General features: G+C 43.9%; 1 protein-coding gene across 2 annotated transcripts; it reads right to left on the bottom strand.

The window, feature by feature from the left end:
* Nucleotides 1-37,965: 37,965 nt before the first annotated feature.
* On the bottom strand, nt 37,966-52,507 carry ATOX1 (antioxidant 1 copper chaperone). Of its 2 annotated transcripts, none has more exons than XM_063120898.1 (4): nt 52,393-52,507; nt 46,727-46,802; nt 42,269-42,439; nt 37,966-38,228 (listed from the first exon to the last, which is right to left on the bottom strand). In XM_063120898.1, the coding sequence occupies exons 1-3, from the start codon at nt 52,396-52,398 to the stop codon at nt 42,315-42,317; spliced, it is 207 nt and encodes a 68-aa protein (XP_062976968.1). In that variant the 5' UTR covers nt 52,399-52,507; the 3' UTR covers nt 37,966-38,228; nt 42,269-42,314. The 2 variants fall into 2 exon arrangements, with proteins under 2 accessions (XP_062976968.1, XP_062976967.1); XM_063120897.1 differs by lacking the exon at nt 52,393-52,507 and adding an exon at nt 50,175-50,224.
* Nucleotides 52,508-67,226: the final 14,719 nt, after the last annotated feature.

Genomic DNA, 67,226 nt, shown 5'->3' on the forward strand with positions numbered 1-67,226 from the left:
ATGCAAATAAGGAGTGTGCAAATCAGTAGATATAGTTATGTATACTGATGCAGAGTGGCAGCCCAAGACACTTTGCTGCCTGAGGCAAAGGACAAGAAGGTGCCCCCTCCCATTCCATGTACAAAAGCTGACTGGACTGGCAGATGGTTCTGTCTTAACATTGATTATAAGACTGCATCCTTCACTGTACTTGGAGGCAGCAAGCTAACTAAGGGGGTGTGGAGCAGATCCCATGGCACAGAGCTCTCTCCTGCAAAACCTTGCTGCCACCTCCAAGCATTCATCGCCTGAAGCAAATATTTCACTGTACCTAATGGTAGGGCTGGCCCTGCTGATGCACAACTGAGCTAGAGGATTCAGATGTAACTCTTCTAAGGAAATGGTTGCAATTGTGGCCCTAATGTTAACAACGCAGAAGGCAAGCAGTTTGACAAGCAAACAGTCTCTCTCTCTCTCTCTCTCTCTCTCACACACACACACACACACACACACACACACACACACACACACACACACACATTATTATTTGTTTTACACACATTTTTTCTATATTGAGAGTGTCTCTACACAATAAAGATATATGCTCGTGTGGTTTATTTTGCCTCAGAAAGTCAGAATAGACTTCTTAACTGGTGTGGCAAAATTAACACTCAGGACTCCCCTAACCAAGTTGTTTTCTCAGGGTTGTTTTCTCTACATGTTACAACGAACAAGCAGGTACAAACAGTGAAAGTTGCTTCTGAAAACGGTAGCAGAATCAAATTCCCTTCTCCTTCTCCACAACATGTAACCTCAACGTATAGCTCAACTTTCCTTGCATCCTGATGCCATTATCCTGAAATGTTCTATTCCCCGCACCTCACCGCCGCCGCCCATGATGGCACAGTGTAATGGCACTAGGACACAAGGTAAGCTCCATTACAAACCTCTCGACACACACAGCAGCCATTTTTGGCTCCAACCCTGTGGGGTTTGTAATGTGTCAACCAATCCTCAGAAAAGGAACTCCATTGTTAGAGGAGGGGGAATTCATCTGACACTGTAAATGCATGTTTAGACAGGAAAAAAAGTTCTACAGCATGGCTGGCTGGGGAATGCTGGGACTTGTAGAACTTTTTTTCTGTTTAAATATGCATACGAATGCACCCTAAAGCTATTCAGAGCTTGTTTACATATTGCAGATAAGGTGGAAACAATCTAATGTAGCTTAAGCCCATTGATTTTAGTGGGCTTAAGTACACTAATTCTGTGTTGGGATGTGGCCAGTGTGTGGTGAGTGACTGTACACCTGTTCCAATATAAGTGACTACACATCTGTTCTAGAGTCCATGTATTATATTAGTGAAATGAAACTTACTCATTATTGGTAGCTTTCCAACTTACTAGCTGAGTGGTAGTGTGTGATAACTAGCCCTCTGAGCTCCTCTCTTCCTTCCCCACATTTGAACATTAGCAAAGTTTAAGCAGTTAACAAGCCATCCTTTCTGAGCATTGATAGATTCAGAAATGCCAAGTGATACAATGCCAGAAAGTTTCAGAGGGGCTGCCCCACCCCAGTTATGTTTGAGTCCTCCTTTCCCAAGCTCTCTCTCTCTCACACACACACACACACACAGACCAAATGTGTGGAATTCCAAAATTCTTATTAGTGTAATACACTTATTAGGCTAATTCAAAGCTCAACCTAATTCAGAGCTCACCAAAAATATCCAAGCTTTCGAGAGCTCTAGATCTCTTCATCAGGCAAGATTTTACAAAATGCAGGTGGGGTGGAGGAAATAGAAGTTGGTTGGGGGTGGGAGGCTGATAATCTGTGAAGCCATGATGTCTGTATCATGGTCAGTCTTGAAATAAAATTGGGGAGGTAGGTTTGCAGACCTTCAAAATGGGTTCTATCAGATGATGCAATGATTTCATGTTTCACCTGCTGGAATCAAGAAAGAAGCAAACAATGATTGATCCCCATTTTTGAAAATATAAAGTCCAGATGTTACTCAGAACTGTCTCCCATTCTGGGCGAACTACATAGGTTTCTTAATAGGTGGGAAACAGAAGTAGAGATGGTGTTTATCATATTACATTGCCAGGAACAAAGCAAGAATTAAGGAGGGGAATACTAATGCAGACACTATTATCAATAGTGCAGTCATGCTCACTATGGACTTCTCTATATGAGGCATTTATCGTCATTCCTTATTCATAGTTGGTTATAGGTTACACATTCTTTAGATAACGTTGTGACCCTCCAGACCCTCCAAAAGTGCTTTTGTGCCTAACAAGCACTTTTCCTTCCAGAGCAAGGAAAAGGTGGTATTTAACTGTGAAAGTGAAAGAAAGCATGATTTCCTCTTATATATTTGTGCTGTTTCGCTATACCACAGTGCCATCTAGTGGTTATGCAGTGGAAAACCAGGAAATAAAACATTCTTTGTATAGTGCTCAGATCTCAGTTCTGCAATGAAACTGAAAGTAGATACAGCAGATTAACAGCCTCATGTAGAAGAGCTCTATAACTGATCTGACTCCCCCAAAACTGCTCCATAGATTAGGTGATGGTGCTCTATAGTCCAGACTGCAGTAATTACAGCATACTTAGCCATAAATGGAAACTTTTGACTTCACTGTAATACCAGTTTCAATTCCAATTGGGTCATCTTTTCTTGGGAGATGAAAGGCAAAAACTGAGCAGGATTAAAAATATTCCCTCAAGGGACTTTTAAATGAGATTGAGTCATAGAATCATAGAATCATAGAATAGCAGAGTTGGAAGGGGCCTACAAGGCCATCGAGTCAAACCCCCTGCTCAATGCAGGAATCCACCCTAAAGCATCCCTGATAGATGGTTGTCCAGCTGCCTCTTGAAGGCCTCTAGTGTGAGAGAGCCCACAATCTCCCTAGGTAACTGATTCCATTGTCGTACTGCTCTAACAGTCAGGAAGTTTTTCCTGCTGTCCAGCTGGAATTTGGCTTCCTTTAACTTGAGCCTGTTATTCCGTGTCTTACACTCTGGGAGGATTGAGAAGAGATGCTGGCCCTCCTCTGTGTGACAACCTTTTAAGTATTTGAAGAGTGCTATCATGTCTCCCCTCAATCTTCTCTTCTCCAGGCTAAACATGCCCAGTTCTTTCAGTCTCTCTTCATAGGGCTTTGTTTCCAGACCCTTGATCATCCTGGTTGCCCTCCTCTGAACACGCTTCAGCTTGTCTGCGTCCTTCTTGAATTGTGGAGCCCAGAACTGGACGCAATACTCTAGATGAGGCCTAACCAGGGCCGAATAGAGAGGAACCAGTACCTCACGTGATTTGGAAGCTATACTTCACAATGTCCAGTCCAGATGCTAGTTTTAGCTTGACCTCTCTGGCCAGTAGATAGTTTTGAGATACACAGGCCACAGCTAGACCTAAGGTTTATCCTGGGATCATCCAAGGTTCGCCCCTGCCTGAGCACTGGATCCCCTGTGTGTCACCTAGATGAACAGGTTTGACCCCTGGACAAACCTTAGGTCTAGCTATGGCCTTAGAGACTGAGCCACAAAGCTGGAGTAGCTGGGATGTACTATCTTAGAGAATGTGGTATTAATTAGCTTACTCATGATATTTTATTCAAGGGGGATGGGATTGGTGACTCACTAGACTGGTAGTTAATTCCTACCTGCAGCATCCATTTTTATGACCAGTTACCTTTCTTGGTGCCTACCAATGTGCCCTACTACTCCCACTTAAAACAAACAAAAATCTCAGCAGCAGCTCAGATCTCTTTAGAGGAAAGGGAGGGCCTCCTCCAGCCACTGCCATCTTCATTTCTCTGCACACACATTAAAACCCACACTTACTCTTTTTCAGGATCTCTCCAAAATCTCCCCCCTAAAGTCTTTCTCACTTTCTCACACACTCCAGCTGCTGCCGTCTATTCAGACATACACGCAGACAACCTTCCCCAAATGCTCAGGTTGCTCCCATCTGGGTTTCCCAGCCCCGCTGACTTCCTGCTGCTTCTCTCTCTCTCTCTCTCTCTCCCCTTACTTGTTGGCTTCCTTGACCTCCATGCCCACAAGCTAGCTTACTGCTCCCCTTCCTAGTCCTGTTATCCAAACAGACATGACAGGAGTCCTTTTTTCCTCTTTCCCTTCTTTTGCTTGGTGGCCTAGCATCCTGCAGATGAAAGCACTGGCCTGCAGCCACCCACCATCTTCATGAGAGTTTCTATACCAGGCTTGTGTGTGTGGTCCTTTACATGACATCGTCATTCTCCCTCACGCTTTGCAACCATTATCGTAGGTTGTTTTTTTCCTAATGAGAAAAGTCGGGTTTTATTTAGAAATGGCAGAATGAGGATCTCATGTATTGTGTAATTCTGCTATACCACAGTGCCATCTAGTGGGTGTATAATGAAACATAGAAAGGCAGGGAAAGAACCCCCCCCCCCAAAAAAAACAAGCATGTGTAAAGGAGCCAATCTTAATCCAACAAAGAATCCAGAAGCAGAAGCCTTGGAAAAGATGCAGGATAAAAGCCTCATGGGTAAATGCCCCATGTCCTAAGAATGTTTCTGAACCCCACTTGCAATCCAGATTTTCAGGATCCCTTTAATAAGATGAGGTGAAGAGGGGAGTGTGTGGGGAGAGGGGAAGGAAGGGAATGTATGGTTGATGATCCAGAGTGACAGAGAAAAAGAGATGGGGGGAATGAATTGGCTGGCAGTGGGGTGAGGGGAGAGAGTTTGCTTTCTGTGGAATAGGTTTCTGTTGGCACTGAAAATTGTGAGTTCAAAGGAGTTTAGTGTACTGTGGTTCAGACCCCACCTCTACTATGTACTCTGTCTTTTGGGCAGCTTACTTGCCCTTTGCTATGCCTCACATGGCTGACATTTTGCAGTGGTGCCCAGGACAGTTTCTCACATTTTGGCACCATGCCTGCCCACGGGCCCAGAAAGTTGCCAACCCTGCTGTAGGCCAAACACTTTCACTCAACCTAACTGACTTCACAGAGTTACCGTGAGTATAAAATGGGATTGTCCTACACATACTGCTCTGAGCTTCTTGGAGGAAGGGGAGTGGGATATAAATGTAATAAAGAATTTGCATTTCATGTTGTTGCATAGAACTCATCCATAAAGATCTCCTATATCAGACCACATCAGGTGTGCGCTAGAAAAACAAGATATGTACAAAACTGCAAGTTAGGGTTGCTGCTGCTGCTGCTGCTGCTGCTCTCTCTCTCTCTCTCTCTCTCTCTCTCTCTCTCTCTCTCTCTCTTTTGTAGGAAGACTGCTACTCCACCCTGCTTTTTTATTATTAGTTATACAGAAAAATATCAGAAAAATTATTAATGAAACCTCCTTAATATTCTGAGACGTAAATGTTAAGGATAAAGGCAGTTCTCATAGCAAAACAATTATCACAATGTTGGCCGTAGAACTTTAGTAACGTAAAAGAAAAAATTGTTGAAACCCAGTCTTAATAAATAGAACATTGAAAGAAATCGTGCCTGCGCTTAAGAGATACGTCTGGTAAACAAAAGGCTGGTAAACAAAAAGGCCAACCTGGTGGCAGCTATCAGGTCAGTGTGTATATAATATAGGCCAGTGCAGACTATGCCTTCCATTGGGCAAAGTGAGGTGGCCACCTCAGGTGGCAGATGCTGCGGTGTGTCAGGGGCAGGGCAGCCATTCTTCCTGTGCTCTTCCAGCCAGTTCTCCGCCATTCCAGCAACCCCTAAACAAGCCTCCCTGAAGAGTGATGGAGGATATTGTCCCATCACCAGGGTAGAAGTAAGATTCAACTACCAGTCTGGTGAGCTTCTGTATGTGGAATGGTGTGTGTGCGTGAGTGTGACTGTGGCAGGATCTACACTTCTTTCTTTCTTTCTTTCTTTCTTTCTTTCTTTCTTTCTTGCACTTATATACCACTCCCATAGCCAGGGCTCTCTGGGCGGTTTACAGAAATTCTAAAATTAAGATTAAAACGAGTATACAAAATTTAAAATCCTAAAACACAGAACATACACAAATAAAGCATTAAAAACCGTTAAAAAACTAAACATGTGGGTGATTAAGACGGTTTATAACAGTCGTGACAACTATTGGGGCCCAGGACGCACTCCATATACAGTTTTCAAACCGTTTTCAAAGTGTCATATCCTGCTTGGTGTAGATCTGGCCTTAGTATGTTAATCATCAACTCAGGCAGCAAAATGTCTTGACCCATCCCCAAAGTCCAGCCTGCATGATCTGTGACCCACCAAGCTGTATGTAAGGCATTCACTATGATCTGTATCCTTTCCAGGTACTTGAACTCCCCGCCCCATTCCTTTGTGCAATCCCAAGCATGAAGCAGAACAGGAGGTTTATTGAGCCCCTGGTACTAGGCTACCATGCATAGCTGGTGGGCTATGCTGAGTTTGGTGGGTGACATGTTGTGCAGGCCTGGTCTAGACAACAGTCTTCAAGCATATGTACACAATGGAGAATGGAAAGCTAGGGCGATATATTATAGGGGATTACTAAAACCTCAGTGCCTGGTTTGTTTCAATGCACAATCCAGAATGGTGGGAAGAATTTCTCAAGGGAAAGAAGACCTGATGTGGTAGAGGACTTCTTCCAGCAAAATTGCATGGCACCATTTATGGACAGTAGCAACCTTGTGCAGTCCACCACACTGCTCTGCTGATAAATGAGAAATCAGTGTGGAAGAGGGCTAAGCAACCTGATGCCCTCCACATGTTTTGGACTACAACTTCCATCATCACCTGTTAATTGGCCATGCTGACTGGGGCTGATGAGAGCTATTATCCAAACATCTGGAGGGAACCAGGTTACCTACCCCTGGTGTAGAATATGAATAAGTGCTGTGTATCTTATGGGCTGCTGAGCCTGGGGTGTGTGTGGACTCCAACTGCTATGAAGTGGACCAATGAAGTGGAAATTTCATATGGATTAAGAGCTAGCCTTTTTTAAATTTAATGTCTTTGTGGGATTTTTTGCTATGAGAACTGCCTTTAGCTGATTTCTTCCTGGTTTGGAGATAAAAGATTTTAGCTTCACTTGCTAAATTTCAGTACATTGGGTGGCTGTTAAAGGTTCAGGAGTAAGGCAAGTAAAAAAAGAAAAGAAAAGTGGGGATCCTAATGTATAATACTATTCCCAATCCTGCCTTTCAGTTGCTTTGCCCCAGCAGGGCTGAATGTTTTCTGCAGTGGATTAGTTATGCCTTATTGTGTTAAGGCATTGAAATGGTGCAGCTGCTGGGACTTGTCCTCTGAAGACAAAAACATCTGGAAAAAGTTTTTGGAACCACCTCTCATTATACTTGCAACGTGGCAGCTGCTTAACAGTTCCCGTATTCTGGCCTGAAGTAAAACCTTCCCTTAAAGAGCACCAAATGACAGAGCCAGCAAGATAATTATAACTGTAACTTCTTTACATACGTGGCAGCTGAGTGCAAATCTTTGACTAAAGCAGAAAAGCACAACATGCCGCGTTCTGCAATTGCATCAGAAAATGGCAGATAGACTCACAGTGAAATTCGACCATTTGCGAGTTCCCGCACATACATGCAATGCTGATTACGACTAGCCAGCACAGAAAAGAAGCTGCACTCTCTCCATGGAATCCAGCCCCTCCACTCTCTTTCTCTCTCATTGCATATTGCTTGTTAGGCACAACGTTAAGCCTTGGCTTTCATTTCATTGGGAGGAACTGTCTTGCTAGCAAAACATGGAGTGCTCTCTTTGGCTAACACCTTGGCTCCTGGTCGACTGGAAAACTCCGCACAGCTCAGACCTAATGAGGGATTTATAAGAATACTCAGTGTCATTCTCTTATCAAATAGATTGGGTACCCCAAAAGGATGATGAAATGCCTTTCCTTTTCCATCTCTGTCTATTCTAGACACAAAATAGCAAGTGTTTCCCTGACAGCTTTTGCTTTCTCGAAGGGTGCTTAGTGTGTACACGTATGCAGAAACACAGTGAGACTCATGCAGTGCTTGTACTGCAGTCCTCCTCAGAAGTAAGCCCCGCTGAGTTCTTTGGAGCTTACACCCAGGTAAATGTAAGCCTTAATTCCAAAAATGACATATGTGCTGCCTGGAACGTTCCCTTGGAGGCTCCTACTCCTAACAGTTATGGAGTAACTCGCTACCACAGGATGTGGTGATGGCCACCAGTTTGGAGTTGGATAAATCCCTGGAGGAGAAGGCTATCAATGACTACTACTCCTGATGCCCATGTGCTACCCCCAGTATCAGAAGCAGTAAGCCAATGTACACCATTTGCTGGGGAACATGGGTGGGAGGGCGTTGTCCTTCTTGTGGGTCACTGGATGACAGCTGGTTGGCCATTGTGTGAACAGTGAGGAAAATGAACACTGCATACACTCAGAATTAATCTGTGACTGCATCCTTTGCTCCATCCTCTGCACCAGAAATGGGTTCCATTGCTACATCCAGATGAGACCTGGGTCCACAATAGTGCATGTTGATATTATGTAATGTGAAAATGTTATATAACTTGCATGTTTTAATGGCTCTTTGAACTTCCAGGATTCAAAAACGGTCAGAATTTCAAAATTTCCAATCAAAAGTAGATGCCAGATCAGTTCCAATTGGCAAATTGCAGTACATATTGGAAAGCTGTACACATAATGAGAAAGTTAATGGGTACTGTGGATATTAAACAGGCATAATTTGGTGCCTAGAGCAAGGGTGGGGAAAGCCATGACCCTCCAGGTATTAAGAATATAAGAAGAGCCCTGCTGGATTAGAGGAAGGGTCCAACTAGTCCAACATTCTGTTCGCACAGTGGCCAACCAGCTGTTGCTGATGAACTACAATTCCCATCATTCCTCAGCATTGGCCATTCTGGCTGCTGCTGATTGGGGATGGCGTCCAACAACATCTGGATGGCCACAGTTACTCAGCTCTGACTTAGGGACTATGAAATCACAGGACAAGAGCAAGTAAGGTTTCCTTATGCTATATCTGTGAACACAGAAGATATGTGAATGATGGGCCTGTCACATCTAATTCTAGATGCAGACAGAAACAAGTAAGTGCCTGTAATTGGCAGGGCTTCCATCACCCTTTCAGATGCTTGTGGGACTATGGGGAGGAATCTAGCAATGCATGACTTGGCAGTAAGTTATGATCTCTCAAGAGAAAAATCTCAGACACAGCTTGCTCTCTGCTGTGAGATAGTTCATGACACACACAAAGAACAGTTAATCATACCATCATTTTCCATTTCCCCCACCCGCTGGTGGGTTTATTTTAAAGTCCTAGGGAAGGCTGGCCATGTGTACTCCTTTGCAGAGGACAGCCCTCAATTTGCTTTATTCCAGAGGTAGGCAATCTTTTGGGGCAGGTGGGCACATTTGTCAAATTGAAAAACTGTCCTGGGCACCAACACAAAATGGCTGCTTTGTTCTAGGCACCATCTGTGGGTGGTGTTACTAGTCACAATGGACAAGTTACCTCGCCAAAGACTGAGTACAAGGCAGAGGTGGGGTCTGAAAGCTCCATCCGACAAGCGTTTTATTGCCTGCTCGTTACTGGGCACTCACGGAGTTTGCTCAGGTCCTTCACATGACGTCGTTCTGCCCCTTCTGGCCTTCCTTGCATGAGAACCAGCACCATTAGAGCAGTGAACTCAATGGGCCTCGTGCTCGTTCTGTACTTCCTCTTTTGAAAAGAGGAAGTAACTGAAGAACGAAAACACCGGCTGAGAAGCTACGGTAGGGAGCATGTTAAACCCCAGTGTGATGGGGCTTTGAGCCCCAACACATTCAACAACTCCACACAGTTTGCAGCAGTAACGGAAATGTATAGTCCAACAGCCTCTGTCAAAAAAACTTGCATCATAAGCTACGAAAAGTTTGACTAACTGGACATCTTACAGAAAGTGCAAAAAAGAGACCATGAAGTATGTCATAAGATATATGGCTGAAATAGGTACCATTTGGCAGAGATCACTTTATTACTTAAAATATGGAACTTGACTGCTTTTAATGGGGCCAGCCTCAAATCGGACCATGTAATATGATCAGAGTCATATCAATTTCCACTGTACGGAGTTAAGCAAGGAACTGATTTCCAGAAACATATTGGTTCTTCTGTTTTTCCGACTTACTGCCTGCATTATCACCAGCAGCCGCCAGACAGGGAGCCACAAATCTTCTAGCAGCAAGAGTACTAGGAGATCAATGCAGACTTTTTATTTTTATTTTTTTAACCTCCCTGTGGGACTGGGTTTTGGGAAGTTGGTTTTGGGGGGATTTTGGTGATGAAAACATGAGTGGAAAATCTTAAATCACTCCTCCTGGAGTGACATGGTCTTAATCCAAATTGGATAAGCTTACACTGAGATAATTAATCAAATCAGTTCTGCTATGCCTGATTTGAAGAACATGTAACTTGCCCTCAGTCATGTACCTTATGATGTAATTAATGCCCCCATTTTGGAGGGGTCAGAAAGGGTGTATGCTCCAACAAAATCAGTCAGATTGGACATTCTGGAATTATGTAGACTATACCCCAACATATTTCATCCATGTAATGGATGATGTCATTAAAAGAAGGGTTGGGGGGCTGCCAACCCCTACACACACACACACACACACACACACACACACACACACACACACATTGCGCATAAGATTAGCAGTGCTGGAGATGCCACAACTTTTGTAAAATGTTTCAAATAGTCAAACCTTTTGTACCTTATGATGTAACTATTTGACACAGGCTCTTGGACTGTTATTTCACAGAAGGCAAACTCTTCTCCTGCCTGCTACCAGACAACTCATTCCCCCCATCCCTTCTTCTCTCTCACTCTGAATCATCATTCACACTCTCTTTCTTTCCCCTTGATTACAGAGTTGCACAATCCAAAGGGTCATGCATATGAAATGTGCACTTCATTCGTTTTGCTGCTGGTCTTTTGAGGTAGATATTATGGTACTACTTATTATTACTATTATGGTACTCCTGTTGTAGATATAGGAAAGTAAGACTCAGTGTCATGTCCAAGGCCAGGCCTGCACATCATAAAGCCTATGGGCAACTGAGTTCTCTGATTGTCCCTTCAGTGAATTCCAAATGCCCATTGTATTCGGCCATCACTTGCTACATCTCCATGCTGCATAACTACATCTGCCTTCCTCCTCTTCCTTCTGGGTTCAGAGTTGCATGTTTTCCCAATCTTTTGCAGTCAACAGCCCCATTGCATATCCCATCTGCATGTGAGGCTTCCTCAGCTCGTGACATGTTGGGAGAGTGAAAGATGTCTTGTGAGGAGGAGGAGGAGGAGCTATGGGGGCAGTGAAAGGTGGGATATAGAATCAGAACAAAAAGAAGAGAGAACGAAGGAGGGCAAAAAGGGAACTAAGCAGAAGAGTAGGGTAACAGTAATGAGGTTGTGTAGAGATCTGAGATGATGCTACAGGATCAGGCAGCTCATTGAAGAGAGGCTGGGATAGATGAGAGCAGGAATTGGTGTCTGGATGGTACAGAAAGACTTTTTGAAGGTGCAAGTGTGCAGACAAATTTCTACACAAGTCTGTTAATCCACTGTATCTAATTTTGGTTTTGTCACAGAATTGAAATCTGAGCTCTACAGAAAGAGCTTTTCCTTTCCTGCTTTTCTGCTACATAACCTCTGTGCTGTGCTATAGTGGAATATCACAATTACACAAGTGGGAAACTAAGTTTTCTTTCAGAAATATTATTCCATTTTCTCTGCTCTAAAAAAACCAGAAGCAAAACTGGAGGATCATGCCATTGTCTAAAGAACCCATAAACAACTGTGAGTAAGGACGTATGAGTGCACAATAAATACCTTGTGTAGAAAACCCATGCTGCATGGGATGCAGAGAAAAATAAAAGAGAGGTTGGCTCAGCAGGAAAACTTTCCAGTGAGAGATAGAAAGAGAAAAAGAGGAGTTGGTAACTTGAGAGATGCAAGTGCACATATAGGAACATAGGAAGTTGTTGTATACTGAGTCAGACCTTTGATCCAAATAATAATAATAATAATAATAATAATAATAATAATAATAATAATAATAATAATTTTATTTATTTGTTACCCGCCTCTCCCTCTGGATCGAAGCAGCGTGCAACACAAATACAAATGCCATAAGATACATATAATTGATTAAAACATTTAAATCTAATACATTATTAAAAGCAGCACAGTATTAAAAGGCATCTTAAAATTCAACTGGGTAGGCCTGGCGGTATTATCAATACAGGCAGCAGCTCTCCAGAGTATGAGGCAGGATTCTTTCCTAGCCTTATCGGGAGGTAGCAGGGATTGAACCTGGGACCTTGTGCATGCAAAACCTGTGCTCTTACCATTGAACTACAGACCCACCCTATCTATCTATATATAGAAAGAGAGAAAACAGTAAGCACAACGAGGTGTGAAAAATGCACTATGGAAGGGAGCTAGAAAAGGAGGGAGGGTTAACAAATGGTAATAGGGATTCAGCACCTAAAAGGGGGTGTAGCAGAGACTTTGTTAAAAAAAAAAGAAACACTGAATTAAGTGCAGGATCAAAGCACTGCTTGATAACAAGATTCTTTCTGGTCTCTACAGTATTTCAGTTGTGCTTTCAAGGTTTGCAGATTCCCTTTAGGGAGGCACTCGTCTTATAAATAAGTCTAGTGGTAACCTCTGTGGGAAAAAGTGTTTACAAGAAAAGCTACTGCCCCGCCCAAGGAAACAGCGACATGACTCCCCAAATGAGAGACGTTTGCAGGCTTTTCATAACTTTGTGGGATAGTGAAGGGACAAATGTTAACAGGGCCTCTTTTTCAGAGAAACGTGAACATTTCAACATAAGACTCTTGTAACACACATTGACCCTGTTCACATGACATGCTAAGCCACAGTGGTTAGGCATTTTGAGCTAAACGTTATGGCTTAGCATGTTGTGTGAACCATTCCTAACCATGGTGGCTACAAAACCATGGTTTAAACATGCTCACTAACCATTTACTGCAAAAGGGTTAGTGGTCTAACCATGGATTAGCGTGTTGTCTGAACAGGCTCTTTGACACAGAACCGCTCTGGCATCTCAAAACTATTTTGTTCTGTTCTGCCACCTGTAAACCAACCTGGGCCTCTAACACCTTTAGGCTCTATAAAATGGCAGCAAAAATCATTTGGTGCTTTGAAGAAAATGGCTTATTTAGATGTGGGGCACCTGGATCTGTAGATGAATACATTGGGGGGTGGGTAATAATAAGAGTGCTCTAAAGACGAAAGAGATAATAATAATCCAGCCAGGGGGTTCAGTAGAATCCCAGACAAGCTAGCAATGCCCTTGAGGGTGCTGAGCAGCCACACTTTTATCTGCCTCTTAATTAATACTCAGTATTACTAGATCCCATTAAAAACCTTTAGTCCGCATCTGATACTCTTTTGTTTTGTAATTGGTTGGTGACTGCACCACTGAACTCTGAGTGCCTGCCGGTGTGTGTGTCTGTCTAAGCATTCTCTTTGCCCCGTGGTATCTGCGAATCGGTGCTGTGTCAGTTATATGCTGCTGCTGATGATAATTCATAGCCACTGAGCTGGGAGCAGTCTGGGGTGGATGGGCAACCCCTGATTGGTCACCCGAAGCCTGGGAAGAGAGGGGGGGGGGGAAGCAGCAAAGTTTATAGGCAGGTTTTCCTTCACTTATATGACCTGTCTGAAATCACTGTGTTTTTGTGAGGCTCCATTGCATCAATGTCTGAATGCTTTCCCCTTTCAAAACAAACTTAATGGATAATGGTGTTTCTGCCCAGCACAACTTAGGCTCTTCAATCTGTAGTTTTCCAAGGAAACTCTACAAAGCAAAGGGCTCTCTCAAAAGTGCATTTGTGTTTGCTTTTCACTTTCCGAGGAATTAAAAATAGAAAGTGTTATTGACTGACCCAAGGAGTGGGGAGATTTGTTTTGTTGCTGGATAGGAAGCAATTCAGAGGGGAGGATTATTTTCTTCTTCTTTTTGGCCCAGGGTGGGGATGCCAACTGACCAAGGAAACATGTCCCAGATTGCTCTTACACTGTTTGATTGGCAGAAATTGACAAAGATGTTTTTCATGGCATGGAGATAAACATTACCATCTGCTAGCTGCTGCTGATCAACTGGTTATTGAGGGCAGAGGAGCAAGGGCCAGGCAAAATTTGGTAACTCTTGACAGGGACAGGGACAGATATTTTGTTGCCTGGGCCAAAGTTGAAGATGCTCCACCTATTCAATATACAGAAATTGACCGGATGGTCAGTTGAAATTTACTTCAGCAGTTGCGACTGAATAGCATCTTTCACAGCGCCTGAGGGTCTCAGGATCAAGCCAGATGGCCAACACAGCTCTGCCATCCAAACACCTCACCTCTGTCCCCTGGCCCTCAGCAACTGCTGCCTGAGGTGACTTCCCTATTTGCATAAAGGGAAGACTGATCCTGACTCTAAGGGATAGAAGGGGGTGGAGGAAGTATGTTCTATTCTCATCCAATGTCTCCTCACTTGCTCTCAGTTCGGTGGAGCAAGAGCGTCATCAGATGAGGTGGGGATCGCATTTCCTTACCATCAATTTCCCTCCTGCTTCTGTCCCACAATACTTCCTCTTTCTTTACACAGAGAAGAGGAAGTAAACAACGATCCTGTGGCCCATTCAGTGGGCATTTTTATTCCGCGGCTTCTCCTGCACACAGCAGGAAATGGTGGCACGTTTCACTACAGCTGAACCAAGTCGGATTTTCCAGGTCTTTTTTTGCGACGGGAAAACCAGCAGAAGGGGTGGGAGATGCAGAGGAGGCAGACGGCGACGTCAAAAGGACCTGCAACAAAACGTGAATGGGCAGTAACGAGCGTGCGATAAAACACTTCTCTGATGATGCTCTTAGAAAAAGCACGTCCAGTTTGAGCATAAAGGACAGGATAGGTCAGGAATAAAATCAAATTTAAAAAAATGCTGTCTCTCTCTCTCTCTCTCTGTGCCTTTTCTTTGTTTTGTTTTTTTAAAGAAAGAACTGCCAAATGAAATGTTGAATCACCTGCTGGGGAGAGAGAAAACAGCTTCATCCCTCCTACATCTGCCTCTGACCAAGAGATAGCTTCCATCTGGAATGGAAAGCAGGTCACTCTGTTCACAAGCTGACGTGTCAGGGAGTTGGCTGGCAGCCTTTCCTCCCAGGATTCCAGAAGAGTTGTCTGGAAAACTCTGCCCCAAAAAAAAGAAAAGGAAAAAAAAAGGGAAGGTTCTGAATATTGCGGTGCGTTGTGGGCCTTACATCATTTGATTTATCTGTAGTGTGATGCCACCAAACTAAGTAGATCCTTTCCACTAGATCAAGAAAAGTTTGAGCCCATGAATGTATTCATCGTGCAGCAATCAACCTACTACTCTCCTGCAGTCTTGGCGACTAAATTACAGCTGTTATTTTTGCTTTCAAATAGTTTGTCAAAACCAATAACAGCAATGTAAGAAGGGGCCTGGTGGTGGATCAGACCAAAGCTTCATGTTATGCACCATCCTGTTTCCCACAGTGGCCAGTCAGATGCCTTCAAGAACCCCAGAAGCAGGGCATAAAGGCCCCTCTTTTCCCTGCTTCCCACAGAAAACACTACTCAGAGAAGAGGAGGCAGGCGGCTTCTGATCACGGAGGTGCCATACAGCCACCATGGTAAAAACATGCTGGCAGGCTCAGCTCTCATCTCATGTCAGCACAAAGGGTGGCATCTAAATCCTTTTCCCATTAGCCTGTGACTTCTCTCTCTAGGCCAGTCTACCCCAGCCTGGCTCTCGCCAAATGTGTTGGACAACAACTCCCACCAACCCCAGCCAGAACAACCAATAACTTTTGTTGTGGATGATGGGAGTTGTTGGCACTAGGGGGCTGTTTTGATATCATCTTTGCCACGGGGTGGCTCCGAATCCATGCTGTGTCAGTTAGATGACGCAGCCGCAGATTTGAAACCACCCCGGGACAAAGAGGCGTGGCTGAAAAGTTGGGGACTTACCCCAACTTTTCCAGCTGGAGCAAGGTCAGCCTGCCTCTTCCACCAGTCTGACCCTGCTTGGAGCCACTCCGGGGGCATTCCCAGGTGGAAGGTGACCTCCTATTGGTTGCCAGAAGCTGCGGGAAGGGGAGGGGACAGGCCTGGCGAGCCTAATGACCACCAGAAAGCCTGCGCTGGCTCCCCTCATTAGGACAACTTAAAAATAATATTTTTTTTATTGTGAATATTAACAAAACAGAACGAAAAAGAAGAGTCGTGAAAAGAGGGGGGGGAACATTACATACATAGGAATATCATCATTTCCCTCATCAAGTGTACCATTCTTAAGGGGGGGGGGAACTTGCTGCCACCGCCCACAGAGCAGTGGCAACCCTGCGCTGTGAAGACAGCCCCTAGGTTGGGGAAGTATGCCTTAGACCTGTGACACCATTTTCCAGCCACTTTCTGTCCTCCACAGGACCCAATTGTGCCCCTTCTTCTGCCGATTTTTGCCCTACTAGCACTACCTTCCTCTGTCTTCGTCTAACAGTGCTCCAGCTTCCCCTTCTGATCTAGCCCCTTCCTTTCCACCCTCCTACTGAATCGGCTTCTTGACATGCATACACTGCCGCTCCAATCTGGCCTTTCTCCTGGCCATATCAGAAAACCAGTAACACCTTTCATTTTTGCCCAGTAATGAATTCCATGCAACTTCAAAGCTCATGCCTTCTTACTGCCTCATCAGCTGGTCCAAACGTGCATCTCCCTATATATTTAGGCTGATCTATATAAGAATTTACTTATTTATTTATTTATTACATTTCTATACCACCCAATAGCTGGAGCTCTCTGGGCAGTTCACAAAAATTAAAAACATTCAAAGTATAAAACAACAGTATAAAACCATAACATAAAATACAATATAAAAGCTCAACCAAATAAAGAATGCATTTCCAGGGATTGCAACTGTCAGCCCCAAGTACCAGTGGATAACGTGGGGAGGGAATAACTATTGATGGTCCTTTAATGGTTTCTACTAGGGCTGTGCACCACTTCGTCTCAATCCGAATTCTGAGCTGAGGCTGCAGCTGCTCAGGGTCCAGGTAAGGAGAAGGAGGCTCCCGCGATGGAAGTTAGGGGGACGCAAGCAGGGGCAGCTACTTGGGAGATGTCAAGCTGCGTGAGCCCCCTGCCCCTTACCTGGCACCCACCATGAGCGCTTGCAGCCATCCAGGCATCTTCAAGGGCCTGGAGAACTGTGGCTGCTCATGGCGGGTCCAGGTAAGGAACAATGGGCTCGTGCAGCAGGGCGGGGGATTGGCAGGAGCCTGGGACAAGTGGGCACCAGCCGGCCCATTGGGTGTCCTAATAATTCGGACATCCAAATCTGGAGCAGGTTGGATCCAGGCTAAGGTGGGCCAAGGCAGATCAGGGCCAATTCAGAAGCTCTGAATCAGCCTCCGAAGTGGGTGGGGAGGGTGTGTGTGTCTGTGCACAGTGCTAGTTTTCACCTCCACGTTCCATCACTGCAGCTCTGTGATGGGAAAGAAGTTTCATCTATTGATTTCTGCCTCTTATTTAGCTGCTAAAGCACTGCTGCTTGTAAAGGTGACAACCCTCTTGTTAACGATACACTCCCTCTTTAAACCTACACATCCTTTTCGTGAGTGTTGGCCACAAAAAACACCATCGACAGAATAGTCCAGGCAAGAAATTCTGCCGGTGCCACATCTCTGTTTTGCTTGGCTTCTTCCGTCGGAGGAGCGGCTGAACTTGAGAAGTGAAAGCAAGAGGAAACCATGGAATAATAACGGTGCCGCCAGAGGTTTCGAGAATAGCTCTAGCCCCCAAAGCCAACCAGACTGCCTTATGGATGGCTGTCTTGGCTATGATGAAATTTGGAACCCTTCCACCCGGGCTCAGTCGCCTCTATTGCCTTTTAAAGAAATGTTACATCTCTGCTTTGGTTGCTTATGTAACTGAAGGGCTGCACGTTTGAGACAACCAATTTGGAAAAGAAATAGAGATGGGCAGAGCAAGCTAAGAAGGGGCGGAGGAAAGGAGAAATCACGGTGGGTGAATGGCTACTTCCTATCTCCTACCGGGCGTCTGCTGGCAGCGTGGAAGGTAGTAGTAGTAGTAGTAGTAGTAGTAGTAGAGTGTGTGTGTGTGTGTATGTGTGTGTGTTGGGGAGGGATGTTTTTCCTCTTCCTTTGACCTTTTACAGCCATTTTACAAAATAACCTTCCCCTGTCATTGTTCCCAGTGGGAGAGAAATAAAATAAGGTACTCCAGGGCCTGAGTAGTTTTATCCCCATTTCGGACGTATGCTGGGGAAACAGAAGGGCAGAAGAGCTACAGTGGCAACAATGGTGTAGTGGGGCTGGGGCTAGCAGAGATGCGCTGCTGGCACTTTTTAATTAGCAGGGTTGCTGATGTCATCTGCCACCCCACCCCCCTTCAGACTTTCCTGTTCCCTCTGAGCTTCACTGTAATCTTCAGAGTAGCTAGAGCTATGTGTTTGGGGGAGAATGAATTTTCTCAGAGACAATATATAGCTGTGAGATATTTCTTTCTTTTTTTTTCTATTTGTACAGCAATCAGCTTCATAAATCCACTCAGATCTCTATGAGGTGGAGAAAAAACAACCGTAAGTGTGGTTTGTCAAAGGTTTGTGAATTCAGCTGTAACAGAAAACCACAGGCAGTGTGCAAACTTGTGACTAGCAAGCTGGCATGAAAATATGCTTTGATATGTTGGTTTGACAGCCCCTCTTGAACCATGGCTTATGAGGCTAACATCAGTTCAGGTGTAAAAAATGAGCTATGGTTTGGCACGACGTCTGAATGCGGCAAGTAGCTACCTGTGGACGTTCATCTGTGGCTCCATAAATGATTTTTGAAACTGTCAATTTGTGCTGTGCCCACATGTTCCTCCCTCACATCACCTTGTTCACATCACACATTGTTTTCAGAACAGATATCCTGGCTTGCACTAAGCCAGAGTTCCCTGTTACATCCAAAACTAAGAACTAATGTAAATTAACAAACCAGGATAATAAGCCAGGCCAACATTCTGACAGAGTTCCCCAGTATAAACATAACAGGGAACTCTGGCTTAATGCAAGCCAGGATCTCCATGCTGATGCCAGTGCATGATGGAAGGCTGGAAGAAAGGAGTGCTCAGTTACAGCACCTTTTCTGTTGCAAATGCCCTAGGTAAGGAATTTTGATTAAACATTCATTGTTCCTCTATAGTCTCATAGATTGCTGACCATACTCTAAGGGCCAGAAAACGTCTCATCTTTCTTCTTAGAGAGCTACCCTAGAGCCCCTAGACAGCATCTGGGGGGGGGGGGGGCACAAGATATTTCGGATTCCTGGATACAAGGTTGGAGTCAGTGCTGACCTCATATCCAGGAGTCCGAGCTCATAAGAACATAAGAAGAGCCCTGCTGGATCAGACCAAGGGTCCATCTAGCCCAACACTTTGTTCACACAGTGGCCAACCAGCTGTCTCCCAAGGACCCACAAACAGGACACGGTGCAACAGCACCCTCCCATCCATGTTCCCCAGCAACAGCTCCCCACCCTCCCCTCCCTCTCTCCCTCACGTCTGGCATGGAGACAATCATGCCGGCTGCCTCTCTGAGGTTGCAAACACAACTTCGGAGGGAAGGGAAAGGGGGCATGCTGGTGGGCAGGGGAGGAGACCGGGGAGGCTGCCTTACATTATATCCGTCCCAGCCTAAGAGCTCCATCAGATGAGCGTTTTATTGCCCTCACAGATTTTCACTGGTCCATCTCACGACATCGTCTGTCTCCTGCATGCCTCCTGCCCCTCCTAGCCTTTATTTTTAAAGACGGAAATTGCCACTATCTCTATGATCAAAACAGCCCACTGAATGGGCCATGTGCACATTGTTTACTTCCTCTTTAAAAAGAGGAAGTAATGAGGGACAAATGCGCAGGTGGAAAACCGACGGTAAGCAATCACAATCCACCCCACCCCACCCCCCCGGTGTGATGATGCTCTAATTCTCTCCCTGATGTCTCGACTAGACAGGCGAAAATACACATCTAGTTAAATGCAGAGTGGGAAGTGGGAAGCATGCAGGCAATGATGGCCTCTGTCTGCTCCCGCTCTGCATAGGATTCCCATCAGCCTCCGTGTTTGGAGGCTGAATGGAATTGCAACAGAATTGTGCCCTTAATGTCTTCAGAGTCAACATTTTCGACAAGAAAGTGAGGTGTAAACATAGGTACAACAGATTTGAGTCTTCATGGTCCCCGAAACATTTGAAGAGTAATCAAATGGCATTACTTTTCAATAATTTATTGCTGCAAGAAATCCAGGCAAAATATCCCCTTTTTTTGTGCTTTTTTTAAATCCATATATTTTGTGCTTTTTTAAAATCCATACATTTAAAAAATACAATTTTATGTAAAAACTATTCCACTTCCAGTATTATCATTCAAGAGAAGCACTTCAATGTTATATGTCTGTAGTTATTACCCTGGAAGACTTGCCATAAGAACAGTGCAATTAGTTAAAGGGCTGGTAGAGAAACCACTTTAACAGAAATGGGAAGACACTGATTGAAGGCTTTTGAATCACTCGGCTCTAAATAATTGCAAGAGCTTTTATGCTGGATGGGTCCTCAGCAATTGCTGCTGTTAGGTCCCCCTCTGCATTAACCACTTCCTGCATCTACTCATGGTATTGTGGTGGTCGTGTAGCTAGAAAAGAATCAAGAGACTGATTCACACAAAAGCTTTAATGAGTTAACCCACTGCTTCTTGAACTATGTAAAGAGGCAACAGCTCTTGACCAACCTTCCTCAGCCTGGTGCCATCCAGATGTCTTGGACTACAACTCCCATCATCCATTTGGCCATGATAGCTGGGGATGATGAGGCTTGTAGTCCAACACATCTTTAAGGTACCAGGCTGGAGAAGGCTGCTCTTGTTACCAGGGCAGTCCTCTACAGAGTATGCTTCTATTTTCTTTAGGTTGCCACATATCCCTGCTTTGATCTGCCTGTCTCCAGCCCACAGATAGTTTTGGTTTACTTAGCTGGGTTCAGGGAGGCACATGTTTCATTTTCTTGAAGGGGAGGCTCAAGAACCAATTCTCGTGACTCAAAAGGGGTCCTGGGCCCATGCCAAACCAAATACACGCTACTGCTCCAGCGTGGCAAAATGGCTGTTTGATTGATTTGTGCCTCAGAGCAGTTTGCAGCACAAGACCCAAGCTTTTACTGCTCACCTCCTTGTGCATTGACTGATGTGAGGGGCAGAGCAGTTGTATTAAGAGAATTTCGTCAAGTAGACATCTATATTTATTTATTTATTTATTTATTTGTTACATTTATATACTGCCCCATAGCTGAAGCTCTCTGGGCGGTTAAGTTTAGAATGTAAGCCTATGCGGCAGGGTCTTGCTATTTACTGTTTTACTCTGTACAGCACCATGTACATTGATGGTGCTATATAAATAAATAATAATAATAATAATAATAATAATAATAATAATAATAATCTGTAAAGTTCTTTGAATTTGCAATGTGCTCAAGGCTGGTTGAATTTGGCCTGGCTTTGACGGTGTACTGGCAGTAGCATTTTGGAGATTTCAGTGCTGCTGTCGCTGATGGCAAAGATGCATCATCATTTTGTGTGTCCTGCCAGGATCCCTGATTAAACGGACTTTGAAGGTTTTCATAGTGCTTTGAGCTGTACACTAAAAATGAGTCCACAAAATCATGACCAGCCTGGCACATGTATGTTTGGATGGGACTGCTTACAGGACAGTTCTCATACTGAGTAATATATTTTCCCCTCTCCCTCTCTACGTAGGGCTTCAGTTCTCATCATTCCTGACCACTGGCTATTCTGGCTGGAGATCATGGGAATTGCAGGACAAAACACCAAGAAGGTCCCATGTAGGGGAAGCAGCTGGAATTAGGAAAACAGAATGAACAGGCTTTGGTATAACACAGTGAGGCTTTGATCATATACAGAGAATAAGCATTTTACAGCTTTACGGCATTTTTATACATCATGGCTTGGATCCAGATTTAAGCAGGATCCACTGCACTGGTGAAGTAGACTTTCCCGCCCCCCTCCTTCTCAGGGTAGTCCCTCCTGCCCCCTGAAAATGTTACAGAAATTCAGGAGACCCTGCTGTATTGGGGAGCTGTGGTATGAAGGCTGGGGAGATCCCCCCAAATTGGGCAGGGTTCATTCATGAGCAGAAGGTCCCTTCTGCTGCGGAAAGTAAAACCTGGATCTAAGCCAGTGAATACATCAGTGTGTGATCATCACAATAGATGGTCTATGAACAAACTGTACTTTCCAGAGGGAAAATGTGCTATGAAGCAGCCTTTTCTATAACTTGATCTTAAGGACATAGCCCTGTCAGGGTTCCTTCTATGACCTGGACCCCTGAGCAACTCCTTAAGGATCTTTTGCCTCCTTAAGAGTCCCACCCTCCTTGCTTTATAATGTGGGGTTTAGGCTGTAGATTTGGGGTATGACATATTCCAGACATTTTAATGTTTAACACATTAAAAGAAAATAAAAGTGCAAAATACAAGTTCTTTTACCCTAGCTGCATTTAGGCTTTTCCGGCTGCTGCTTCCTCATGCTCTCAGCGTTTCCTGCTTTCTCCTCTCTTTTTATACCCTCTTCCTCCCAAACACAAAGTACTGTTTCTACCTTGAAGAAATGAAACTTACCTGGAGAAATGTAACTTAACCAGGGAAATGAATCTTAACCAGAGAAATGAAACTACTCCTCTCAGCAATAACTCCTCCCAACAGGAAAGAACCCAAGCCTCTAAGGCCTAACCTTTTTACTTTGCCTCTGTAGGTCTCAAACCTTCACAGCCCCTTATGATGCACCCCACATCCATGCCTTTTAAGAGCCCTTTGGCTGCATCTCTGAGAGAACAGCTGAGATGTATAATATGGGGAGGTCTCTGCCAAAGGGTCTGTCACACTGTAGAAAACAGAGTGAATAATCCTTTGGCCTGGGTCTTGGCTTCCATTAGAGAGAATTAGTTGGCAGAGCCAATCCTGTCAACCCTTTAGCCCTTGCTAAATTCAGAACATGGCCCCTGTTTAAAAAGAAGAGTTGCCAACTTGCATGAGAGCCAGTGTGTTGCCTTGATTTGCAGCCACCCCCAACCTAGCATCCTCCAGGCATGTTGAATTACACTTCCTATCATCCTCAGCCATCATGGCAATAGCTCCCTGTTGGTTGATTGGAGATAGTGGGAGTTTTAGTTCAACACATCTGAAGGGCACCACTTAAGGCAAGCTGGATTGTAATTATTGTTTTCTAACAAATGCACTATATGTATATTGTTCAATTACAATTTCACCCACTTTATAACTACTTGGTCCCTTTCTTTATGTTTTGTAGGGACTGAGTGTTTGGGAAGCTTATACTTGGGGTTATTGTGTCCAGTTGCACAACATGCCAGACTGTGCTCGGGGGTTGCCATGTTGTGCGACTCCAACCACTGAAGGTAATTTGTGTTGGAAAGTCTGGTGAGACTTACAGCAGAGTTGCCTTATACAAAAAAGTGTATTAACACAGCATTTAGTATTAGAGGGAATAAACACAATCTACGGCCAGTTTAGAAGACGCTCAAATCAACTTACTTTATTTGTGCTTTTATACGCATCATTAGAGAAGGCTAACTATTTAACTACAAGCACCCCTTAAAGCTGGATTTATAAGTAAGCAAAGGCATGAGATATGGTTACTTCCTTCCCTCAAGGACAGAGCATATGTTGCAGCTAGGAAGAGGAAGGGGAGGGAGAAGGAGAAAGGAACCAATCAAGTTACAGGGCAACAAGGGGATGAACAAGACAAGCGGCTGTTGATACAATATGTTCTCTATCTCCCCCTGCTGTTTGGAAGCATGCAGAGTTGTTCCAACCTTCACATAGCCCTTGGTTTTTGTATGGTTATGCGAGGGTTGTTAAAAACTCCAATAGCCCCCAGTGGCTGAGTTTGCACAACATGGCAACCCCCGAGTGGGTTTGTATATTAGATTGTAAGCCTATGTGGCAGGGTCTTGCTATTTACTGTGTAATCTGTACAGCACCATGTACATTGATGGTGCTATATAAATAAATAATAATAATAATAATAATAATATATTCAAAATGCCACTGTGTGTGTATGTGTGTAAGTATTCCTTTTCTCATAAAGTAGACCAGCCTTCCACAACCAGATGCCTCCAGTCCAGAAGCATTTGATTACTCCTAACATCCCCCCATCCAGCCCTGTAGTCAAACACATCTGGAGAGCACCAGGTTGGGGAGGCTGAAGTAGATGAAGGGCACAATCCTATGCATATTTTTTTGCTCTGTCTAAACATGCATAGGATTGTGCCTTACCTCTTTCACAGTGCCTTGCCTTCTGCTCCCTGAAGCTTATAGCCTGACAAATCTCCTATCTGACTGTGCTTTCAAACTTCTTTCCTGCCCAAACACAGACAGGCCCTGTCGTCTGGCTATCACTGTGTATATCTGTACAGGCATTGCCAGGTCCAAGATGGGCAAGATGCTTTTATTGGCCTCTCCTAATATAGAAGCTAAAATAAATGAGCAAGACAGCATCTTCTGAATGGACTGAATTGATGAAGATACCTATAAACACACTAGAAGGTATGCAAATATTTTTGTTTTGGACGAACACTGTGAAAGGCTCAGGAAAGCTGGTCAGGACAAAGTTAAAAATAAAAGGCAGAAAGCTGAACTTTCAGCTGCTGTGGAATGCAAAAGCACGCTGAAGATCTCTTGTGTTGCTTCCCATTGCTTCAGCAATTTGTCCGAGCGGGCTCCAGGCTTGGCTTCAAGCTCCCACTGCAGAAAGAGAAGCCATTCAAGCTGCGTCTCTCTCTCTCTCTCTCTCTCTCTCTCTCTCTCTCTCTCTTTCTTGCTGAAAGAAAGAAAACAAGTCAAAATGAGATGCAGAAATGCAGGTTTCGTGGCTGAATACGTTTGCAAAAGGCCAAGCAAAGTCCTCTGGTCCTTTGGTCCCCCTGTTTGTGAGACAGAATTTATCTGATTCAAGGGGGTTGATTAGCATCTCCACGTCAGGGCTGAGCAGCTGCAGCAGGAAGTATCTTTGAGGGTACAGGATTGCTTTCAGGAGGGACAAAAGCCGGTCAATAGCACTGAAGTTTCGGAACCTTGGCCAGGGCACCTTGTCAAGGATCCAGCTCCTTTTGACTCCCAGAGAGATACTTCAGTTCTATGGGAAAGCTCACTCGATATGTAAGCAGCCTATTGAGACCATCCAGGCTGGAGTTGCCCAAAGAAAGGTGAACCTGTAGGATTTCTGATTCCCAAGCATTCGAAGCCAACAAGCAACTGCTAATCATGGTCTTTTATTTTCACAAATGGTGGCCTCCTGGATTTATACATCTCAGCATTCTCATTTTTGTTAGGCGGCAGTGCTTCCAGTTTGCCTAAGGGCAGCAACAACCAGTGGTGTAGTGGAGCTAGAGTTCACAGGGGTGCAGCCCTACCGATTTTTAATTAGCAGGGATGCTGATGTCGTCAGCCACCCCCACCCCCCTCAGAATTCCCTGTTCCCTCTGAGATTAGCTGCAACACTCACAGAAACTGGTGGGCCTGGGGAAATTGAATTTTCTCAGCAAGAATATATACTGTAGCTATGTCTGTTGTAATTCAAAGTATTCTTGGATAGTGTGGTCTTGAATAGGCAATTAAGACCCAATGGCTTTACGAAAGATCTGCTCCTGGTGGCAATAAAAAATCTAGAACGAGCTTGTTGCTATGAATTAACACATTTTGAGTTCTTCTTCGGTGCATGGCTAGGGGATGGTTATGATAGGCACTTGCACTTCAAAATTTACCACTACTCCACTAGTGATAAAGTTTTCCTTGCTATTAACATCATACGAGGAACAAACAGATTGAAGATGATTCATTGTCATTTTTAAGGATGGATGTAGTGAAGTTAAACTGGGTGGCCATGTTTTTTTCATGAAGTATCGACACCAGCTTTTTCCAACCTGGTGCCTTCCAGCTGTGTTGGACTGAACTCCCCATCATTTCCAGCCAATGGCCATGCTGGATGAGAATTATGGGAGTTCCAGTCCCACACAGCTGGAGGACACCAGGTTGGAGAAGTCTGATTTGCATAATCCTATTATGGTTCTGTGATGTTTTGACAGTGGAGGCTGCCATAAATAAGCTCATTGGCCTCACAGCCATGCAGTGAGCTAAACTCCATAGAAATGAGACTGGGGGGGGGATCTACACTACTGCTTTTAAAGCGCTTTAAAGCACTTTGAAAACGTTTTGAAAACTGTATATGCAGTGTGTCCTGGGCCCCAACAGTTATCAAAAATGTTATAAAGTGCTTTAAAGCAGTAGTGTAGATCCCCCTGGACTATGAGAAATCACCTCAGCCTATGCCTTCATCTACTTCGAGTGGGCGAGGACAAGAGGGGGCACTGGAGGCCAAATGAGACATGGCGTTATTCACATCACTGCTGTTGCTGCTGTACTATTGTTAACTGTAATTATGCCTGAATGGCAAGCACAGGAGAGCCCAAACTGGACTGAGATCATGGTATGTGCAAGGGGACTTTAATCTTTGCCCTCACTGTTGCCCTGATGGGAAGTGGTATTTGCAACCTGGTATTTGCAATGGGAGAGTAACACGCTCATTGCTGCTGCTGCTCCTGCTGCAGGAGGGGCAAAGAGTTAAAGCCCCCTTCCCGAAAAAGTCCTGATCCAACCCCCGCCTGTTTATTAAAATAAATGCACACATGCACCCGTGTGAGGGTTAAGGATGACGTGAATAACGTCTTGCCTACGTTGAGCCTCAGATGCTGGACAAGCTTGAGTCTCCAGTCTCAGTCACATGGCCCAAATGTTCTGCTAGAAACCCGTGTAAGATCTCATGAGGATTATTTCAAAAGGGGACTGGAAAGGGATAAAGCCGATCCCCGTTTTCCTTTCTTGGTCTTCTCCCGGCTCCAGGAGAACACAATGTATCTTTCTCATACTGGCTCGAGCTTTCCTAATGTCCACCTGCTAAAAAGATGACACAACATCTTAGCTGAAGACTGTTTTGCTCCTGTTAACACTGCAGTGTGTTCTGGTCTGCTGTCTGATTTTGATCTAGAGAATCTCTATAAGAATTCACGAGAAGGAGAGCAAAATATGGCTCTTAACAGCTCTTAAAGAGCATATTCAATATTGCCACACCCAGGTAATCACATTCAAGAGTCAGTTCCCTTTCTGAAACAGGGAGCTATGTGTGTTTAACTGGGGCTCTTCATGGGCCCTGTGATCCAGTGCCTTTCCCTCCCCTTCAATTGGCAACTGAGGAAGGTAGAATCTTGCTGAAAGAGTATTCAGACAACACCCCATGAACTGGTTATAAGAAATACCATATCAGAGTCAGTCCCAGATTTCTCTAAAAATAGGGGTATTGAACTTTAGGCCTGTGAGCCAAATCCACCCTACCTGGGGTCCTAATCCAGCCTTCAAGGCCAGGGCTCCTCAGAGAAACATGCCTTTTCCCTTGGCCTCACTCCCTTTCCCCTGATCACCATTTTTTTGGTGGCTTCCCAGGGTTCATGTAGAGTTTTCCCTCCATTCCTGACTCCTAGAGCAATGCAACTGTGGAACCAATGACCTAGGGAGGTTGTGGGCTCTCCCACCATAGAGGCATTCAAGATGCAGCTGGACATCCATATGTCAGGGATTCCTGCACTGGGGAGAGGGTTGGACTCGATGGCCTTATAGGCCCCTTCCAACTCTACTATTCTATGATGCTTCTATGATTCTAAGATTGAGATGCCTCCCCTAAGGCTTTGATTCTGGCAGTAAGAGCTGTAAACTAAGATATGCTGGTGTGCCCCACCCATTTTGCCTCCACTGTCATGGGAATGCAGCCCTTGAGAACCCTTCTCCAAAACTGAATTGTCTTTGGGTTCAAAAAGATTCAACACTCCTGCTCTAAATCAGGCGAGTTCTAGATCTGCCACACCTTTGATAATAAACACTGTATGTTTAGTTTTGTTGGCAGGCCAGTGTGATACAATGATTCTTTATTAGTTTTATTCCACTTTAACATAGCTTCACCCAGCAAATCCCGAGTATGGGAGGTGCCCTTTATACTTATGGCAGCAGCATGGCCCTCATTTTCCCATGGCTTCCTACCATGCTGCTGCAAAGTTTACAGGCCAAGCACATAGATTGAGCCAATTACACACCTCCTTTGCACCCGATTGTCATCCCTGATCCCAACCATGTGACATTGTGCAGCATGGACCTGTATGGGCATTTTTCTGAGCGATTTATTAGCAGGTCCTTTACAAGACATCGTCAACCTCTAGAACATCTCCTGCAAAAAGGGGTATTATTTCGATCAAGCCACTATGTGAAATGCTGACATAGCACTCCTAGCAGCACCGAGGGAGATGGGAGCAGGCAGAGAACATCAGGGCCTGCTTCAGGTGGATTAACAGGGCTAACGGTCATTTTAACCCTGTGGGGAAGAAGGAGCTATTGGTCTGCCTTCTCCACTGGGAGATGAGAATGGGGAGCAGGGCCTTCCTATCAGGCCTGCTAAACAGTTTCCTTAACTTCTTTTACTTTTCCCTCTCTTCCCTCCCCATCCCCTTTTCCTCGTGTGACATGTCCATTTTTTTAGAATGTAAGCCTGAGGGCAGGGACTGTCTTCTTTACTGATTTATTGTAAGCCTCTCTGGGGGCCTTCTTGGCTGAGGTGCAAGATAAAAATACTCTAAATAAATAAATAAATAAATAAATAAATAAATAAATAAATAAATAATGACAGCACCATCTAGTGTCTATAAATCAAAACACACACAATTATACAGAACTTTGCCAAGGAAGGACTTTCCTCAATTCAAACCACGTGTCTGCAGAGTAAAAGAGGCCGTCGTATTCCCGCAAAGAACCTGAAAGCAGAAAGCCATGGTAAGGATGCGGGACTTTTATTTATTTCTTTATTTTATTACATTTATATACCGCCCCACAGCCGAAGCTCTCTGGGCGGTTTACAACAATTAAAAATAGTAAACATTAAAAATATACAAAAAATTAAAAAACATAAAAACAGTATAAAAGCAACAGTATCCATTTAAAAACAACAATTCTGGGGTCCATTAAAAACAAATTTAACGTTGTTAAACGCTGTTAAAATGCCTGGGAGAAAAGTCTTGACCTGGCGCCGAAAAGATAACAACGTTGGCGCCAGGCGAGCCTCATCGGGAAGATCATTCCACAGTCGGGGGGCAACCACTGAGAAGGCCCTCTCCCTTGTTGCCATCCTCTGAGCTTCCCTCAGAGTAGGCACTCGGAGGAGGCCCTTAAAGGTGTTCCATCAGGTATTGTGGTCCCAAGCCATGTAGGGCTTTATAGGTTAAGACCAGCACCTTGAATTGGGCTCGTAAACATATAGGCAGCCAATGCAAGCGGACCAGAATCGGTGTTATATGCTCAAACCTCCCTGTTCCAGCTATCAATCTGGCCACCGCATTTTGCACAAGCTGCAGCTTCTGGACCATCTTCAAAGGCTGCCCCATGTAGAGGGTATTGCAGTAATCTAATTTGGAAGTTACCAAAGTATGGACAACTGAAGCTAGGTTATCCCTGTCCAGATAGGGGTGTAGCTGGGCCACCAACCGAAGTTGGTAGAAAGCACTCCGTGCCACCGAGGCCACCTGAACCTCAAGTGACAAAGATGGTTCTAGGAGAACCCCCAAGCTACGAACCTGCTCCTTCAGGGGGAGTGCAACCCCATCCAGAACCAGTTGAACACCTCCCATCCGATCAGAGGAACCACCCACCATCAGCATCTCAGTCTTGTTTGGATTGAGTTTCAGTTTATTAGCCCTCATCCAGTCCATTGTCGCAGCCAAGCACTGGTTCAGCACATCCACATCCACACCTGATGAGGATGAAAAGGAGCAGTAGAGCTGTGTGTCGTCAGCATACTGATGACACCGCACCCAACGGTTTCATGTACATGTTAAACAGTATGGGGGACAAGACCGACCCCTGCGGAACCCCATACTGGAGAGTCCACGGGGCCGAGCAATGTCCCCCAAGCACCACCTTCTGGAGCCGTCCTGCTAAGTAGGAGTGGAACCACTGCAATGCAGTGCCCCCCCACTCCCAACTCAGCCAGACGTTCCAGAAGGATACCATGTTCGATGGTATCGAAAGCCGCTGAGAGATCAAGGAGAATCAACAGAGTCACACTCCCCCTGTCTTTCTCCCGACATAGGTCATCATACAGGGCGACCAAGGCTGTTTCCGTGCCAAAGCTAGGCCTGAAACCCGACTGAAATGGATCCAGATAATCAGTCTCATCCAAGAGTGTCTGGAGCTGGCCCGCCAAGTTTGGCATTTTACTTAATGTAGAGAAGCTCTATGATTGGTCCTGACTATGTGATGCTGGGAGATTGGCTCCATCCACGGGAGGAAGTCTCCAAGCTGCTGTGGTAATGTGTAACCATAGTTTGGTTAGATACTACAAGTCTTTATCTCTTTTTCACATAATTACAGTTCCTAGAGAGAATGACATTATTAAAGCAGTTTAAATTTGTAGTATGAATATGCTCATGCTTATGGGAAAGGACAATTGCTTAGTGCTGCAGGAGCACTGTCTTGGCATGCGAAAGAGACCAGATTCAATCTCCAGCATTTTCTTCCCAGTAGGGCTGGGAAAACACCTGTCTGAAACTCTGGAGAACTGCTGACAGTAGTTTTGTAAACAAAACTGAGCTGGATGAATCAATCCTCTGACTTAGTATATTCTTATGCTTATGAAAGGCAGCAGAGGCTGTCTATACATAATGAAAGCCCCGGGGTGGGTGCGTGGTGGTGTGGCATCAGTTATATGATGCAGAAGCCACCACGTAGGCATCCCGGGGCTTCCCCCCGAAGCTCTGAAGCAAAAAAGTTGGGGACTTACCCTGGCTTTTTTGTCTGGAGTGCTGCGAGGACGACACATCACTATCTGTTGCCATGCTCTGGGGTTGCAGCAGAGGTGTAGCCAGGTGGATGGTGAACCCTGATTGGTCACTGCCTGTGAAGGGGGTAGGCTGGTGAGCCGAATGCCGGTGAGTCTCCCTTTTGCTGGATGGGGGAGTTCTCCCTTCCCTTGGCTTCAATCCCCACGAGGTAAGGAGGAAAAAGCCAGGGAGCGGCTGGGAGTGATGAGCAGCAGTGGTGGTGGCTCTTCCCATCATCTATATAAACCCCACGTTTGCTCCTTGGCATGGGGATAACTTGGTGCAACCCTGCAGGAGTGAAACTGTGGGGTTTTGGGAGCTACCAAAAACCCACAGACAGCCCTGAAGTCCCATTGTGTCCCATGGTTATACCCTTTGACTGAATACACCATCCTGGAAATGTGGTCCTTCAAGATGGTCTATGTATTAGCTGTACAGTGGCATCTTCTTGTTTGATTTGTGCTAATCCCCCACAATCCTTTGAGTATTTGTACTAGCATTTTTGGAATGCCACTCTATTTCAACAGCTGTTGGATGGTTCCCTGTGTGAGCTACAGCTGGTTTCTCTCCCTCCCCATCACTGCTGGAGCAGAAGATCTTGGAAAAGCTGAGAGTAACTTTAAGGGAACGTAAGATAGAAGAGGGCATTAAAGGAAGAAATGAAGGGTGGAGAGATGAGGCAAGAGGAGCTCCAAAGGCAGCAAGAGGACATCTTTTATTTCTTCCTCAAAGTTCTAGTCTGTGCTTGAGATAAGACTTACTAAAGTTTCAGCATGCAGAGTTGACTGAAGAAGTATCGAAACACATATTATAATCCGGACTTGTCGTTTTAGCATTCTGCACATTGTCTTGTTTGCTTACAGCAAATATGTTTGCTTTTAGTTCAAGTTCTACAGTTTCTACAATGTTTAATATATTAACAGATTATTGTAATATTTATGTCATATGTAATACATAATTTGATTGTTTGCTCAATACAGCTATGATTTGTACAATTCTTTTTGATGTTTGTACAGGTCTTATCTGCTTTGCTCTTGTTTTGCTGTGAGATAGGCAACAGCACTAAAACCATCTTCCAATATCAATAGAATGCTGAAGTGTCATATTATAGTAAAATTGTCCTTTTATTTTATTTCCTTTGTTAGAAGCCAGTTCAAACAAGGTAGGATGGTGCTTCCACCATACAACTTTAATGGGTCTCCAGGAGGGCAAGAGTTTCAGGGTCACAAAGAATTCTGTGAGCTCTTCTGGTTCTGACTTGGAGCGTGGAAAGTACGATTGAGTGGACAGTCTCTGTGGTCCATTCATAGAATCATAGAATAGTAGAGTTGGAAGAGGCCTACAAGGCCATCGAGTCCAACCCCCTGCTCATTGCAGGAATCTACCTTAAAGCATACCTGACAGATGGCATGTGTCTGTTTTCAGCTCTGTGGGTTGAATCACACCAAGGGAGGGAGCACATCCCCTAATGTTGCCCTCAGGGGAGGGCAACAAAGATGATAAAGAGGCTTGAGGACATGTGCTATGAAGACAGGCTGAAGGAACTTGGGATGTTCAGTCTGGAGAAATGACTGAGGTGAGATGTGTTAGAAGTGTTCAGGTACACAAAAGGGTGCCACGGGGAGATGGTCAAGAACTATTTTCCATGGCCACAGAAATTAGGACCCAAAATAATGGGTATAAGTTTCACCTACCTAGATTTTGATTAAATATAAGGAAAAACTTCCTGATGCTAAGATCTGTACAACAGTGGAACAGTCTGCTTACAGAGGGTGTGGGTTCCTCGTCTCTGAAGGTTTTTAAGAAAAGGCTGGACAGCTACCTCTCATGAATGGTTTAATTGTTTTTTCTTAAACATTACAGACATTTGACTAGATGATCCTTGTGGTCCCTTCCAGCTCACCAATTCTATGATTCTGTAATGTCATTTAGGGAATCTACCTGGGGAAGGATGCAGGGCAGGTGACACTGAGCGGGCTGGGGTACCCCCTTCCTGAAGCAGCATTCCTCATTCTCAAACAAGTACGGCGGTGTGTTGCTACACACACTTGCACCTAATATTAAGTTAAGCCCAGTTGAATGCCCAGGCTGTTTCTGCACATGCATTTACTTTCATCATGGCCCTGCATGAATGGTTACAGGCTCTCATGTGTGTATGTTTCTTGGGCAGTCACATTGCATTGTGGGGCATGTGTGCTTAAAGCTTCATAAAGTTCAGTTCATTTCAGTCCAGTGAACTGATGGAATAAACATTAACAATTTTAATGGGGTGGGGTGATTTGGGGGGTGGGGTGGGCCAAAATTCAATGCAGTTGCATTATGGGGTATAGCAGAAAAGCAGGATTTTAAAACTAACATAAAGTTATGGGGAGAATACAGAAAGCTTGTTGATGTGACACTGAAATCACACGATACACTTCCCAGATGCAGAATTGATGAAGCCACTTCAGAATTTAGTAGCAGCTATTTCAAAATGCTACTGTGATAGAAAAATGGGTATTTTGAACTCAATTCTGCTTTAACTGGAATTAAGAGGCAACAGTAATTGCATAAGGGGAAAAGCTATGTTCAAACTTGGCAGACAAGGAGACTATCACCCTGAGACCTTGAATAACTATGCATATATCACAAAGATATTTAGGTGATATCAATGTTTATCTCAAAGGCACCATTTTGAATTGTGCCCAGAGAGCAAGATGATATCTTTACCTGATCTGATCAATAGCAGTAGGGATATAACTTCAAATCCTGCCAGCAATGTGTATTGTAATCCTGTGATGGTTAAGGAGCCAATTTCATGCCTAGAGCTAGGAGACTTAGAAAACAAAAATGAAAATAAATAAATAAATAAATAAGCCAAAGCACAACTATGAACTCACCATCTGGAAGCATAAGCCAAGGACACCACACACCACCAAAGCCCTACGGCAAACAGTTCTGGTTATGAGAGAGCTGGAAAAGGAAAAGGCTAACTAAAACCTGCCACACTAAAGGAGAAATCAGGAAAATTACAGATGCAGTAAGGACAGGGTTTCTGGACACATTGCGAGATAATGGCAGTGGAAAAGAGAACTGCAGATCTCAAGATAATAATATGTTGCCAGTAGCAGAAGGACATTCTGCTTCCTGTAATGTGCATGCCCAGTAAAGGAGGGCAGCTCCCTCTCCAACATTTGCTGCCATGCTGGCTGGGAATGGTGGAAGTCGTAATCCAAAACATCTGGAGGGCGCTTTGTTGGGGAAGGGCTGTTTTAGAATTCCAGCCAAGAATCCTGGTGTGTGTATGTTGGTTGGTGAGGTGTGTGTGTGTGTGTGTGTGTGTGTAAGTCTGCTTGCAATCTGGTAAGGTGGCCACTCCCCCCCCCACAAAAAAGGGCATATCTGCATAAAATAGACATATGGTTTTTTTATATGTATATATCTCATTTAGAAATAATTGCTCTAATTTCAACAGAAATACATCTCACCATAGCGGGGGCAACAATGACCTGGTAGCCTGTCTGTCCACCTGCTCAGTCTGCTGTCCAGGTGCTAAGCTGTTGATAGGCAACTCCAAGGCACTTGCTCCCCCCCCCCCCCGCCTTCTTAAGAACATAAGAAGTGCCATACTGGATCAGACCAAGGGTCCATCTAGTCCAGCACTTTGTTCATACAGTGGCCAACCAGCCATGGATGAACAAGCAGGACATGGTGCAACAGCTCACTCCCACCCATGTTAAAGTGCAGGAGCTATACTAGAGTGACCAGATTTAAAAGAGGGCAGGGCACCTGCAGCTTTAACTGTTGTGATGAAGAGGAAATTTCACCAGGTTCTCCATATATACAAATGACACCTGCTGAAACTCCCTTTTCAATACAACTGTTAAAGATACAGGAGCCCTGTCCTCCTTTTCATATGGTCACCCTACAAAAGGGGGAGGCTGCCACCTCCTGCTACAGAACCTGGTATGTGCTCTAACATGAAATGAATGCCTGTCCTATAGTCCTGTGTCACACCTCAGGAAGTGATACTGCTAAGCCAAAAGCAACACAGGAAGCTGTAGAACAGGGATGGGCAACCTATGGCCCCTCCAGATGTTTCAGCCTACAACCGCATCAGCCTTATCCAGCATAACCAACAGTGAAGGATCATATACAGGCCTAAACATCTGGGGGGAGACAAGTTGCCTATCCCTGCTTTCCTATGATACCTCTGGAGAATTGTCTCATTTCATGGCCAGAAAAGCACCATCCAGATCCAAAGGAGTCCATATCCTGTCTCATGCATGGAGAGGTGGAAGCCACAAAAATTAGGGCAAGGGATGGATGAGGCCCACAAGTTTCCATTGTCAATTTCTGAGCTAAACCAATTATTAGCTTGCTATGTAAAAGCATGTTACTTTGGAGAGGATGAAGCCCTAGGTTGGAACCCTTAGCATGTTTACATGAACTACATTCCGCTACACTCAATGACACTTATTTCCAAATAAATATTTATTATCAAAGTGCAAGAACTACTTTCAGTGTTGCTACTCCACTACTAGACAAATGTAGGCCTTTGCATCTGTGCATTTTGATCTCATTCTGTTCCCTTGGAAGGGCCACACTCTAAAATTAGTGACGAAGGACTTCGAACTAAATGCCTAGTCTTTCCATGCCTCTATGACTGGAAGAAAGGTAAAGGAAAAGCCATTAAGCAGGTATACAGAGTCACTGTTATAAACCAAATGATCCAGTGGAGAAACTGAGTGCATTAAAACCAGAACATTCCAAAAGTAATGTTAAAATATGGTTCCATTGCCCATCGTGAATGCTTCTAAGAAAGGCTTAAACAAATATTCAGAAGAGTTTAATGCTGAAGGAGCCAAAAAAAGTATGGCCACGGTCCAGTGCAGTTAGGGACACTTGGGCTGCAATCCTATACACACTTACCTGGGTCTCACTGAATACGACTTACTTTTAGCAGACATGCGACAGAGGATTCTGCTGTTAAATCCCACTGAAATGAATGGGCTGCAATCCTATACACATTTAAAGAGGTCCTAGATTCTGGCTTGTACTTAAATCAGCATGGAAACGCCTGCCAAAGTTTCTGTTATGACTAAGCTAGAGAAAAAGGCAAGAAATGGTGTCTGCAAACCACTGCAATTCCCGAGCCAAGAGGGTGTTGTGTTCACTCACAAGCTTCTTCAGATGTATTACTGAGCAGGAGATCCTCCATGCAGGACTCTAGTTAGGATAACTGGAACCATGCACTTCTGGCTGAAGAATGCTGGGACTTGTAGGATTCCCCCCCACCCCCATCTAAACATGATTAAGATTGTGCCCTTAGTCTCCCTAAACCTACTAAGGAAATGAGCTTGGATCTCCAGGATATTCACAGTCTTCTATATTTTTTGCTTGCTTGAAGCATTTTACATCTTCTGCCATGTATGACCCGTTTGGGGGGGGGGGCAAACTGTGGCCCTCCAGTTGTTGTTGACTTATAAATCCCACAATCCCTACCCACTGGCCATTCTGACTTGGGTTGATGCAAATTGGAGTAAAACAACATCTGGATGGCCACCCCTGTTATAAATCATCCCTCCAAAGCAGTAAGGTTATTTATAAACCCTCCCAAAGTTACATATATAACAAGACTTAAAAGCATAAGGCATAAAAACATATATAACAATAAAACAAGGATGAATCCAGAATGAACAGATGCTGCCAGACAGTACCATACCCACAATAGCTCAATAACAATGCTAACTCGATTATAGGCCAGAGGTCCCTAAAGACTTACATAGGTAAGTCTTTAGGGACCTCTGATGGGGCCTGGCAGACATCAATTGGAACAAAGTTCCATAAGATGGGAGCCACTACTAAGAAGGTCCCATCCTTCATGTTCACCATCTTAATTGCTCTTAAAGGCACACATGTAGGGCCACAGATGCCAATTTCATCATGCGGGCAGGTTGGTATCAGAAGACAGAGCTGTGTTTGCAACACAGCCTGCTCTTTTCCCCATAAGCCAACCGGCTGCCCTCCAGCGCATTGGAGAACATTGACCTGTCACCAGTGTTGAAATAAAGTTCAACTGCCAGTCTAGTAAGCTTCTGCACTTGAAATGGGGTGTGTGTGTGTGGGGGGGGGAGTGAGAGCATCTTTTCCTTTGCCTCAGGCCCATTGTTTTCCGATCTCAATTCAAGGGTCAGTTTTGCCCTTTAAAGCTCTAAACAGCTTAGGGCCTATTTATCTGAAGGCCTCCGTATGAACCAGCTCAGTTATTAAGATCAGCAGGAAGACCCCTTTGAAGATGCTCCTGCTTGCAGAAGCCTGCTTGTTGTGTAGCTGGGGGAAGTGCTTTTTCCTGTGTGCTCCAAAACTTTGGAATACCCTCCCTTTAGAGCTGCAACTGGTCACTAGTCTCTCTGAATTCAGGAAGGTGTGTGTGTCAAAACATACCTTTTTAACTTGGCTTTTAAAACTGTTATTATGATGTGTAAGGCTGCTTTACCTATGTTTTTGTTTAACTGTTTTATCTTCTGAATCATAAGTAAACTGCCTTGGTTGACTTCAGAAAGGCGGTATAGAAATAACATCCATAAATAAAATGAAAGAAAATAAAGTTACCTATTTATCTTGGGAAAACCCTGTCTGGCAGGTAGATTAGGCTGAAGAAATGGCAGCTTGTCTAAGGCCACTGGGGTAAGGGCCACATATAACATGTGGAGATTTGAACCCAGGCGTCCCTGGTTCTGTCTCTACCACACCACATGCTTGTCGTGCCACTGTAATTCAGGACCAAACAACAAGTGCATCCCAACAGTGCCCACCACATCCCTTTAGAATATCACCATATTGGCAGGTTTGAATGAATTAGGCGCAGATTGGTATTCAGTTTTAAAAACCAAAGGCCCCTCCCCAAACCAGAGCAAATGCTTAAAGAAATGCACCAAGAGCCATAGTATTCACTTGAAAATCGATGCAGCTCCTTCCTTTATTACAAGGCCAAAAAAAAGAATGCAAAAGCACTACATTTTTAGGACACGATTTTGGGACATCTGTGGTCAAGCTTTCTCTTAGTCCTTTCCCTGCCAAAAAAAAAGCAATCTTCTTCCTCCCGGCCCCTTTCGCTCTTCTCTAGCATCTGGCAGGGCAAGTGCGGTCAAAGGAAGAGGATTGACAGAAGTGTAAACAGCCGCCTTCTTACTGAAGCCATGTTAAGCCTTGCTGCAAAATCAAGGAAGAGCAAAGAGAGTTAGACAAGACCACCACCTGCTGGTGGAACCATGAAGGGACATCCGCTTTAAACAAACACAATGAAAAGTTTTGTGCCACTTTAAAGACTACTAAGTATATTATGCTATAAGCTTTTATTGACTGGAGTCCAGATGCATGAAGTGTAATTCTCAACTGGCAAATCTACATGCACGTGCGTGTTGGCATTAATGGCAATGAAATGCAGAAAGTACCATCTGTGACAATACAATCAGAGCTTAAATGTGTGTAAAATAAGCACAATGACCCTTCATAACAGCAGTAATTCATGAGAAAACAATCATTTTACCATTGGTGAGTAAATTATCACCTGTAGTGGAACAGAGAACTATTGGCCCACACGAATAGAACAGAATTTCTCAATGAGTTGTAATTCAGCAGTTTCACACTCAAATTTCAGACTATTCACCTTAAGGTCAGCAATGGTGTGTCCTGATAGGTTGAAAACTACTCCTACTGGTTTCTGAATATTGCAATTTGAGCTTTAAGCTAGGGTGACCATATGAAAAGGAGGATAGCAGGTGTCATTTGTATGGATGCTGCACCTGGTGAAATTCTCTCTTCATCACAACAGTTAAAGATACAGGAGCAGTGCCCTCTTTTGTATCTGGTCAAGAGGGTAGGGTTCCTGCAGCTTTAACTGTTGTGATGGAGAGGGAATTTCACCAGATGCAACATGCATACAAATGACACCTGCTGAAATTCACTTTATTATTCAACTGTTAAAGACACAGGAACCCTGTCCTCCTTTTCATATGGTCACCCTATTTAAGCTGCTTTTTGAGGCCCTCACCCATTTATTTCACCACACACACACTTAGACACACTATCCACAAACTAAGTACAGCCACAAAACAAGGAATTGGTATTCAACCTATATTAGACAGTGGCACATTTCACCTGAAGGAACAGGTTTATTATTCATTTTATTACAACTGTATCCCACATTTCCTCCAAGGAGCTCAAGATGGCGTGCATGGTTCCTCCTTCTTATCCTCACAGCAACCTTGTGAAGTAAATTTGGATGAGAGATAGTGACTGGCTAGAGATCACCCAGTGAGCTTCTTGGCCAGGCAGGGTTTTTGAATCTGGCCCTCTAACCACTACACCACACTATCACGCTAGTTTGCAGCTTGGAGGTGCTCCTTATCTGCCTTTGTCACTGGAGGCACAATTACTTCTATGGCAGAGTGCATTTTTGGCCGTAGCATCAGCTGCATCTGTACCTGCACACAGGCTGGTTTCAGCAGTTCATGATCTGATAGCCATTTGTTAAGGCTCCTGTTAATGCATTCTATGTGATTTGAGGATCTTTCTGCTTTCTCTACATTTGAACATATATACATATATCCTCCAGTCATTTGGATGTTCATTCATCTCTATGGACTCTTAATATCAATTTATCTCTTTAAAATACAAGTGTTGAATTTTGACTAATGTTGCTGTGAATTGTCATTTGTCTTTTGTTTTTACTTTTTTTGTTACATCTACAAATAATAAATTGAAAATGTTTTATTTTTCTTGGAAGATTCATCTAGTCCAGCATCCTCTATCCCACAGCGGCCATTCTGGAAAGCACTCTGTAGTAGCAGCAAGAGTACAGGCCTGGATGCTCAGCTTCCAGTACGAACCTACCCATCATAGGCAGACAGTCTATCTATGGCACAGGTGTGCTACACAAAAGGGGAACACCCACCACCCCTGGCACTACTGCTCCTGGGTACGATGGGTCAGCGGCCCCATCCTTCTAGAAGTGGCACACAGGTGCAATAAGGTTGCAGGTTTGTCATAATTAAGAGTAGCCCCACTGGAAACAATATGACTTAAGTCAGACATGAGCATGGGTCTGCTCTAAGTATGAACTAAATCTGGATCCAACACATAGAATTGGGGTTGGTGGGGGGAGGTGCAGAATTAGTTACAAGATTTTGATTGATTTATTTTTTTTAGTGCAAAGCCTAGGCCTGGCACAGCTGCTATAAACACTTACACCGATAAGATTGTTTAAATGAGCAGGACTGCTTTCTTGGAAGGTCATCCAGTAATCCCTTTCTATTCTCATGCAAACATATGGGTGGAACTCCACTCAGTTATCCTGTAAAAGTATTTTTGTGTGAACCAATGACACATTCAATGGTGGCTGAAATCTTCATAGTATACCACGAGCAAAACATTCCCCAAGAGATTTATCCAATTCTTTGCTGTTTTCCCACCTTGATGAAGCCACAGGACAGTTAGCAGGTCTGTCAATACTCTGGCTGTATACAGATGGTCATCTCTGAAGATCAGTAAGAGGGCTTTCCCTCTTAGCTAAGCTGTGGCACTACAGCCAAACCCACCACTGAAAGCTTGCAAGATGTTCAAACACAATGGGAGAGCCTCACAACATGAGCAGGGTGGGACGTGTGTCAATTTCTAACCCAAGTCCTAGTTGCATCCTCTGGTAGTTCAACACAAATCAGTGGACTGGCAAAACTGACTAGAGAGATCACAAGCTGTTTCTAGCCTATTTAGTGTTACTCTCAGGGGAAAAGTAGTGTGTTCCTCATTAGGTATCCACAACAGTCACATCAGAGCATACACACATCTATTGCAGCAGTCCTTGTCATGCTGTTAGGGGTTATATTGGTTGTTCCTTCCCAGTGTATTACTTGAAGTATTACAGAACCCTGTACAACCAGTTTTACTAGAGACCACAGTGAGACATAAAGGTGAGCTGTAGCCAGCAACACTTCAACAGTACTACCTGCAGTCTCTACCTCTTTGAAAATCTATATGGCCCAAATCCAGATTCAGGCTTCCAGATGTATATTCTTAGCTGGGATAAATAGGTTCTGCACACACAATTCCACAGCTAACCCCCGCAGCTCCAAGTCAGCTGGATTGACCATAAGGAAAATCCCCAAATTGATATTAGTGTAATACCTTTATTAAAGGAACCAAAAAAAGATTCCCAATTTTGGAAATACTGCCTCCATTCATGGAAACATATCTGCATAACAGCTGGCTTTCTCTAAAATGGAGGATCCAACATTTTTTCCTTTCTTGCTCCCAGCAAAGGGGCAGCTCCAGGTTCAGTCTTGTAACCATCACATGACCTTGAATGTCCTCACCCACTCCATCTGGGTACTCTGAACACACAGGCACTGTGACTTCACCATCAAGTTGCATTTTAACCTCTGCCTATTTCTCCCTACCATGTAACATCTTGCCTGATGAAGAGATCTGGAGATCTCGAAAGCTTGCACATTTTTTTAAGATCTTTTGGTTGGCGTAATAAAAGCTGTTACAGGAATATGGATTTTGGAATTCCACAGGTGCATCCGCACATATGTAGACCTTTAAACAAAGCTGAAATCCCGAGAATATGGTGTGGATTTAGTTGCCCTCCTGTTCCCCCTTCTTCTCAAACAGCTGATCGGTTTGGGTTTCAACTTTTTCTAAAACACTAAACACAGGCAGCCTCAGCTGATTTGTCCACAAGCTGTTGGATCAGAGTAATAACCTGTGTAGAGGCTCAGCTCACAGCCGAAACATAAGGCTGGCCTCAATTAATACGAAATTTGAGTTTTGTGGGCAGAATGCACATCCTTAGGGCAAAACCACGGATTAGTGCCGGAGTGGTGAACCTTTTCCAGCCCGAGGGGGAAAGATAGCAAAAGCTGGGAAACCACCAATGATTGGTGATTAGGGAACGACTGTGGGCCGGCTTTGAGACTGTGGGTCTGAGGTTCAGCACCCCTGCATTACAGGATCTGTCTGTCCTTGATCATATTTAGCAGAAGAGAAAATATGACACAAAGCCATCTGTTTCTGAGTTTCCCCACTGTCAGTTCATTTAAGTAAATGAAGTGAATGGGGGGGGGGGGAGGAAACTATTAGTAAGATGACTTCATGTTTTGTTTACTATGTGCGGCTGCTGTTTTCAGCTCATTTCACATGAAATACCGTTCTTCTCTTCGCAGTGTTTTAGAATATTTCCGACAACTGACCTTTCCTGTAGCACAGTAGTCCCACCAGACAAGCCTTCCGAGTTGGTTACTTCTCTCCCAGATAGGAGGCATCTTTCCCAGTTTTCTTCAGTGTACCCAACAAGGTGTCGACATTGTGCTCCGAATCGATGCTCACTTTCTTGTTGGGTAAATCAATTTCAAACTGAACACCTGAAGAAAGGGATGCAACATGCAGAAGGAGCACTGAGAGTGTTTGGAAGTGGAGAACTGAATAGATCCTTCTCACAGCTTCTCGAAAGAGGGCTAGTTTGAAATCTGAGAGTTGCAAACCTATGGTGCAACCACATTTAGAATACTGTGTACAGGTCTGGTCACCACACCTAAAAAAGGATATTGCAGAGCTGGGAAAAGTGCAGAAAAGGGCAACTAACATAATCAAGGGGCTGGAGCATCTCCCCTCTGAGGGAAGGTTATAGCAGCTGGGATTGTTTAGCTTGGAAAAAAGGAGGTTAAGGGAAGAAACGATAGAGGTGTACAAAATGATGCATGGTGTGGAGAATATGGATAGAGAGAGACTTTTCTCCCTCTCTCAAAATACTAGAATTTAAGGAGATTCAGGATAGATAAAGGGACGTTCTTCTTCACACAGCCCATAGTTGAACTATGGGATTCACTACCACAAGATGCAGTGATGGCCACTTCCACCCAACACCCACCAGTGATGGGTGGGAGGGTTCTTATGTACTCCTGTCGTACTTGTGGGTTGGCCACTGTGTGAACTGAGTGCTGGACTAGATGGACCCTTGGTCTGATCCAGCATAGCTCTTATGTTCTTATGGGAGATCAACTGCTAAGCTATAACATATGATCTTCCAAGACATCAGTTAGGGGTTGGTAGGACTGCAGCTCAGTGGTAGAGCATGTGTTTTTTATGCAAAAGGTCTCCAGTAGGGCTGGGGAAGCCCTAGAAAACTGCCGTCAGCCCAGTTATAGACCAGCCTTCCTCAACCTGGTGTCCTCCAGATGTTCTCAACTACAATTACCATCATCCCTAGTGAGCACATGCTTGTATAAGACTAGGACAACCCTCAAGTTCTAGAGAGCTGATGGGTGTGATAATCCAGCACATCTGGAACTCACCAGGTTGGGAAAGGCTGGTGCAAACAATACTGAGCTAAATGGACCAACCCACAGTCTGATTTGGTTTAAGATATGATTCTTGGATAGGAATCTATGTCAGCAGATATTTTAACATGTGGGTCTTTTGTTTTTCAAAGTCTGCTGCCTATTTCTAATCATCATATATTCTATTCACACAGAGAGAGAAAGATTCTGTGTTTACCATCAGGGCTTGGCTGTTTCCACCTGTCTTTCCATACCCCCAGGCCTCTGAACCTTCATAAGGGAGCTGTGGCTACGTTGGCTGTTTCTGTGTGTGTATGTAGGTGTTTGTGCTGTCTCCAAGACAGCTCACAGACACCTGTCTAGGGAGAGACTTCCCCCCCCCCTTGCCTCTCCTGGTGCTCTGCTCCCTAGAGAGAGCCAGGAGGAGAATTGCCACAGGAATGAGGGTGACTCTTCTTGGCTCAGGACATGGCACTCTGGTGAGACAAGGGTCTCTTTCTGCTGCATTAGGGTGGGCTGGTTGAAGTGCCTTGTGGGTTCCCCACCCCCTTTCCTTTTCTTTGCTGTGAGTTTGACAGCAAAATCTTATTGGCCTACCTTATTGTTAGGTCTCTTAACATGAACTGGTTGGTATATGTTGTTATTACTACTGAATGCTGTTAGCTGACCTACTGGTAGGTCTTGCTTTTATTTAAATTTTGTTAAGGTTTAAACAAACAGTAATTGAGTTTAGGTGTTATTGTAATGTGTTATAATTATGGGTATTGTATTTGTTTGTTTGGTGAACTGCTTTGAACACAATGTTTTTATTTATTTATTTAATAGATTTATATACCGCTGACCATATCTATATCTAAGTGATTCTCAAAGCAAAACTTAAAATAAATTACAATGCATTGTAATAAATTTAAATATATATACACAAAATATCTATATTGTAGAAAATGTGGTATTCAAATACATTAACCGTGGCTGGCTATTTCCAATCCGGCAGGCAGAGTGCCAATGCTTATGGAAAAAGCAGCTTCCTAACTTTACAGTTAGCTTTTGTAGCAAGACTGAGGTTTTCTTCAGGTTTTCAGCTTTGTTTCTCTTTCCATGAGACTCTGCTAAGAAGGATGCTATCTCCCAGTAGAACAGGGCTAGCCAGCTTCGCCTGCTTGGAAGGGCCACATACTTAAAATCTAAACTGGTTGGGTGCTGGAATCTCCCTGGCTATGACCTCACTGTTTACAGCTGTGAGTGAGAGTACATCACATGGTTTCATGCACTGCTGCAGAATCCCCTGCATTCTGGGGGATTTTTGTGTGTGCTTCAGGACTAGTTAGCCTCCTCTCAGCTCTATAGTGCCTCAAGAGCTGTTGGGAGCCATTCAAAATCATTACACAAGCCAGATACAAGCTGGGCAGAGACCCAGGGTAGGGATAGGGCTATTTCTATCTTGCCTTTCCTGATGCCCTGCAGCCAAGACAACCAGGAGGGGAGTTTCCATATTATTTTGAACTTCACTCCCATAAGCCCCAGCCAACAGTCAATAATCAGGGATGATAGGAACTGTAGTCCAAAACATTTGGAGGACTCCAGGTTGCCTGTCCTTGCTGGAGGCGCACCACCTTATACATTACCCTGTACTTAAGCTCCATTTAAGATTCCTTAAATTCATAAATCAAACAATCAAAATAAATACTTAAGTATGAACCTGAACCATAACTGAAGAGTAAACAGTGTGTTAACTGTGAATACCAACTCTGGCTCCTAAGACGGCATATTTTTTAATTTTAAGGGGAAAAGATGGTCCCGGTTCACACATAACCGCAAACCTGGATTAACCCTTGAATTTTTGAAATCTAGCAGGAGCTTAGGGAGCACACTTCCTCTGGTGAACACATTGGTTCTGCTTTCAATTTACAATCTGGGATTTCCCATTTGCAGGCTGTTAGCATGACATCCAAATCTGGATACTCTGGCTGGTTTAACCCCTAAACAACCTAGAGTGTCCGGGTTCAGATGTTACGCTTTCAACCTATGAACAGGGTGATCATAGGTTGCTAATTGAAAGCAGAAGTGATGTGTGCACTGGAGGCAGTATCTTCAAGGCTCCAATGCTTTTTTCTTCAGTAAAACAACCTGCTGTTTGGAACTTAAGGAAAAGTAAGTTAAATCTCTGTAGACAAGAAGGGACATAAAATGCATGTTCCCCATGGCCTTCTGGAGACTATGTATATTGAGGGGGAAATGTGCACAATTCCCTCTTCCTGGACAGATGATGTGCACATTCTCCATGAGGAATGGTGAATGCGCACAACAGCCGGCTGTTATCCATATTAGCCATTCAACTCACATTCCCCCATCATGTATACATACACAACAGATAACATGCAGCTTCTCAGGGCATGTTCATGGAATGAAATACAGAGGACTGTGAAACACAAGGGCTTTGCTCAATTCCCAACACGGATGGAACTTCTGTGTAGGAAATCCTTAGTGCGTGAAGTGGCCCTTGCTGAAGATACCCTTCAGTGCCTTGCAACAACTATCCTTACGCCAAAACCCATTTAGGGCAGGAGAAGATCAGAATTCCAGTAAGATATTAAGGGCAGCCACAGATTCAGATCTCTTCCTGCAGAAGGAACTAGACTAGGGTTACATAGAACTATCAATGATTTAAATGAGCATAGGATGAAGCCTTTGATATTGTGAACAGAATAAACTTCGCTGGACAATTTGTTATAGTCTAGAAGAGGAAATGTGCCAATCAGGAAGGACACTCTACACTCTCTCACCATGAGTCATGGGATGCAACTTAAACAGTCTCTTATCAACAATCAATAATTAGTTACTGACCAACTACCTGCATGAAGTATCTTCTACTTCAGCTACAGCAGGGAATGACCTTAAAATCAACACCAGAAAGGACATCTTTTAGGTTTAAGTGAGCTCATGTAATGAGTAGGATATGCAAGTATGAGTATAATCACCAGCAAGCAAGCTGGAAAAGAAATCATAGTTCTAACATGGTGTATTGAGAACCGCCAACCCAAGGTACAAGAAGATGACTGCTGAACATGGCCTTTCCCAACCTGGTGCCCTCCAGATGTGTTGGACTACAACCCCCATGCTATAATATGCTGGCTTGGGATGTTGAGAGTTGTAATCCAACACATCTGTTAGGCTGGTTACACATTTCAGCAAGATAAGAGTTAGATGTACTTAAAGCCGATACAGAGCTTGCCTTGCAATGCAAGAGACCTGCCTCTCCAGTAAGAGGATCTTTTGCTTCGCATCCTATACAAGCAGGAGTACTTTAAGCGCCACACTAAGTCCGAGAAGCCCCAAGTGTTCAGATGCTAGAGTCTGCTACATATCACTCACCTCCCAGCTTGTTGAGTACACGGGTGACGGCATTGGAGCACCCTTCACAGGTCATGTCTACGAAGAACTCGTGTTTCTGAAATCACCAGAAGAAAGTTTAGGGAGGCCATTAAAACAGATCTCACTGAGCAACTGTGTAGCAAAGCAATAAAAACACGCCAATAGGCTCATATCAAGCTTGACACTGACAGCTTGGTTTTGGAGCACTTGCCCAGTAGCAGTCCAAAATCTTTGCAACTTCAAGTTTGTATTAATTCGAGTATTTGTAAATCTGTGCTCCACATAGCATAAGCATGTAAATATCACATGCTGTCATATTGGGGTCAAATTGTAGATGACTTTTCTTTAAGGATATATTGTCAGCCAAGACAATGTTCTTGGTTTCCGTCAATTAAGGTGGACTGCTTTAAATCAAAATTATTTAAATCACCAAGGTGGACAAGGGAAGGTTTATTTAGGAAATTCCATTGGTTCTCAGTACATTTCCTAAACAATATTGCATACCAATCAGGTAATGAAGAATAAATTTTCTATTTAGTTGTACATCTTTCTATTACTGCTTTCTATTTCACTTATGCTCTCTTTCCTGCCTTGCCCCAATCTCAATCCCACACCGGTAACACAAAGCTGATGAACAATCCAGACTTTGTGCTCAAACACACCCTTGGCCATAATGTCTGTTTTAGATACAATGAAGGGCATAGAATTTTACAGAAGGAAGAGATGGTGCTTGGTTACTGGACAGAACAGCTTGTCTTCCTGAAATGAAAAGGAAATCTCTTTGTTTAAAGAAAGGAAATATTCATAACTAGGGAGCAGAACAAATTGCAGAGTTAAGGTAGTTATCATATGATCAAGATAGGCATAGAGCAGCCTTCCCCCAGCTTGGTGTCCGCCAGATGAGTTGGAATACAACTCCCAGGAGTTGCTGGGGCTGATAGCAGTTGTAGTTCGACACATCTGGAAGGTAATGGATTGGTGAAGGCTGGCATACTGGGTGATCCTCTTACCAAGATCCAGGATGGCATCTCCTGAGTCTGGATCCAGCACCTGTGATGCCCAGCTATGCTATGCCCCCCAAGCATCAAGTCCAACAACAACAGCAACAACAACATAATGCCATGGTTATAACCCCTAGCCTCAGAATATATTCTACATGGTTCTTTGCTTACACAGAAGAGTACCCTTTAACTTGCTTGATAGGGGGCCACTGATTCAGTTCTAAGAGGTAAGTGTACATTTAACTTGTATTCAGTTTTAAATTTTAACCAGTATTTAACCCCCTCTCACACCTTACAATACTGAAATGTTTGAGAAAGAGAAAAATCCTAATTTATAGTTTAAAAAACCACACAGTTGATTTTTCTTAATATAAAACATTTCCCATTAAATTTTTTAGACTGTTGACCATTCTCTTGGAGTACACAATACAGCCTGGAAGAGTTTGGGAAAAGACAGATCTGCAATCTGTCTAATTTCTTACAGGTAATCAAAATAAATGAATAATTGCAGTTTTTTCTGAAGTGCTAGATTACAGGCCTAAGAGGGCAATGCTATGGGAGGCACCCTGGGTACTCGTAACCCTCCAAATTCAGAGGCTTACGAATATCCGATGCTGAGTGGACATTTCAGTTAGACTTTTTTTTGCCTGTCTAGCAGAGGCTTCAGGGAGAGGGAGGGAAGGAGTCTGGAGAGGCAATAGGATCTCTTGCATAGCTGCCGCACCGGTCTTCTCCCCTCCCTGTGAACACCTCCTTTTCCCCATCTCCACATTCCATTTTTGCAAGGGTGGAAAAGTAACCTGGCACGGTTTTCTCCGTACCAGCTACAGGGGGGAAGGGGGGGGGAAGTTTTCTGACTTCCAGCTCAGAGCCCTGTTTATGAGCTTGGAGCCAGGAAACCGAACAATCCTATGCCCCTCTAGACCCTGTCTAAGGGACATAGGATTGTTCCCTAAAGGTTTTATCTTGTTCTACTTGTAGTTTCTGAACACTGTGGAGTAGCTGGCTAATTACCTTTACATATACACACACACCTTGGTAGAAATCTTCACTAAAAAGGGTATATAGTGCTCTATCGCAGCCTTCTCCAATCTGGTGCCCTCCAAATGTTTTGGACTTCAATTCCCATAAGCTCTAGCCAGCCTGGCCAATGGTTAGGAATGGAAGCTGTAGCCCAAAACATCCAAAGGGCACCTGGTTGAGGAAGACTGGACTACCAGAATTCCTGACCCTTGGCCATGCTGGTTGGGGCTGATGGGAGTTGAAGTCCAAAAGTTGAGGAAGGCTGCTCTATTGCTCAATTGTGTGAAGCATGAACAGTCCCAGGTTCATTAAGATTAGCAAAACACTGCATTCTTTGTAAACAGCCCAGCCCCAAGAGAGTTACGTGTCTCTGTGGCTTTTTGAGTACTGTTACTAGAGCCTACAAGAAGTAGGAGAAATAAAGAGTCAGCCTTTGAATGAATAACCGGTTTTTCCAGGTACCACTACAGATACAGTTTACAGGTCTGAAACGAGATCATCCTGGAATCCAAGTCACATAATCAGACACAATTTGGGGAAGGGATACACAAAAATGAGGGCAACTCCCAATGCCATGAGAGTGTTCAGATTACTTCTACCTTCACTAGATGTAGAGGAAAGATTGATCTATGGGCTGAGTCACACTAACCGCTTGCCCTAACAAGCAGGTCTGGACTCAAGATCCCCTTTAATGCAACACTTGAAGATCACAGAACAATTTTTTTTAAGAAGCCTCTTCGCACACGTGAAAACATTATATCAGCATTGCTGGCCTTGTGCGGGTAGGGAACGGTGAGCATGAGCCTATATCACCATTAGGCCCTGCTCAAGGATTAGGTACTATCCAACAAAGCAACACCGATTAACAGTTCTGATCAATGTACTCACAAAGATCAATTCCGAAGGTGTTCCTGTGAGCACAGAGCATACTTTGGACATTGCTCTCATTTCTAGAACAAGCAGTGACTATAGCCTCACAGAAGCACCATATTACACCTGCCATAGTTAGTCACTTTGTGGACAGTTGGGAAGAAATACTCTGGACTGCGATCAGAGTCTCGGGTCTAGCGTTCACATGGGTTATGCCAAGTCCTATCTTTAAGGCTACTAGTCTGATCACAGGCATCCCTACTGACAGAAGATGCGAAGGAAAATCCATTCCGCAGCAAGTAACCGTTATTTCATTTGCTTTATGTTTTTACTGGATGAACAGCCCACAATCAAATCTTGAGTTATCAATTTGATTTCACTAATTGTTTTCTCAAATGCACAGTGTGTTCCCAAGTAAGGCATAATTGAAACGAAGAATCTGGTGGCACTTTAGAGACAAACACATTCATTATGTTGCAAACCTTCATGGTTCATCTGATAAAGAGCTTCATCACACCAGTGATTTATCGCACACTCGCCATGCCTGGTATCACATGATGTCGTCCATGTCCTGCACTCATGTCGCCTCTTCCCCTCCATGTTTCGTTTCTTTTCGGAGTGGGGAAGGTCTGGATTGTTTTCCCTCCCTGCGAAATAAATGTGCTCCTTCCGACCATCATGTTCTTTGTTGGGGGTGTGTGTGTCTAAGGGTAGTCTCGCTAACAAAAGAGGGTGGGGCGGTTCTCCGCTCAACCATGAAAGGGGAGGGGGAAGAGGTCCATTTAACTCTATGTTCTTACTCCTGAGTAGGCATGACCAGGGATACATTTCCACTTTAAAAGAAATGTGGAAAATGCACCCTCCTTGCCCACACCTCCCTCCTTACTTCTGAGTAAACACATATAGAACTGACATTTAATAGTGTGGTCACTCAGAAGCTTTTTTTTATAGTCTAAAACAGCAAACTGGAAAGATGTGCTCTGCAACCCTATGCTTACTCCTGAGGTCTTACTTCTGTTTACTCAGTTTACTCAGAAGTAAGTCTCTCTCTGTTCAATGGGGTTTACTCAAAGGTATTTTAGTATGACTTCGATGTAAATGCAGTTGAAAGCAATGGGATTTACTCTTGAATAAGGGAACCAGCAGATCTGTATTTTATTAACTTGGACATGCACAGCTTCGCATGATCAAAGTAAAGGCAAATCAATCCATCACTAATGGAAACAGGTGGACTTTTGCACTGGTGGACTATCAGGGAAAGGGTTTAAGGAAGAAAAATTAAAAACTTTCTAAAAAATCAAGGGATGAACTGTTTTGATTCAAACTTAGCATGCTGAAAGCGCTACTTAAGAACTATCACTATGCCAAGTTTCTCTTTCTCTTTAAAAAATTATGCAGATGTAAGCATTTATGTTAATTTCCATTTTAAAAATGCCTTAAAATCAAGGGATGAACCAATCGGATTCAAACTCGGGGTGGCTAAAGCCCTCCTTAAGAGCTATAACCATGCCAAGTTTGATCTCTTTACCTTTATAAATTATGCAGTTGTAAGCATTTTGGTTACCTTGGAGCAAAGGAGGGGACCTGACCACCTTTACAAAAGAAATTAGTTAAAATTATTGTTCATCTGCCCACCCTTTGAAATGAGCAAAACAAACCTTTGCTCCTCCTCCCCTGTAAACCTTTTCCAAGCCAAGGGGCAGCAACTGTCTTGGCCCATGCGTTCCTTCCTTCCTTCCTTCTTCATACAAACGGCCTCCCTTCCTTGGAATTTAATATGATCTTAGGGGAAAGTATAGTGTGTTGTTTTACCTAATTGCGCACTTTCAATACTATTGTATTTGGCAGAAATAAATACATATTTTTTAAAAAATAAACTGCAGGGGAAAGGAGAATGTAGGGGGAGGGAGATTTCGCCGCCATAATAGCGCTCCAGGTGAAAAGATACATGAGCTGAATGAGCACAACAGTGCACAGATGTGAAAGCGCCCAGCGCTCGACTCGCTAAGGAAATGGAGGGGGAAACCAGGGATGAAAACTGGATAAAAAAATACAGGTGTGATGCAGCTCAAATTGGTCCACAAGGGGTTTCTCAAGAATAAACTGGTTAGCCTTTGAGGTAACACAAGACGGTCTATTGTTTTTACTGTAACAGTCTCACACAGCTACCCTTCTGGAAGTGGGATGAAGATGCAGTACACACACTACACTTGAAAGCCCAAATAGTTTTCCTATGCATGGAGAGAGGAAAAGTCCAACCATTATGATTGGCTGGGGCATGCTGGGAATTGTAGGACTTTTTTTCTCTTTGAACTTGCATAGGATTGTGCCCTACAAGTTACTAGCCTTTAATCAAAAAGTGGTTGCAAAACTTGTGCAAAATATCTAGCGGCCAAATCAACCAGATCGTCGGGAGACGCCCCACGCTGTTGTAAACCGGTTTTTAAATAACTTGACCAAGGCTACAAACCGAAGCCCGTAGCAAGTCACCGATCTGCGTGCTCCTCCTCGATCCATTCGCAGGACACCACCACACAACCCATCCGCTTTCCTCATGGAGGCATTGCAGAATAGGGATGACGGCTACATTTCAAACGGGGCCCGGGAGTCTGCTAAATAGGAAGCTCCAAACGGAAAGCAAAGAGCTTCCTTCCCATTGGTAAGGAAACCTCGCACGGAGGTGATGCAGCAGCCACAAATGCCCAACCCGCCCTGCGTCAAGGCCCCCGGCCCCCATCCGAGCCTCGGTTTCAAGCGTCTGAAATCACCTACCGGCATGGCTACGGGTGTTGCGGCGGCTGCAAAACCTTCCTACGCTGCTCTTCAGCCGAACGAATCGGCTCCCTTTTTAAGCTTCTGCAAAATGAAAGGCCACCAGACCAGATCGCGCCCCTCCCACCGCCTCCTCCTTTAAGCCTTCGCTGGCAGAACCGGCACTGGGAGGGCGGGGAGAAGCAAATGCAGCGCAGTTTATTCTTGGTGCCACTAGAGGTGGGATTTCCAGACGTCAACTCAATGTACATCAGCCTTCCCCAACCGCGTGCCCTCCAGGGGTATTCGACTGCAACTCCCATCATTCCTAGCACTGTCCTGGCTAGGAATTATGGGGGTAAAGTCCAGCACCTCTGGAAGGCCCCAGGCTGGAGAAGGCTGATCTCCACAGAGATGCTCCAACTCACAAGTGCACAGAAAAAACTGTACGTAAGCACATCACAACAACAACAAAAAATCTTTGGTGCAAGCCTCATGGAATACTGTGTGCAGTTCTAGTCCAGCAACTCAAAAAGGATATTTTAGACTTGGAAAAGATGCTGAAAACAGACAACCAAAATGATCAAAAGTCTGGAACAAGTTTCCTACGAGGAAATTCACAGAGAAGGCTACCAATGCTTACTAGCCCTGGTGGTTATATGCTACCTGAGGTACCAGAGGCAGTATGCTTATTATCCCCAGTTGCTGGGGAATATGGGTGGGAGGGTGCTGCTGCACTCATGTTCTGCTTGGGGTTTCCCACAGGCAGCTGGTTGGCCACTGTGTGAACAGAATGCTGGACAAGATGGACCCTTGGTCTGAACCAGCTCGGTTCTTATGTTCTTTGTTGAGGTTACAACGCTTGGGGCTATTTTGTTTAAAAAATAGGTAAGAAGAGAGAATGCAATAAAAAGTTTATAAAATTATGCATGGTATGGGAAAAGTGGGCAAAGAGATTTCCCCTCCTTTTCATAATACTAAACCCTGGAGTCATCCAATGAAATTGAATAGTGGGAGATTTGCAATAGATAAAAGGAAGTACTTCTTCATGCTGTACAAAGCTAAACTATTGAATTTATTATGAGAAGATATAGTAACAGCAGCTCTCCAGGGTTTCAGGCAAGATCTCCTAGCTCTACCTGGAGATCCCAGGGCTTGAACTGGGGACATTCTGCAGGCAAAGCCTGTGTTCTACTAAGGCATTATGGGATTTTCTGTCTCAGGTGCCAAAATAAAACTTAGCTAGCTTTGGGTACTCTACACCTTGACTGCAGAGGGGAACCATTAGCTGTTCCACCTCAGGCAGAAAATTGCTGACCCTGGCACTCTTACCTGAGAGGAATCCAAATTGAACTCAATGGGACTTACTCCTGAGGGCAGGCTGCAATATCATCAGGATTGGCTGCAAGCCTCCACACTCTAGTTTTGTATCGCTACAATCTTGTTATTTATTACTAACATTTATATGCTGCCTTATATGTGAAAATGTGTGATAAACAGGCCTCTGTGGGTAATGGTACCCTCAAAAGGACCTCACCTGCAGATCTTAATAACCAGGTAGGCTCATAGTGAGACAGGCTCTGCATACTTAACTGGAAGTAAGCACCACAGAATGTGGTGGGACTTACTTTTGAGTAAAGATGTATCGGCTTGAGTGGTATGTTGCCTAAACAGCTGTTTAACATACAAACTGTTCAACTTGATCTTAGGCATTTTACTCATCAGTCACATGGACTTCCAGAGAGCTTGTTCCCAAGCAACTTGGCTCAACGGGGATTACTTCTCTGCAAAGGATGCATAGCTGAAATCTTAAATACACTTACTGGAAAGTGCCATTACACTCAATGGGACTACTTCTGAATGAAGGTGCCTAAGATCATGCCTAGGTTCTTTTTCAGCCATCTGTTTCCTTGCCAGGAAAATCTTTACTTGCTTACTTTGTATGCAGCAGGCTAACTCTTAAAGGGAGCTGGACCAATAAAGCCAGTGGCAATGGCAACATTACTGACTATTAGAAGGTTGCTACCATTTTTCTGGCAGGGCTTTTGTGCCTTTCACAGCTGTGCAGCAGGCAACAAGGGTGGCTTTACACATCACTGCATCTCTATGCCTGGAAAAAAAACACCCCAGCCTGCCCTGAATTTCTGTCTTTTATACATGAGCACCTGTCATTAAAAAGACAATCCTAATTAACACACATCAATTGCATGTGTGATTTTTTTTCCTTTTACATGTCAGCTATCTATGGTTTTTTTTGTTAGTTCACCAATGGTAGCTCAGGGACATTCACACATAATAGTAGTTTGCTTTAAGCAGCTCTACTACTCTCATGCAGGTGTAAAATTTAATCTATCATTGGCAGCTGTGATGAGGGAACTAATATAATTAGGGTGGTAGTTGTCTTACTTATAAAAAATAGTCCTCTGCTTAAAGGGCCATTTAGTCCAAGTCAAAAATAAAGAACAGGAGAAAAAAGGGCAGGAGTCTTGAGAGTGATTCTCAGCAGTCAATACTAGGCCATGGCCTTCCCCACCATGGTGAGATATACTGTATTTCTATTTAAATTATTGTAATTCCTTCCACATTTGCACCTCTGCATATAGATGGACAGGTACAAATTTATGTAAATTTGTTCTCTTTTTTGGTGATGCAAATGTTATTCTAGATACAAGTGAGAAATGGTGGAGCACTTTTTTCTCTCAAAATGGCTGAACAAGTTTATTCTGAGATGTTTTAAAAGTGGTATGAAAATGTAATGGCTTCTGGGTATGTTCTCTTTCACTTCCAGGAAAAAAATGATGGATAATCTTGTAAATATAGTTGAAAATGTTATGGTGCTTTTAACATCAAATTGAGACTCTTTCTTAGTAGACAGAAAGGAAGAGATTAAATTGTGTTGGAACTGCTAAAAGGCAAGCTCTTTCTTATAATATGAAAGGAGTCAGGAATTCATCGTGTTGAGCCAAAAATATCTCCCATACTTGGTTTTTTTTTTCCAGCTATCATTCAGCTTGATTGCTTTTGAAAAGACACTTACCTGTAAAAAATACTTTGAAGAAATTCTCATGGGTTGGGGTTGGGTTTCTTGTGCTTATCTTACTTCAAAAGTGGTTGAGGAGTGTATGCAAATATCCTGTTCTTCAGTGTACAGTCATATTCCAGATAGCTTGTAGCCTTGGTATCCCACACATTGGTTAAAGCCCAGGGGAAGATTATGAGGTAATTCGTCCTGTAGGGCTTTTTTCAGATCAGAAGCGCAGGCAGCCTGGGAAGCCCCAGAGCAATGGAGAGATGCGTAATAGAAAGCAAACACACACACACAGGCCCCTTCAGACAACACGCTAAACCATGCTACTTAACCACAAAATGGTTAAGGGAATGCATTAACCTTAATGTATTCCATTAACCATTTTGTGGTTAAACAGCATGATTTAGCGTGTTGTCTGAACCAGGCCAGTGTACCCTTGGCCACCTCACAAGTGGCTGCATAAGCTCAGAAAACCCCCCACAAAAATAAATTATAAAATGCCCTGAGATGAGATAGAATAATAGAAGCCTATTTCATGGAGGAAGAAAACTTTCAAGAAACTAGAGGAGAATTTTTGACTCAGCTCTAGTTCCATCTCGGCCCTGGAGCTGGACACAGTATTTCTTCCCTCACACCTTGTGGTGGATTCAAAATGGGGGCTAGCAAGCCAACAGTGGCAACACAAAAAATGAACACAAACTTTTACCAGGAGAGAGAGAGAGAGAACGAACAGCTGTGCTACAAGCCCTGTCGATGGTGAGCCCTCCCTGTGAGAGCCCTGCTCTTGGAGAAATTTGGTGAAATTGTCGTCGTCGTCCCCAATTTCTCTGCCCAAAGTAGTTTTGAGAGGCTATTTGTGCATGGCTCAACTACAAGTAATGTTCTCTTGGCAATGCAGACTTAAACTCTCTCTTTTTCCTCACCCTCAGAACTTCAGCGTAAACTGGAAATCAAGTACAAAAAAAAAAAAAGAAGAAGAAAGAAAATCTCAGTTGAATTCATAATTGGTGAGTATAGGTCAGACAAATCCAGCATCTTTAACGTTTTCAGAAGGTATTGAAGATGGGGTGTTCATGTTAATTTTTTTTAAGAAAAGGACATAGTGTCAAAGAACAATGCCAATATTTTTGATGGAGGGAGGAGGTGGTGGTTAACAGTCTTTGATACTATTAGATATACCAAATTATATCATAATCTTAAGTAGAAATGCAGGAATGATAAAAGCCAGAAGGACATTGTGTCTCTCTCGTCCCTCTCCCAAGTTAATGTGTATGCATTTTACTGGAGAATAATGCAAAGGGTAATTTCAAAATACTTGTTGATAAGTAGCCATACCTTTTAAAAAATTTCTGCCAGTGCGGGCTCCAGGGGTTTGGGAGCCCTTGAGCAAGGAACCAAAGTGGGCCCTCCTAACTTGGAAGAGTCAGGACATGCAAGCTGAGTGTTATGTCTAGCCCTGCTCTCTTTGTTTTAGTAGAAAGTGTTTCAGCTAATCAATCAGAATCGGACTCTGAAGTAGAATTGGCACCAGACCAGCCTGTAGTAGTGGGGGAGAGACCTCTCACAGTTGCTCCTCCAGCTGGTGATGATCTCTCTCCAGAGCTTATCGCCTCAAGGGCAAATCTTACACATTCAGGGGGAAGCAATGGCTCTTCTGGAGGAGAGCGCCCGTGGCTGATGCTAGGCTGCGCTGCACGCTAACAGGAGCGGAGTGAAAGGAGGGCATGAGGAAGTCAGCTCGGCTCGCATTGCCCAGAAACCACCTCTGAATCAGCCTCTCTGAAGTAAGGGACTTTAGGGAAAAGCTTTCTGTTCTCCTTGATAGGACAATTGCCTTGCTTAGTTTGCATAGTTTTGCCTAGGGGGAAGTTTCCAAGAGGCTAGACTCTCTTCAGGTGGGAAGAGATGTTAATTGCTTAATAAAGGCTTTGTGGATTGCTTTATTTTATTTATTTATTTATTACATTTTTATACCGCCCAATAGCCGAAGCTCTCTGGGCGGTATAGCAGGCCTCATCGTTTGTCTCCCATCGAAAGCAGGAGTTTCCTGAGAAACAGGACACTGAGAATTGCTCGTCTCTTCTACTTGGATACACTGTGCAAAGAAGGAATGGTAGCACTGTTAAGAGTGGTAGGACCTCTTTTGTTCTTGGGCCCCTGTCAAATGCCCAAACTTGTCACTCGCTGGAGCTATGTCTTGACAGCGCCGGGTTGCTACCACATTTAGAAACCCCCCCGCACTTGCTCTACTGCGGGGTTGCAGTGGCCAATCCCAAAGCAGAGTGAGGGCGAGGGTTTTCCGGCAGCCATTTGACTTGCTGGGCTCATCTCCTGCTCTCTGCCTGGGTAGACGGTGACCAATCGGGTTGCCATCTGCCCAGGAACACCTCTTCTGTGATGCCAGAGTGAGGTTAGATGGCGGATGTGCCGTGCTCATCTTGCTCCAGTGAAAAAGTCGGTGTAAGTCCTGACTTGTTTAATCCGCAGCTTCATGGAAAAGCCCCAGGATGGCTACGAAGTGACTGTTGCATTGTATAATCGATGCAGCGCCACCTCAGGGCTTTCAAAGCATATAGACAGCCCCCCTCCTGAATAATGCTAGCCCTGTGTATTTATTTCAGATGATTTATTTATTTATAACATTTGTATCCCACCCTATATCACTAGGATCTTAGGGCAGCATACAAATAAAATTATACAATCTAAAACAATAAATATACACAGCTAAAAACAAATTAATCCATTAAACAAGTTAAAACCAGTACATAATTTAAAAGCAGTATAAACAATTAAAACAGTTAAAACAATGTGCATGCTTGATGAATTTAACCATTAATAAGCCAAGTTTTTACTTGGCGCCGAAATAAGGTCAGCGTTGGCACCAGTTGGGCCTCCAAGGGGAGGGCATTCCACAGTCAGGGTGCCACCACAGAGAATGCCCTCTCCCATGTCCCACCATAGCGTATGTTTATTTTCATATGATGGGAGAAAAACACAATGAACAGGTGGGGGCCAATAACTCCTCTTCCAGCTCAGTTAAAACCATTAAGAATTGTTCCTCACTCTCCTAGTCCTGAGTCTCTCTCTAAATGAATTAGTGTACTCAGGCTTTACTCAGAGAACCGATGTAGGATGATGCCTTAGTCCTGGAAATTCTGATGAAGGGGGCGGGAGCAGGGAGCATATCCTGTGTAACCACGGGTGGGCCTATACCATGAGGGAATTTCAGTTTGCTGTTGCTTCAGGCTATGCCATCACTTGCTTGCTGGGAGACCGACGTTGTAGGCTCAGGTTATTTAAAAGGAATCTCTCTCGGTTACATTTTTCATTTTGATTCTATGAAGTCCTAATCCAAGCTGCTGATTTATGACTTGGCAGCTTGCAGTGCGGCTCAACTTTATAAATAGGTAGACGTGAAGGGACTGAAAGCTGAGGGTGTCAAAATGCCAGGTCACTTGACTGCAAGTCTCTGACTGAAGACGAAAGGGCTTAGAGAGCTACTCTAGGAGAAAGAGAGAGCCAAAAAGTTTCATTTTTCCTTCATCCTACCTTAAAATGCAGAGAATCCCTTTAGATCTAGAGCAGGGATACGGATCCTGTGGCTGGACTGCAACTAGGGATATCGGAGAAATCCATAATGGAACTGAATGAGTTTGGATTTTTATGCATCTGACCTGTGGATTCCACAGTGAACTGGCTTTTCCTCTGTCAGGTAGATTCTGTGGACTTGAAGATTGTTTTTCTCACCTTTGGGAATTTCTCACCTTTGGGAATTCATCGTAGAAAAATACACAGACACCCAAAAAAACGCTGGCCAAAATTGCACATTTCCCACATAGGCTAAAGTGTGAAAATGTTTGTATTGGTGGAATTTGCATGTTTTTGCACATATGAATTTGCACAAATACAGAATCTAAAATTCTGTTAATGGGCAGACAACAGAACGAAAAGTGCCTGACAGTCTGAGAAACACAGGCAGAATGGATTTTGCACAATCAACTCACATCACCCCCAGCTAGCCTGACCAGTGGTCAGGGATGATGGTGGTTGTAATCCCAACAACATCTGGAGAGCCACAGGTTCCATGTTCCTGATCAAGAATCTGCTCATAGTTCTAAATGAGCAGGTGGAGGGGTCCCATCATGATGATCCATGAATACTCAATTCCCTCTCCGGCTTTGTCCTTCACAAAATATGTAAGACAGCTTCCAACAAATGGAATTGTACCTCTGATATAACATCTAGCTGCCTCTCTTTCTCTCTCTGTGTGTTTTAGGATTAGTTGTTATTTTGTGATTGCAAATTAACGTTCCAATTCATTTCCCTTTCCTCTCCCTTTTTTCACTTTCATGCCATCCTGTCACTTTTTCATGTTGCTCAGAACATTTTGGTGTCTCTTGTATGTGGAAGGCACACCAGCTTCTTTACACTTTGCCATCTAATCTGATCACACACTGTCCTTGAGCTTTATCAAAGCCTGAGTAAAACCCTCACTTTGCCAGTTCACTGCGTTATGCTAGAAGCAGAGGGATGTTAGTATAAAACCAAATCTGCAGCCAGGAAAATTTTCACCGGAGGTTTTTCTTGCTATGTTGGTGCTGAAAGGCAGAGAGAGGTTTCCATAAACAGGGTGAACTGAAGGTTTGAGGGAACCCTGGGTAAAAGGCTCCCTGCTATGGGTCCTGGCAGTAGTGGAGGTCAGCAGCCATGCTCTGAACAGCTGGATGGCTAAGTTGAGCTGCTACGTAAATGGTCCACAAACTACCCTATAACTGCTCCAAAGTACTTGGCCCTGATGCTGGGCCTATCCACCTTGTTTGAAATTAAAATGGAATGCCCAAATTAAGAAATTAGTGGCAGAAACAAACCACTAAGATGCCAGCTACTCCATAAAACCTTGCTTTGAAGCAATCTTTTCCCCCGTAGAGCTAAGTGGACTTGATGGAGTTTAAAGCACCATGCTAGCAAGAGCACATACTGGATGGCTACGCACCTGCATCTTTAGTTTCTTTCCCTCTAGGGATGTTTTGCAGGGGCTCATCTTTTTTGCATAAAAACATGAACACCATTAATTAGCTCCATGTTTTGATGTCTTCCTTATGGAAGGAAGGAGAGGGAGGCCTATGGCACGGGGAGGAGAGGGTGCTTGCTGCTGCTGCTGCCTACCTGCTTTTTCCAGGCTGAGTTATGTGCCTGGGAGGGAGGACTGGGGGGGGGGGGGCAATCAGTGCAGTGATGGGTAGAGGGAGATATGGTGTTGTGAGGAGGACTTGCCAGGTAAGGGGGACATGGCCCAGACAGTTAATGGCTGTGCCTTGTTCAATCTAGACAAGACTGAGATGCTGTTATTGGGTGTTTCTGCTGACCGGATGGAGGGTGTTCAACCTGTTCTGGATGGGGTTGCACACACCCTGAAGGAGCAGGTTCGTAGCTTGGGCGTTCTCCTAGAACCATCTCTGTCACTTGAGGCTCAGGTGGCCTCGATGGCATGGAGTGCCTTCTACCAACTTTGGTTGGTGGACCAGCTTTGCCCCTATCTGGACAGTGATAGCCTGGCTTCAGTTGTCTATGCTCTGGTAACCTCCAATTTAGATTACTGCAATGCACTCTACATGGGGCTGCCTTTGAAGACGGTTCAGAAGCTGCAGCTTGTGCAAAATGCAGTGGCCAGATTGTTAACAGGGACCAGAAGGTTCGAGCATATAAGACCCAGTCTGGCCAGCTTGCATTGGCTGCCTGTATGTTCCGAGCCCGATTCAAGGTGCTGGTTTTAACATATAAAGTCTTAAACGGCTTGGGACCACAATACCTGGTGGAACGTCTTTCCTGACATGAATCTACCTGAACACTACATTCAACATCTAAAGTCCTCCTCCAGGTGCCTACTCCAAGGGAAGCTCGGAAGGTGGCAACAAGAGAGAGGGCCTTCTTTGTGGTGTCCCCGCAACTGTAGAACAATCTCCGTGACGAGGCCCACCTGGCGCCAGCATTGTGATCTTTTCAGAGCCATGTCAAGGCTATTCTCTTCTCCCAAGCATTTAGCAAAATGTAATGAGCCTGGGTCTGTTTTTTGGCTCATCATTTTTAAAGTTGTTATAGTGGTTTTAAATGTATGTACATATTGCATGTTTTTGTGGTTTTCAATTTTTGTATATTGTTTTTAAGTGTTTTTATCTTATGTGAACTGCCCAAAGAGCTTCAGCTATGGGGTGTTATACAAATGCAATAAATAAATAAAATAAACCTTCAATCCAGACCATTTTCTTTCATTTAGTCTATGACTTCATGTTTACTCAGAAGTTTGTTCTATTGTGTTCAAGGAGGCTTACTCCCTACAAAGTGTGTTTAGGACTGCAGTCTTTTAGACTAGGCAGGTAATAGCAGGGATCCTAGTTTTGAGATAAACATAAATATGTTTACTTAAATATCTCGCTAATTCCGGCTTAGGATTTCGGGCTTGCAGCCCCATCGTATGCATGTGTTTATTCAGAAGCAAGACCTACTGAGTTTAAATGGCACTTTCTTAGGGAGTAGAGATTATGAGAGCAACCTTATTTTGATCCTGTGATTGTAAGGGCGTGTAAAGTGTGCCGCCTGTAATGAAAGAATCGGAGTGGTTGCCACCTCAGTTTAGCATATTATTGGACTGTATATTGGTTTTCAGAGAAAATGGAACTGTCCTTATTTGATGATTTCATCTTTCTCCTCAGTGATAAATCATACCAAGGTGATACTAAACAAGTGAGCGGTGGCGGCAATCCTATGTATATTTACCTAGGAGAAAGCATTATTAAATACAATAGGGCTGTCTCAGTGGTGTAGGAGAGTCAAGGGCTGGTAGGGACACACCACGGGCACTTTTTCATTAGCGGGACGCTGACATTATCAGCTTTGCCCCAACTCCTCTGAATTCCTTGTTCCCTCTGAGCTGAGCTGCAATCTTCTCAGTAGCTGGGTCAGGGGAATGATTCCCCACCCCAAACAATATATTGTTCCCTATTGTAATACAATATTTTGGGGTGGTTTGTTCTTGAATGGGCCATTAAGCTTTACTAAAGACCTGTTCTTGGTGGAGGTGAAAACTGGTAAAAGCAGTTTGTTGATATAAATGCCTGAATTTATGGGCTCTCCTTAGGGAGTGTGAGTATGAAGAGTGTTTTTATAAGTGTATGCACTTCAAAATTTCCCACTATATCAGCGGACAGACCTAAGAGCAAACATAGGATTGTCCTGTAATTGCTTGATTTCCTTGTCCTTAAGTCTTTGACAGGTTATTACCAAAACCTGAGCAAATATCCATGAGCTTCATCACAGATTCTTTGATACAGAGTCTGCCACCTGAGGTAGTAGTTTCCATTAGCAGCTCTGCTTTTTCTTGTTAAGAGCAGTGGGAGGTGGCATGCAAGCTGCTGCTACCTTCTGGATCTGTTCTGGTGATAGAATATGGTGCTATTTTGGATTTATCTAGGGTGCCTGAATTTCTATTGTGCACTCACCCAGCCTCATTCATGGAATTTAACATGGGGTTCAGATATTGTCATCCTCTCACTTGTAACTCACCATGTATTCCCACTGCTGCTTCAGTATGTCTATTCACAAAAACCCTGTTAAGGAGCAAAAGACAGAATAGCTGTACAATGTATTTTGATTGGTGGTGCTAGGAGCCATTTGCCTGGAAGAATGCAGTGGCCTGGTTTGGACATAAGGATAAGACACTTAAGCCAGGGTTCTAGAAGAATCCTGGTTTATTGCACATGGCACCTGATCACTCCCGCATGGCTAGTCGTGCAAGTGGCTAAATGAACCATGGATGGAAGGTTTGTTGTTGACTTTTGAACCATGGGCTGCTGCTCCCACTTGCAGAAGGGAAGCGGGCAGTGTGCTGCTCAAGCACAATAAACAGGGTTGTAAGCCAGGGTTTCCCTGGAAACCTGGTTTATTGTGGCATCCAATCTGGGCCTATATCTTCATCTTTGAAGCAGAATAACATTCGGCAAGATGGCACTATATGTGTCTTCAGAATCCTTGAAGGAACACCACGGTGTGATGTGACAAAAGAAATAACAGCTCTTTTTTCAGACTTTAAAAAACTGAGGTGGAGAGTCAAAAATCAAATGCTCAGAAATTGCTTTGGTGCAAATTTGGATTCGCAAGATTACTTTTTTATTTAAGCGCTTTGTAAGATAAGCTGTCCAATTTCGCTTTCAGATGCATGAAGTATCATTTTTAAAGTTTCTGTGATGCTGTCTGTGTGCTTCTTATCTGACACATGCACATCATCCACTACATGTCGGAAGGTATGTGATTAAAAAAGGTGATTGAAAATGGTGAATTATCAGGGGAAAGGGTCTTAGCGCTGTCATGTAGTAGGAACATCTTGTATTGAAATTAAGAGAGAAAGATGTGTGCTCACTTGCTTGCTGAGACACAGAAAAGCCTCAGAATTTCTCTGGGTCTAGTATCAGAAGTATCTCACTTGTAGCTCTGTTGGCTCTGGAGCCCCATTGATTTCAGTGGGATTTCAATATATAAGAATGCAAACTTAAGCTTGGGTAATGGATAAGTTGCCATGTGCAATATACTTAAATATAGCTACAGCAAATCTGCCAAAAGAATACTATTATATGATTTTTAATGTGCTTATAAACGTTTTGTGTACACATAACTTTTCACCAATTTAGGTCTTCTCCTGTAGATCTCCTAAGATGGTTATCATACTACCTTAGTAGGCTAACCCTATGCATGTATACTTGGAAATAAGTCCCACTGTATTTAATAGGGTTTACTCTCCATTGAAAGTGATCAGGGATGCTTCAAAAGTGTCCTTCTCAGGGAGGTCTTCTCAGTTGTGCCCCCACCCTCATTATGGAATGATCTTTCCACTGAGGTCTGCCTGGCACCAACACTGGCACCTTTTTGGTGCCAAGTAAAGGCTGTCTTCTACTTCTGGGCATTTCTTTATTTATTACATTTCCATACTGCTCAATAGTCGGAGCTCTCTGGGCGGTTCACAAAAATTAAAAACATTCAAAGTATAAAACAACAGTATAAAACCATAATATAAAATACAATATAAAAGCTCAAATGGTTTTATATCAGATGCATATCAGCTGTTTTTATCAGATCTAGTATTTTACTAAAACTGTTTAGCTGTTTAAATTGTTTAATTTTTTGTATGTTTTAAAAAAATATGTTTTATTATCCTGTATTTTATGGTGTGCAATTTTTGTGAATTGCCCAGAGGGCTGTTGTGCAGGATAGAAATGAAATTAATAATAACAGTATATTAGCCTTAAAACTTCCTCCCACAAACCTCAGACCCACATCAGTGCTAAGGTTTTCAGTAGTGGATGGGATGTGAAGCCAAAGCTTGCCATGTACCTTCCTGTTGGCTGCAGCCTAAGTAACATCTTGGCCAGTGAGTTCTGGCACTTGCCCATATGCTCCTACAGGCTTCAGTGTCCTTGGGCTACTACTAAAATCCTAACTTAAGGAGGAAGAAAGCAGCTAGTGACCTACTTCCTATTAGTAAGATATATGCAATATGAAGTTAGCAGAAGAAAGTTTCAAAAACAAGGAAATGTTATGTAGTTGGGCTATTTATTCAATGGAATTTGGAAATGAATGACAATTCTATAGCTTTCTTCTGATTCTGAGTACAGACATGCTGTGCAGTTATGGAGAGGTACACTATGGTACAAATAAAATTACAAGACTACATATGCAAAGAAATATGGAAAAAATAAAAAATGTATCACACATACTTCAATACTGCATAAGGTTGATCAGATGCAAGAGGACAGGACTTTTATATATCTTTAATTTGTAGTTTAGAAGAAGGAATTTTGCCTGTATGAGAAGCTGCAGTTGCTGAAATTCCCCTGTATATGCAGTTATCAAAGATATAGGAGCCTTATTCTTCATTGCATCTGATAATCTTGACACTGCGCACTTGTGTTATACACTATTGCCTTTTTCATGGGTCTTTTATATATGAACACTTTGGGCAGTGGTGTTTTGGGAGTGTGATATATGGTTTCCATAAAGTTGCTTCTGATTACTATTGGCCTCCATCTTTATGGCAGTGGTTTGGCGCCACGAGGCACCTTGCGCCCACACTTGCGTTTCTTCCTGACATCTGCACGGGAAGGAACACAAGTGCAAACTTTCCCAGTGTTTTTTTAAAAAATGGGGTGGGGGGAGGAGAGGAATGGGGCCATTCCTCCCCCTTCTTTTAATTTTTTTTTATTATTTGTATCTCCACAGTTGCTGTATCTCCACAGATACAGATAATAATAAAAAGAAATGGGGGGAGGAATGGGCAGCCAGAGGGAGGACGCGAGGAGAGGGGGCAGGGATGGGGCAAACCACCTCTCCTTTTACCGTCTGGCTGCCCATTCCTTTCCCTGCTCCCATTTCTTTTTATTTTTATTATCTGTATCTGCGCAGCTGCAGAGATACAGATAATAAAATAAAAAGGGAGAGAGAAACATCCCTGATACTCTCCTTCCCCCCATTTTTTTTTTTTACTTTTGCAGGCGCAGGGCCGTCCATGGCGACCAATCAGGGAGCACCATGGGCTCCACTGCCAAAAAAGTCGGGGTAAGTGCCCGACTTTTTTGGAGCGGAGTTTCCAGGGTTTGCCCTTGGATGGCTTCGCAATGGTGGCTGTATCATGTAGATGACGTGCCACTACTGCGAAGCCACTCCGGGGCAAGCCATTTGTGTGGACATGCCTCTGGTGTGTGGTCTTCAGTTGATGACCTTCTTACTGTGCATCCAATATTAATACGTTATAAGTTCTTTGAATTAATTCCCAGAAGCATATGTGTAATAAATGAAGCCTTTAAACACTGTTCTTGCTTCGGGGTGTGGGTCATGTTACTTTGTTGTGCTAAGCAAATAAGGTAGTCTTTCAAAGGTTTTGTTATGCAACCTGCTTATGTAGGTATTTCCTTATTAGAGAGGTGGCGTTGGCAAAAGACATCCCCAGCCAGGGTACCAACAATAGGGAAGGCCTCAGCAGCACCCATTCTTGGCGTTTGCCTTTGGGGGCCCCAGTGCTGGGCATCTTATTCTGGTAATAGGCTGCCATTTGAATTTCCCACAATGCTTTGGGGGCAACACTACATTGGAGACTGTAGCAGGGAAGCTAAACTACAGCCTGCCTACAGATACCAGTGTATCTACTAATGTGGAAGGGGGCCAACCTGATGGCACTCTGCTGTGGCCCCTGTCAAACCTGGAGTCAGTCCTGCCTTAGTACGTTGGGCTAATCATTCTCTAAAAGTTAAGTTACTTAAAGGCATGCTTACAGGAATGGATCTAAAGAAGTGGGCAGTGTTCACAAAAAGCTTCTGCCAGAATAAAGGTGTTAGTCTTTAAGGTGCCCAAAGACTCTTCCTTGTTTTTGTTGCAACAGACTAGCACAGCTCTCTGGAAACTGAAAGAGTGAAAGTGGAAGTCAAGGATTATGACCAGCCTAGAAGCTAACTGTGTGAATATTGAGGGAGGAAGCTGCTTGCTTTTAAGGTTCCTGACCTCAAGCAATTATTTGTCAGTGTGTTTGTGTTGCGGGTTTGGAGGGAGGGCAGGAGCGAATAATTTTAGGGGTCGGTTTCTGAGGTAGGTAGTAGTGACTTTCGTATCCCATGGTGAGTAATGGGGACTTGCACATTCAGGGAACCAAGGGCATGCATGTGTCAAAGGAAGTGTGGGGGACGTGGTACAATAAGCATTTGTTTTGTTTTGTTTTTGTTTTCGAGTGCTGCTTGTTCAGTCGAAACTGAATTGATTCCCCCCCCCCCCTTTTTTGCGGGGGTAAGAC

Source organism: Elgaria multicarinata, chromosome 3 (genome assembly GCF_023053635.1).
Source record: "Elgaria multicarinata webbii isolate HBS135686 ecotype San Diego chromosome 3, rElgMul1.1.pri, whole genome shotgun sequence".
Lineage (NCBI taxonomy): Eukaryota > Metazoa > Chordata > Lepidosauria > Squamata > Anguidae > Elgaria > Elgaria multicarinata.

Excerpts from the sequence above, each read along its gene's own strand:
- ATOX1 (XM_063120897.1), bottom strand. The coding sequence starts at position 50,201 with ATGAGTGCAGGACATGGACGACATCAT. Across the intron at positions 46,803-50,174 it reads CAGGACATGGACGACATCAT|AAACACGAGTTCTTCGTAGA; the intron begins GTGATACCAGGC and ends TGGTGATTTCAG. Across the intron at positions 42,440-46,726 it reads TGTACTCAACAAGCTGGGAG|GTGTTCAGTTTGAAATTGAT; the intron begins GTGAGTGATATG and ends CCCTTTCTTCAG.